Consider the following 72,089-nt stretch of genomic DNA (forward strand, 5'->3'; position numbering starts at 1 on the left):
GGAGACTGAAATATCAGCCAAACAATACTCTAATGGTTCTTTTAACTTTCGGCTAAAGAACAGAAATATCCTTTTCAAAAGTAATTTATATGAATTGTCACTTGGCTTCCACAGCTTTTATCTTCTTTTGGAACAAGGGATATTCCTAAACAATTTGTTGTATTTATTAATAAGGGCCAGAAAGGCATGAAAACACAGAGGACATACACCTTGACTCCCTCTCCCATACCATGTATAAGTGATCAACAAACATGTAGGTAAGCAGCAGGATCATTTATTTGTCCTTTTCTTTGAACCACTCAAAAAAATAGGATTTTTTTGTTCTTTCAAATAAGTTATTTGACACTGTATTGACGTTTAAACAAAAACTAGAAAGACATAATTTTTTAATGCACACCTTTCGAGAGTACTGAATCAGTATCTTCTCAGAGGAGAAAGTTGAAAACTGCAGTTGCTTCTGGCCCAGTCAAGTTCACTTTCCAAGTAGACTGCTGCAGCAATAATGTCTTACATGAAGGTAATAAAGTCTTTTACTCAGAAAGTATGAAAACTGTTTATCAGTCATGAGGAAACAAGTTGTACTGTCTTTCACGAACTAAAAAGCAGTTGCATTTTCTGCGTGATGCTCCAAGATGCTCCGTTACAGACAAATGTCTACATCTGTTGTAATGGGCTGACAAAGAACAACATTCAGGATAGGTTCTTTTTTTCATTTTCTGAAATAATTTCCATTAAAGATTCATAATCAGCGTATTCTTTCAGAGTTTGTATCATTTCATCTAGCAGTTCTTCCCCTAGCATGAAAGACTCAATATGGTGCACTGATCTGCTTATCCTGTGGTCAGTAATCCGATCCTGTGGAAAGTTGTATGTTCTGATCTTCTCTGATCTTCCTTTAGTCCCAATCTATCAAACAAGAACAATCAGTTCATCATCGTCATCTTTTTATAAAAAGGATGAAGTACTGAGTAATCATCTAAAGTGAAACCTTTCTCTTCCTCCCACGACTATCTAGTTCAGTAGTTGCAGTAATTGCTCTCAAACCTTTGTAAGAAAAATTTAATTGTACCTTTTTCTAATATTTTTCTGGTGCTTCATGCTGTAATACAGTTTGTTTATGTAGAATTTACATACTACTAAATGTTTAAGTCTGCCTACTATATGACCGTTACTGCTAAACCAGAATGTACCATTTTTACTGTGTGCAAGTCCTTTCTGGGCTCCTGTTCCTCTATATTTCCATTTACTATTTGCAGTTCAACACACGAATGACCCCAAGGACACATGCTCGTACAGAATCATATCTTTACTAAGTGAAACTTACTTGAATTTTTCGAACATTGTTTCTCTTTTTGGTTTCTTCTTCCAGTTTGGCGTTGTACAGTTTAGCACACAGCATTTGCATAGCCTTCTCTTTGTTTCTAATTTGAGATCTTTCTTGCTGACATTCAGACACAATCCCTGCCAAAAATATCATGACATTTAACACTTAGCAGTAATACATTCTAATTTTGAGAAGATTTGTGTTAGGTTACAATAAGCTAGTTTTTTCTTCAATACATGTGGGAACGTACAAACCCATGTTTATTACTATCTAACACTACACTACACTGTGGAAAAGAAGTGTAGGCTGAGCTGTACAGGTGTTTTAAGTCCTAATAGAAAAAAACTTATATTTGATATGTTTGACAACAAGTAGATAATGAAATAAAAGACACATGGTCCAATCAGACTTACAGAGACACTTTTAATACTTCTAATTTTTGGCCATAGTTGCAGGAAATTTAGGATTGAAGGAGTAGTAAAATACAGTAGATAGTGAGTATATAGAGTATGATCAGAATACACAAAAGCAGGCACTATAAACTTAAAAAAAAAAAAGTTCTGATTTCTCTCTCCAAAACATACTGATCAAGTTAAAATGAGAAGTAAACAGGCTAAAAAAGAGCACTCCTCAAAAAGCTGTAGTGAGAAGAAATACAGGAAGAAGACAGCACAAGCTAAGTTGTTATTTGGATTTATTTTAAGTAACTCTTTAAGTTTACCCTGGTGATGGAGGATAGAGAGAAGAAGGAACTACTTATTGCTTTCTTTGCTTCAGTCTTTACTGCTAAGGCCAGGCCTTGGGAAGTCCATTCCCTAGAGGATAAAGTCTGGAGAAAGGAGGACTTTCCCTTGGTTGAGGAGGATTGGGTTAGGGATCAACTAGGCAAGCTGGACACTCACAAATCCACAGGTCCTGATGGGATGCACCCAAGAGTGCTGAGGGAGCTGGTTGATTTTATTACTAAGCCACTCCCCATCATTTCTGAACAATGATGGAGGACAGGCGAGATGTCTGAGGACTGGAGAAAGGCCAATGACATTCCAGTCTTCAAAATGGGCAGGAAGGACTACCCAGGAAGTTACAGGCTGGTCAGCCTCACTTCCATCCCTGGAAAGGTGATGGAACAGCTCAGCCTGGATATCATCTCTAAACTCATGAAGGAAAAGATGGTTACCAGAGGGAGTCAACATGGGTTCACCAAGGGGAAATCCTGTTTGACCAACCAGATAATCTTCTACGAGGGCATAACCAGCTGGCTAGATGAGGGGAGAGCAGTGGATGTCATCTACCTTGACTTCAGCAAGGCTTTTGACACTGTCTCCCATAACATCCTCATCAGAAAGCTCAGGTAGTGTGGCTTGGATGAGTGGACAGTGAGGTGGATCGAGAGCTGGCTGAATGACAGAGCCCAGAGGGTGGAGATCAACTGCACAGAATCGAGTTGGAGGCCTGTGGCCAGTGGAGTTCCACAAAGAACTGGGGCCAGTCTTGTTCAACATCTTCATCAATGACCTGGATGAGGGGACAGAGCGTACCCTCAGCAAGTTGGCTGATGACACCAAACTGGGAGGACTGGCTGATTCCCCAGAAGGCTGTGCTGCCGTTCAGCAGGATCTCGATCGGTTTGAGAGTTGGGCAGAGAGGAACCTCATGAGGTTCAACAAGGACAAGTGCAGAGTCCTGCAGCTGGGAAGGAACAACCCCATGCACCAGTACAGGCTGGAGGTCGATCTGTTGGAGAGAGCAGATCTGCAGAGAGAGACTTGGGAGTTCTGATTGATAACAAGCTAAATATGAGCGAGCAATGTGCCCTTGTGGCCAAGAAGGACAATGGCATCCTGGGATGCATCCAGAAGTGTGGCCAGCAGGTCAAGGGAGGTTTTCCTCCCCCTCTACTCTGCCCTGGTGAGGCCTCATCTGGAGTCCCGTGTCCAGTTCTAGGCTCCCCAGCTCAAGAGGGACAGGGAACTTCTAGAGACAGTCCAGCACAGGGTCACCAAGATATTCAGGGGACTGGAGCATCTTTCATATGAGGAAAGGCTGCGGGAACTGGGGATGTTCAGCTTAGAAATGAAAAGACTAAGGGGGGACCTCATTAACACTTTTAAGTACCTAAAGGGTGAATGTCAGGAGGATGGGGTGACACTTTTTTTCTGTTGTCCAGTGATAGGACAAGGGGTAATGGACATAAATGGGAACACAGGACATAAACTGGAACACAAAGAGCTTCATTTAGACATAAGGAAAAGCTATTTTATTGTGATGGAGCACTGGAACAGGCTGCCCAAGGGAGGGTGTGGAGTCTCCTTCTCTGGAGGTTTCCAAAACATGCCTGGACGTGTTCTTGTGTGATATTATCAATGTGAACCTGCTTTAGCAGGGGTTGGACTAGATGATGTCAACCTCTACCATTCTGTAAGTCTGTGAATTCTGGTAAGATTACACAGTATTATTTTATAAAAGACTTGTTTATAAACAACCTTTTGGATCACAATGAAGATCGTAAAAAGAGGATGAGAGAAACAGAATTAACAAGACAATTGTAAAGGAAGAGAGATCAAGAGGAATAAAGATAGGAAAGTTGGAGCAGGAAAAAGTCAGAAGATGAAATATAAAACTCTCTAAGAAGCATCTCTGCTGTGTAACCATAAAAAACATGCAAAACATTTTAAGATTTCTAGAATAACACTACGAACTGCCTTCAGTAAAACCAAAGATTTGCTGGATTTAGTTTGTGGCTGTTTTTTCCTAACATGCAGGCAATCTAACACTTTGCAAACCTAGAGTACCTTTTTGTCGCTGTATCTTCAGCAGAATTCTATCCTCTAGGCTGTTTACCTTCTGCTTTACTGAGGTGATGAAAAAAGTGTAGAATGGACTCATGTCTTAAATAAATATGAAGAAATAGGTGGCAAAAATCTGGATACGTGAAGATAAAGAGCACTCGGGATTACTCTGAAGCTGTAAAGTCTGACTAATGTTTGTGGTAAAGAAGAGGAAAAGTTAAAAAGCAATGAAAGTCAATTCAGCTGTTGTGAATTGCTCAAAGGGAAGTTAGAAGCTTAGGAATGGCAATAAAAAAAGATATGGCAGCTAAAATCAGATAGCATTTGAGGGTGTATCTTGCCCCTCCTGCTTTTCCTAATCTGAGCCCTGGAGATGGGACTCCTGATTGTGTGTGTAACCTATGAAAAAGGAGCCAGCAATCAAATGGAAGGTGGCATCCTGAGTAGATTCTGCAATTAAAAGGAACACTTTAATAGTGGAAAAAGAGCAATCTCTCTTTCAGAGACTAGTCAAGAAAAGGCAAATCACCTGATTTTAACCTACTCCATTTTTAGCTTTATTTTTCCATTGGTTGAAAGCTTAAATAAAACATTTTCATAGAAACTGGACATTTTTGGAGTGTAATGCTTGAAGGCAAAAGAGATATTTAACCTACTGAGGCCAGAAGTCTTCACTATTACAAATTGGAGTGGGCATAAGACATTACATTTACAGTATTATAAACACACATCAAAATTATAGGAAAAGTCATCCAAGTTTGAAAATAAAACTGTTGTGTCAAAAGAAATTCTGACAGCAGTTTCATAATGTAGCTCTTGACTAGGGAAAAAAAAAATCAAGCACCTGTTGGAATATGAACTATCCGTACAGCACTGTCTGTGGTATTGACATGTTGGCCTCCAGCTCCACTAGCTCTCTTTGTTTCTATCCGTAGATCTTTTGGATTAATTTGCAGCCTCATCTGTGACAGGAGACAGAAAAAAACCAAAAAACAAACCAAACCATAAAAAATATATTCATGTTGTTTCCTTCTAGACAGACATCAAAAATGTATAGTTGGTTTATTTTATGAGGCACATTCAGGAAAGATCAAACTTTTAAAGTTTATGAGTGTTACCTCATATCCACTTATAAACTTACTGACAAATCCTTGTAGCCAGATTGGAATGTGACATGATGGAAGCGAAGAAATCAGACAAAGACTACCTGAAGGCATAACTGTCCCTTAGCACTAATCTTCCCCCTCTCCTGAAAGCTCTGTACCCTTTTCCATCAGTTAACCAATATTGGAACTTGGCCAGAAAGTTTTTAGATTAAATGGAACATATTCCCTTTGCTGTTTCTAGAATGGGACAATGGTGTCTGGGAGAAAGGAGTGAGACAACTTTGGGAGAGATTAGGAAGAAGTAACATCTTTGCCAATTTACTAGGTCAACATGAAATGACAATGGAAACAAAGCTTTACTTGGGGGGTGGGTCTAGATTATCTTTTGAGGTCCTTTCCAACGCTTTAGATTCTGTGTGTGATTCTTAGCCAGTTGTTTTAAACTCAGCAAATGTGGTGAGAATTATCACCCATACACTTTGGAAGGGAAAGTGAGGACATTACAAAAATGTGGAAGAGAAGCTGCTAAAAGAAATCTTTATGAGTTCTGCAAATTGATTCAATCTTTTGTTACTTTGTAAAGAATGTAAAGTTTTCCACAAAACATGTGAGAGACAGTCACAGTGAATTTTCAAGTTACAATGAAGTAAACTGACAGTTTCTTGAGATTGGGATTATGGGGAAAATCAGAAATTCTTTATTTCACCTCCCTGGGCAAAAATGAAGATATACAAGCAAATATGACTTAGTTTAAAACTAAGATTAAACAAGTCATTAAGAGAACAAGACAGACAGAAAACACTTGGGTATCAGCAACATGGCACAGAAATACATCTCTCGTGATACAGTTTGTTATACTAAAAGATAAATATTACCTCATCAGGTTGGGGTAATATTGCAACAGTCATTGTGCTGGTGTGAATGCGCCCTTGTTTTTCTGTCTTTGGCACCCGCTGAACACGATGCACTCCTCCTTCAAATTTCATGTACTTGTAAGCCTCAAGACCAGCTATACTGGCAATTGCACGTCTTAGGCCACCTTTAATATAAAAGAGAAACAGTTGTAAAGCTGTAAGTAAAACTGCTAGTATTATGGTGTTATATTTTACACAGTATACTTAGATATCATTGTAATTTGTGTCTTAAAACTATGAATTTATTATTTAAATAGAACTACATTGAAAATGCAAGAAAACTGTTAAACAAAGTCAGACATACATACACACACACTATACTAAGTAAAGCTCCTGTTATTATAGAGTCCAATTTAAATTTTTATATATATGAAAAGATTGTCTATGAACAATTTTGTTTTATTATTAGTTCAGAACCTTATCATTCAACGGGAAAAACCCCAACTCTCTAACTAAAAGATGAGTATTATTCATACTCTTCTTATTCTTCATTCTCCTCCATGCATCCTACCAGAGTCTCATCTTTGGTCTTTCATTTATTTTTAATCTTTTGCACCCTTGCAGGGCACAGAACTCAGATTCCTGCCCCTCTTCCAATCCAGGAAAACATTTGACAGTAATGTACTATAAACTAGTATTGAACAGTTTGGAAGTTGAAAGTAAAGCATAATACAATCATGGTTTTCTGACAAAAAAAGTTTGTTGCAATACTAGTTTATAGCATTCTTAATCTTCCTTGTTTGATAGGTAGCAAACCCTTCAGTCATGCCAGTATAACCAAAGGATCAGAGAAGTGATGGCACTGAAATGAACATAATTTTTCACCCGTTCTGGTTTTTATTCCAGCCCACTACCTGGATCCCATTCTCAGCACAGTGGATGGTGTACCAAGGGAACAATTAATGAGGATATAAGCAGCCTTGAATATTGCTGTTGAAGTCTTCCAAAATAAAACTATAGAGGAAGTAAAGAAGGCAGCACATACTTCTCAGAAATATTGTTTTAGGCTATCTCTAGACTAATGAACTATAGGGGCAAGATAGCAGCCTGTTTAAAAAAGAAAGTGAAGATAATGTAGAATCTGAAAATGCCTTGCAAAGCAGGAAAAAAATCATCATCCAGAATGTAAGCCAGGTTTTTAGCTTCCACACAGAAGGCTTGCAAATGTTTTTATTCTACAAATTTAAATTCCTTCATAACTTTACTAAAACATATTTCCTTTTACAGTCATGTTTGTGGAAAATAGCCTAAACTACCTTTTCCTTTCTCCTTCACCTCACTTTTGTCCGACTTAAAATATTTCTCCTACTTGTAAAAATCTCTGCCATTTTGTCTTTTCAACATACCTAGTGCACCGATTTAATTTATAGCCATTATTGACTACCAATTTGGTAAGATAAATCTGTCATCTTTAGAATAAATCTGACCATAAAGCATGTAGCTTACCAAGTAAGAATGTATGTTAAAATCTTCAGTTTAGATCAGCAGGTTTCATTCCAACAGATAGTGTGAAACCCTTCCACTGCTATGCAAATGCTACTGAAATGAACAAAAAAATTCCTTCTTTACTCTTAAAAGAATCTTGTGTAACCTAAAAAAATTACTGTAGTTAAGTAATAAAGCTTACTTCTTTACATATAAAAGCCATAAGCAACATGAGGAAGAAGCCAGGCTATGTCAGGTGTAAAAGTAATGTCAATGTCCACAAGGCCCTACTGATGGGTATTAATTATGTGATAAGCAGTTCACAGAAAAAGCCAATGTTCTGTCTTTTCTCCCTGACTTCTCTTGGCATTAATATATATACCATGGGTACAGTCTGTCTGTTCGAGTTGCAGCCACACCTGTGACACATTCAGGAGAGTTTAAGTTTGTAGTGATAACAGTGTGCCTGTGCCACCATACTACGCAACATGACATGACCAAGCAACTGGTTCAGGAGACAGGTACTTTGGTCATACTGATCCAAATCTACTATTACCAACACAGGTTTAATATGAAATGCAGTCAAATCCAATGAAAACTCAATAATCCTTTCACCCTGGCAGACATGTTGTAGCCTGTAAAATACAGTTAGCTCTCACAAACAATATGCTTGTCCCTTTCAATTAAAATGCCTTTCTCTAGCCTGAAAACTGATCTCCACAGGACCAGGGTGTGAGTTTGTACTCATTTTGTATGTGGCATCTTATACGCAGATTGAGATAAACTCCCATATCTGTGCCTCTACCTGCTGCTACAGGGCGAGAGGCAGTGGATAAATACAGACATGCAGGTTTGAGCTTGAACATGCACACTAAATCTTGAACTATGTGCTATTTTGCACAGGGGCAGGTCAATAAAGTCAGTTAAGAGTGGATTGAAACCAATTCTTAATTTCGGCTTTGTTTAACTTTCACCTTGTCTATAAACGATTACCTTTAGATTTAAGGCAAATTCTGGAGCTCTCCAAAATACGGGAATTTAAATGTAGGACCTTGCTTTTGGTCATTCAGTCTATAAAAATGGAGCCTAAATAGGATCCAACAGCCTAATGTCACCAGCAAGTATCCTTAACTCCATTCTTATTCAGCACAGCACAGACATTTTGAGGGTTTAAACACGCCTTTCAGTGGCAGAACTATCTATAATACCCCTACTCCTGCAATTTATTTTAAGCTCCTCAGTTTTGATAATATATAGTCATGAAAATAACATCAGAAAACAAACTACAATAGGCTGGCAAAGTCTAGGGCTGCCTTTATGTATGTTTAAATTTACATCCTGTCTCCCTAAATATTCATTTTGGTGCACAAGCAAGCCCTCGGTAAGACAAAAGTGTTTAAAATAAATACATAGCCTTTAAAAAACTAGTGGTTTCAAAACGAAAATATGGCTAGATATTTACTAGGTTAATGTATTACTTCTGTGTCCCATTTCAGGCATTAAAGAGAATGCCTCAGAGGGTACGTGCTCCTTGTCCAATGACTGAGCTTACACCAAAAGGGTAGTCAAGTACAACTCCCTTTCTCTTCCAATCACAGGACTGCAAATTGAGTCAGACCACACTTAAAACAATCCAGTAACAGAGAGTTTGTGAGGCTAATCAGTGGATTGATCCAATTAGCACTGTGGCCTCTAAATTGCTAAAGCTGAAAGAGAGAAGGAACAAACAGCTGACTGGAAGGTGGTACAGCCCTTGTTTAAGCTGACTGTGAATCTATGCTCTGGAGGGAAAGTCGTATGTGACTGCTGGGGTTTAGCCCATACAAGTTTTCCCTCAGTGGAAAAGGGAATTCTCCTCTCCTCCTGGTATATGAGATAAGATGATAGAGACCCTTCCCCTATGGCAGATTTCTGTGAGCTCTGAAGACTGAACTGGCTCAGCTCTTGGAAGAGTTTTTCTTGTCATGAATAGGGATAAATGTGACTTCCTTCTTTCACAAAAGAAAGTTGTGTGGTAGCATGAAGCTTCATTTATGTACCTTTACTTGTATTATGCAAACAGTTTACTTGACAAATGACCTCTTAACCATAGTTTATTAATAGTAAAAAAAAAAATCTAGATTATAGACAATTCTGAACTCAAATGTCAATTAATATGCATTTTTTAAAATTCAATGAATTAACAGCAGCCACCCTTAGAAAGAGATTCCGATACTGTGAAAACCTGAGCTCATGTTCATCAACTTGAAAGGTCACCTGCTAAGAACTCGAAAGTTACTCAAACATTTTAAAGATATAAAACTTTTAGAACTCATATTCCATCAAATTTGGTTAAGAACCCAGAAGAATAAGTGAAATCAAAAGTAAGTTAAACTGTATCCACGTATTGGAAAAGTGAAGACAAGGGCCTCCCTTTTTTCAAATGTGAATACAGACAACGAATCAAGCCTGTACCTAGATATTGACGTTCCCAGTTTGTAGTGTCTGACTGTAGTTCTTCCATGGAGTCACATTTTTGAACCTTGTTTTAATCCTTCAATATGAAACAGTGAATAAGAAACTGTAGTTATGCAAGAAGGGTCTCAGGGCACAGAAAGACCCTCACTAGAAGGGGAAAGCAACTCAAGGACAGGAGAAGCTCAATTAGGAGAGTTGTGTGTATTTATTTTTTTGTGAATTTCTCCATGGTTGAAACAGAAATGCTTCAAGATATTTGAAAAATATCAAGCCCAAAATATGGCATAAATAAACAGAAGAAGTATTAGAAGATGCTTCACATTTCTCAGAACTTGCTAAAAAAAAAAACCCTCTCTGCAATTATATTTTTGATTGAAAAAACCATCGGTTTTTCTGACAGTTTGCATTTCCTAATATTCTAGCTTTCCTCATCTCTTCTTCAAAATTTCACTTAAAGGGGAAAAGAAAAATGAATACATCTAAAGTTGCACAATCAATCTGAGCTAGAAGCAGTAAACTGCCCAAATGTTCATCTACTATGAACATTTATATGTATATTATGATATATACATTACCTCCACAGGAATATAAAGCGAGCAAAGTGTGTTAGCTTTACTCACAAGAGAAGATCTGTTAGTACAGACAGATTTAGGAAATCTAGCCTGCTGTGAAACGTGGCTAGCAATCTGTCATTTAAAACATAAAATCACACTCACTGGCTGGACATGTTCTTATAGAATCACAGAATGGTAGGGGTTGGAAGGGACCTGCAGAAGCAGGTTCACCTAGATCAGGTCACACAGTAACATGTCCAGGCGGGTCTTGAAGACCTCCAAGGGACGAAACTCCACACTCTCCCTAGGCAGCCTGTGCCAGGGCTCCATCACCCTCACAGTAAAACAGTTTTTTCTTATGTTTAAATGGAACTTTTGTGCTCCAGCTTCATCCCATTACCCCTTGTCCTGATATTTTGTACTACAGTTTCACATTTTAAGCTGTCTGAAATTCTTTTGCTGCCAGAAGGAGGTCCTGGTTTTCTCACTGCTATGACCAGTAGCCACACACTTCTGCCTCCACCACCCTTATGCACATTTCTCCTCATCTCTTGTGCTGGATTATCCTGAAACTAACTGGTAGGGGAAGGTGTGTGTGTGTGTGGGGTGCTATTTTTCAGTTGTATTGATTTGGTGATGAGACTCTGCGAAGACACATAATTTCAAGTGCTAATGCAAAGAAGTCAGCAGAAATACAGAGACAGCACCCTGATCTTTGTGAAACAATATTACACAGTAATTGGATTAAGTTAAAATTAATACATGCCACTGCCTCAGTTTGTTGTGTAAACCTACCAATCCTCATCTTTGCAAAGACACTGTTCTGTGAGATCCAGTGAATCAACTTCACAGCTCATCAACACCAGGAGATTAAGGTTTTCCATCTCCTTGCATTCAACCTCATGTTGCTGCTTATCTAGCTCTAAGCCTCATGAGAATTGACTTAACATATTAACTAGGCAAAAAATTATCCCAGTCATAAAAGGCAATCTTTGCCAGTTTAAGTGAAAGGACATCCAAACAGATGACAAAAAAACCCCTAGGATTGCTCAGACAGCCAGAGGCAGTAAGGATAAAGGAAGAAAGGGGAAACATTTTCTTTTACTGGCATCAAGCTGTTAAACTGATTACCTGTGAAATTTTAGTTGAAAGCTTTCATAAGTAATTATATCTTCTATCTCTCCTCAAAAAAGTCTCAACAATTCCTTCCCTTTGCTCATCCATTAACTGTTACAGATGAGCTATATCCAAGTATCTAATTTCTTATATAAATCTTCAGATGGTATTATTTCAGCTAAACTCCAAACTGTTTAGATTAAACCTCAAAAATAGTTTGAATCATGCTGATCCCTCTCTGTCAAGCGATCCATAAAGAGACTTTCAACCTGCTACCAAACTGCTGTTTAAATATTAAAGTGACTACGTAGAATATTACATCGAAATAAGAAGTATATGTAAAGTATCTGTAAGCTAAAACAACATCTCTGCATCACTTTCTGAACTTTCTTCCACCAAGCACAAAGTTTAATTTCTACTTTTTGAAACTACTGAAGGTAAGTTTTATTTTTTAGCATTTTAATATTTTAATAGTACTTCAGAGATGGAATTTCATTCTCAAATACTGAAGCTGAGGAAAATTACACTGACATTCAAAGAATCTTCCACTTCTAAAATTGAGTTAGTGCAAATTAGCTTCCTGTAGTCACGAAATTCAAGTGTCACATGAATGAGTGCTTCAACTTAAATTAAAAAGTTACAAAGATTAAGTATCTTCATTACTGACCTATTTCACTGGGAAAGTAGTCTAATATTTCAAATTTCCACTTTTTGTAGGCAGCATATCGTTGATACATATCAAATATCTCCGAGGTGAACAGCATGGCTTCCTGCCCTCCAACTCCAGCAGTTACTTCCATGACAAGATCACTCTTGTCTGTTTCTTCTGAAGGAACCAAAAGCAATACTATCTGTGAATACAAAAATACCCAACTAAGACTTTGCTCTGACACTGCTATCCACAACCGAGACAATATAAAGTACCAGACAAGTCTGTAATCAATCTAGGCTGCACTCTCCTGCCCTAACTCGTTAGTGCCCAGAGGACAGGCCTCTCACGCCTCTCCCAGTGAAGAAGCAGCAGTCAGGAAGAGGTGTAGATGCATTGCAGGAAGGCTCCCTGTGCCTGTTCACGGTCACAGGAGCTACACAGGTCTCTCAAGACCTATGAAACTTCACAGCTTTCACTCATCAAGAGCACTGCAACATTTGGACACCGCAGGATACGTGCCAGTTCTTGTAAGGCAACCAAGCATCTCCCTTCCCCTCAGATTCCTTTTTAACCTGGTCTCAACTGTGGAGCTAAGAAGGTGTGGATGTTAAGGAGGATAGTCTTTCAATAACGACTCAGCTGTAATCTTCATTTATTTATTTAAAATAATTTAAAATCGTTCTACAGATGACGATTTCTTTGGGAAAAATTGTAAGCATTTAAAAAAATACTTATAAAGTGACTGTTGTATTGTTGTCAAAGGAATAAAGAATATGACAATACCAGCTTCTACTTCACCTGTAACATTAAGAATACGTAACTGTTTGTATCAAGATCATTATTTTTATGCTTAGTAACATAGATACTATGTGGAACCTATATAAAGTAGCAGTCTTAAGTAGTTCCATAGTATTAAACTTCTTTTTTTTTTCAAAACGATTAGTGTGTGTGATACAAGTTTAATGTTTCCAATAGATAAGATACACCCACACAACAGAAATTTGAGCACCTGCTTATAAAGATGCACCGATTCAAACAAATTCAGATGCAAGGACGTACTCTTCCACACACTAGGCACATACAGGCTGTCTCTATACTATCTACATTTTAAATTTTCCTTAGGTAACAGATGCCAGTTGAGGAGTATAAGAGTATAATTGGTAGGGAGGGGAGAAGAAGAACAGTTTATTGTATACATCCTATTTGGATGAGTAGGCAATTTGTCATTTTAAATTTAAAAATAGCACAGGAATAGAGGCTTCTAAAGGGGATCTAACCTGGTGCTTCAGTTCAGCTATCTCTTCTTCACAGGAGGCAATTTCCCCTTCTGCAAGCTTCTGTAAATCTTCACTCTCATCTGGAATATTGGAGTATGGTTAATCCTGAGATTTATATCAGTGCCACCCTCAGAAAATCTTCTGAAAAATAACCACTTACTCTATAAAAAAAAGAAAAACCGAAAACCCCCCACACACTAAATCCCTTAGAAAATGAGATTAATACTAAAGACATACAGTACAGATTAAGAGTCTTTTCTGATATTGTTCAGGAATGATATATGGAAAAATCTGAAACACAAGAATTTCTACTAAAACATTAAAAAGAACAACCAAAAAACCTTCCAGCACAACCACAAAAACAATTGCAATACTAGTGATCAAACAAGTTCATAAGTTGCCCAGAGCGGTTATGGGCTCTCCATCCTTGAATATATTCAAACCCGGATTGCACATAATCCTGAGCAATCTGTTAGGGATCACCCTGCTTGAGCAGAGGGTTGGACTGGATGATGTTCAGAGGTCTCTTCCCACCTCAGCCATCCTGTGATTCTATGAAATTACTTCCTTCATTTGACTGTGACAAGAACATCAGGGATTTAAATAGCACAGCAGCCCCATAATTAACACTCTTTATTAAAAGGACTATTACTCCATCACTGTATGAAAAGATATTCATAGTGGTTTGAAGTATTTTCTCTCTGTCAATGTATTCCAAGAACTGCTGCAAAACTTCTAACACACAACTAAAAATAACAGTATGGAAGAACACTCCCATTGTAATTTTAAAGTGTTTTTAAAGTGAACTTGTAATTTCAAAGTGTTCCTTGACTTATAAACCCTAATGCTTTATAATTAAGACTTGGTTTTCTGTGCTACAGTTTCAATATATTAAAACGTTATCCTTTTTTTACTGATAATTACAAATTCAAGATCTTAAGCAGCCTCTGACCTACATTAATTCAGCTAACTCAAGAAGAAAATAACATTACCCAAAAAAGGAGAAATGGTACACACAATGAAAAAGTGAGAACTGGGATGGGCACAGGGACACATAACTGCACAGTTCGTAACAAGAAAAGGAAAAGCTAGACTTTGTTGTTGTTGTTCTTTGTGTACAACAATCTATTAAACATGTTCAGCTGATATGAACACTCTTACAATAAAACCACATCATTTCAGCATTTTAATTGCATTTAGTCACTAGCACAATTTTAAATGAAACCTTTTGACTGCAATTTATGCTTAATATTGGTAGATTAACACCCTCTGCCCTGCTCCCCCCAGTCGCTTCTGTAACAAGGAAATAAAAAAGATAACCATGTGTAAATTGGTTTAGACAACAAGCATGCTTTACCTACAGTTGGTTGAGCATGCACACTTTACTGCCTGATTAACTGTAACTCTTTAAACATGTACACTTGATCATTTGCTGCCCAGAGGGGTTGTGGAGTCTCCTTCCTTGGAGGTCTTCAAGACCCGCCTGGACATGTTCCTATGTGTCCCGATCTAGGTGAATCTGCTTCTGCAGGGGAGTTGGACTAGATGAGCTCTAAAGTTCTCTTCCAACCCCTACCATTCTAGGATTCTATGATTTGCAACTATCTAAATTTCTTTATAACTACTGATTGATTAAACGCTAGTCATTGAGGCCAAAAAAAAATTAAAGAATTACAAATCTGTCAAACTAGCTATTGATAACACAACTACTATTCAATTAAGAAATGATCTAATATAACAATAGCAGTTGCATACTTTCATGCAATTGTAACAGGCTCTAAAATCACTTTAAAACACGGAAATACTTTAAGGATGAATTACCAAGTGCTACTCAAAGTTACTAAGTCTTTGTGATCACATCACTTTCCTGATGTCTGTTTTTTGATGACATGGTCTCCTCCTTCAGAGGCTTCTGAAAGGAGAAAAAACTTCATCCATTTCATTTCAATCAGTTTGTTTGGGTCAATTATTAGTTTGCTCAAAAGAAACATTTCTCCCTTTTCACTCTGAGGCAGGAAAGAATGAACAGGGGGAAACAAAAAAATAAAGGATCACTTGTTTTCAGACAGTGTTTCCAGTCAGTGTTAGTTATTCTGACTGCAGTTGACACTTGTGATTAATTGGTACTCATCCAAGTAGTATTACATTACCCAGGGAACAACTAATGACACAGTGAAAGTACTCCTTTTCTGCATTTTAGTTTCTAACTGCTATCAAAATTTAGTTTTATTCAGGGTAAAAAATATTAATTTTTTGTCAACCACGAAAGCGTGGAGCTGCTAGCACAATACCAAGTTAAATCACAGATGATGCTGCGGCTGCTGAAACGCATGCAAACAGGCTGGGCTGCCGTAATACCATGAAAAAAGCAGTTTTAAAGCTTTCTAAGATTTCTGTCCCCACTTCTCTGTAGTTTCTATGAAACAGATGTGATCACGTTGCTCCCTCCTTTAGGCGGCAGCGGCTTCCGCTTTCCCCCTCATCCTAGCCGGCACTCCCTGGCCACCCGACCTCTGCCCCGGAGGGTCGTTTGCCAGCGGAAGCAAAAAGAAGGTGCCCCGGGCTTTTCCTCGCGGCACTTTCCCGCATTTGACCTCTCTTCCCTCACCGGGGCGCGCCCCCGCCCACTGCCCCGCGCCTCCCGCAGGCGCTCCCGCCCCCTCCGGGCCCTCCCCCAATCGCGTTGGCACATGCAAATTTCCCTCCCCGCCGGCCCCCGCCGCCCCGCACCTTGCCGCGCCAGCTCCCGCGTCTCACGCAGCTCCTGTTCCTTCTGGCGCAGCCGCTGGATGCGCGCCGCCAGCTCCGGCCCCGCCCCGTCCCCGCCCCGCACCCGCGCCTCCAGCAGGCGGCGTAGCGACGGGGCGGCGAACAGCTCGTCCAAGCCGGGCCGGGCGCTCAGCCCGCGGCGGGGCTGGCACGGGCGCGTCCCCGCCGCGCTGCCCCCGACCGGCGCCGCTCGGAGGCTGCGAGAGGGCGGCGCGGCGGCCCGGCAGCACTGCGCCGCGCGGACGGCTCGCGAGAGCAGCCGCATGCTTCCGGCGCCAGCCCTTGCCCTGTGCCGGAGACACCCGAACGCCCTCGGTGCCTCCAAGCCGAGTTTCCGGAAGTTGCCGAAGAGGCTCGGCGCTGGTTTCGGGTGCGGTCGTAAATTCTCGGAGCTCCGCAGGCGGAAACGTGCGAAGGACTTCGGCTCCCTTCGTCTGGCGGGTCTGCGCCCTGAGTTGGACGCGCTCTGATTGGCCACAGCGCGGGCTAAGGGGCGGGGCCCGGCGGTCAGAGCGGCAAGCTGAGCGCGCGCCTCCCTGCGTCCTACTGCGGACAGCGGCGCCTCCTGTCGGCCCAGAGTGGCGCGGCCGTGGGTCGTTTTTTGTTCATCATGAGCCCAAAACCGCCCCAAACCGCGCCAAATCTTCCACAATACAAGTTTAAAGCGGGGCTCCTGGGGTGACAGTCTGTGGGCGTTGTTGGTGGGGCGGTTTAGCGTCCTCCCACGCTGCAGCTGCCCTCCAAGGCTGCCAGTGCAGAAGGGGATGCTGAAACTTTCTGTGGGGAATTTGGGTAATCCAAATTACCTGTTCAGGTTTTTTTTCACTCACTCCAGAATGAATGTTCACAATTAAAATACCTTGAGAAGGAGGAGGAAGCTGCAAGTACTTGTGGAAGAGTACCTTCACAGTAAAAGCATGTGCGAAATTAAGCATTTTGAAGAAAACGAATGCACTGTCAAAAGAAGAAAAAAGGGCAATTGCACAAGTTTTTACATCAGAGATTAGTGATGAGACTGAAAGACTACCCATTTACAAAATACAGATCTGAGTACAGTGTCTTACATCAAAGTTTTAAACTGTAAGGCAGTGAAGATGCAGTCATTCAGTAAATGGGATGTGGTGGACGTTATAGGATGATCTTGGCAAATATCCTCTGGTATGCAGACAGGGTAGCACAGTAACCCTGTTTTAGATAACATCATTAATGAGATTCTTGGCTAAACTCAAAATATCTTGAAGAATATACTTTATTATAAAAATGTGCAACTATCCATAAAACTTCATTAGGCAGCATTTTATGTTACAACCATTGGAGGAGTCAAAGTTGGGTGTTTGCTGTTCTTCTTTCATTGTTCATGTATTAACAGAGTGAGACCATCATACTTTCCAACTAAATTACACTTGTAGAATAGCAGTAACTTCCAAATGATACATTAGTAAATTGTTATTTTAACGAACGTAGTATCAAAAGCAAGACTAATGTTCGCACACCTGAGTAGCTTCGATAGCCAGAAATGAAACTGTGGAAGTTTTGTTGCGTTGTGGAAGTCCAAAAGCAATGCAGTCAATGTGAGATATTTAGGTTTTATTTGTAAAATTAGCTATTAAAAGGAATGGTTGGATAATAAAATTTCCTATTTTTTTAAAATGTGCTACTTTGAATAAGGCTTATTGCCAAAATACACCATAGAAATAATTTATAAGTAAAATTACACTTGAAGAGCTTTGTGGAGAATATATATCTGTCTGGTCTATGTGGCCAGTCTGGTGCTGATAAACAGCCTAGGTCATTGTTTATGAAATATCACCCACTAAAAGATTTGCTTGTACTCACTGCTGCCTGCTCATCAAGCTCCCTGAAGCCCTCTTTCAGAAGGGTAAAGGAAAAGTGATCAAATTTGTGCAATTTTGTCAATGACTGATGGTCAGCCTTTGAATCACCTGAATTGTATCTATATTTTAAATTGGAAAGACAGATTTCCACAGAGTGTGTTTATGGATAATGAAAGGGGCAAAATCTGGCATTTGGTATAACATTAAAGTAATATGAAGACAGTGTTTATGTCAGGTTTTGTTTTATTGTTTTGTGTTTTTTTCCTAGCTAATTTTGGCGCTCATTGCTTTGTTCTTTCATCCCACTTCTACTGCTGGCAGATATATTCAGGACCTATATGAATGGGGCTGATGTTTGTCACTGCAAATTTGACAAACTGCTGAACAGAACTGGACCTTTGTCACTGCAGCTGTGGCTCAGGATGTGCTACAGTGCAACTCTTGAGTCTATCCAAAAATAACAACATTGAAAACATATTGTCAAGTTGGTAGTTAGATATGGTTCAAATGGACTCAGAGCAGACATTGCCGTCATCTGTCTACACGCAACCTTATTTTTTGGCTTTGTCGTATTTCAGGCTGTGTTTTGGCTGGGTTAATGCTGCCAGGATCAGGCTCACAGACACTGTAGAGGTGTGAGCTTTCTTCCTTGTCATGTAGAGAGTCACTGAAGTTAAGAGACTTTCTTGTATCAGCTTTGATTGCTTTTGAGTTGGCATTGTGGAATGCTTATGCTAAATGGCTTTCACAAGCACTTACTGCATACAGAAGCTGCAGGTTCCTGATCGCTCATGGCATGGTCAGTCCAGCAAGCAGCTGTCACCAAAAGAGCCTCACAACTTTTTTAGATACTGGTTCCACATGCAGATGCTCCCTCTGATAGAATTTGCTGCATTGGGGAGCAAATCTGGCATCAAGTGACAGCTTAAACCCTGTCTGTTTAAGGTAGAATGTAGGTCTCTATTTGCTTGGTTTTGACTGTAGCCTAGTAGATACTTCAGCATGCTTTTAACTTAAAATACAGCTATTACTAGTTTAAGTCTGGTTTATATCTACTCTCTCTTGTCCTGTGAATGGATTATGTGGACTCCACAGGTGCCCAAGTGAGTTGTGGATGGGCTGTGGACCTGGAAGCACTATGGCCACATTTCCATGGTACCATGTTTTCTGGACTCCACTGGTTAGCATGCAGCCCAGCCACCTGTGTCACTGACCTGTCTTTTCTCCATCATACCTTTAGTCTCCTTCATACCATGTGTGCCTTCAGTCTAATTTAAATACTCTTCATACTATCTGCAGGTCTTGTTTTATTGTGGGTATCCCAAACTACTTTCAGCTCAGTTGTGTGGAAGTTGACTGTAAACGGTTAAGTTGACAGTAAACGCATGCATAATACAATATATATGCATCTTTGAAATTTGAAATTCAGGAGTGTACACAAGTGCTTTGCTTATTTGTGGCTACTTGGAATTAGGCTCTATCAGCCAGAAAAGATTTAACACTGGGCAAAAGTGATAAAAAAATAACTCACTTTCTGTGGTGCACTTGCCATATACATTCCCATGAAAAACTGAAATACAAGTTACATAGATACTTATTTTATTCCAGACTATAGAATAAGTGTATTTAGTCAGTTTTTCAAAGTGTATTGTACACTGCATGCACAATAAATCAGTTTAATAGCTTGTCTGTTTTACAATTTATGTTCAAGGAACTGGCAATGAGATCATGTTTATGGCATGACTTCTTGTCCATTTGGACCATATCCAATTTTCATTAAAAATTTGGGAAACCCAAACTGATAGATGAAATGCATATTAAACGTTTTAATATGAGTATTTGCTTCAAGAAAGAAACTTCACATGCTATGTTCAATTTTTAAATCCCTCCAAGTAGAGGATTTAAGACAAGAAATTTTGAACGTGATTTCATTGCAGTATTACACTGAAGACTGGTGTAATATTGTTCAAAATGATGCAACAGTTTCCAAGTACAGATATTGGAATCTTATGCTAGAAATCAAGATATTTTAGGGCCTGCACCTTTACCTTTAAAACTGCCCTTGAAAGGATGACTTGTCAATGTTGACAAGAACTTATACCTGTGTAAAATATCTTATAAAGATAGCTTATGACTAGCAGGTCACCATCAAATAGTAATTAAGAATATTCAAGTCTACATCTGTAAAAACTCATGCATGCAGTTTCATCTCTTACACATTGTTTAGATGTGTGGACTAAGTGTATTGTGCCTCAAACACCAACAAACTTGAAAATACACTATGTAAATATATACATATATGATTCTGTATATGTTTAGTACCACAGTAAATGTAACTGTAATCAAATGATACTAGACATATGTAGGACCATAGTTAAAATCCAATTAAGAAAAAAAGCCAGAAAAATGATTTTTTTCTAACAGTATTTCACAGTAGAAGGAGGCAGTCCTTTCTCACTGATTTCCCCCCCACCTCAGGATATGTAAACATCATAGCTATTATTCTATCAGTATAATAATTAGATATTTTATTCATAATGGTAAGTAGCTAACCAACATGAATAAAGTTGTCATAACACAATAACACTTTCAGACAAAACAGGTATTTATTAAAAGAAACATTTATAAATATTTTGTCTTGCATTTTAAACTACATTTTCATAAATAACAATATTTAAAAGTGCTGAATATGGTAGGATAGTCAGCAACGCCACTGTAAACAGATTTGTTTTCCACTTCGCAGATTTTTCTTTTTAGATCCCATTTTGTCAAACACTACAACAGTTAAAATATTTGCATAGGGAATAGAGAATAGCCCTTTTAATCATCTCCTGAATTCTATATAAATTACAAAACCAAATGAGTTTAAGAAACAGTTTGTTAAATTGTTTGTATATTTATCCAAAAAAAGCACACAAGTTTCAAGTAAAAAGAATGATTAAAAAATTCCCCAGACTTGCTATTTGAAGCATGTTCAATAAATTAAAAAATGAGAGGTAGTAAAACAAAGGAAAAAAAAGAAGCCCCAGAAGATAAACTAAGACCTGCATCCTACCAGTTACCGTATAGCAGCAGACCTGCCTCGGCAGCAGCAGCTGCAACGAGGACTGTCACCGGATGCTGCCTGCAAGGAGTAACTGTGTGGTTGGAGCCAAGTGTGCTGGGGCTAGATTCCACTCAAGGACACACTGCTAGAACTTCCAGTCCCATCAAAAGCAACAGACTTATGCCATATTTAGTCCTATATAAGTGAGAAGAACCTTGCCTCTTAAGTCTTAGTATAAGACCAGAGTTGTTAGTATTAAATATATATATACACACCTATATAAATATATATATATTTAACAAATATTCAAAGCCATTTCTTGGTATATCTTTAGAGTTTGTGAGGGATGCTAATGCTCGTTTTGCTTGTATGTGGTAGGCATGAAGATGGGGTTTTTTAAGTTCTGAGTCATTGTCTCTTTAAACATCAAATGCATCCTAAAATTGGACATTTTGTGATTAAAAGGCCAAGCAAACATCAATTAAAAACAATATGGCAGCCAAGTGATGGGAGTACTGTGTTGCCTTAGCTCTGATTAAGGGCTCGGTACAGGATACTTTACCCAGGAAAGACACCCATTGCGTTTCTGTAGGCATTTCATTTGGGTAAGGACTGCAGGTTTAGGAGCCCTTGAAGTCTGGTTTAATATTACTCTCCAAAATCCTTGTTTTCAAGGAGTTACTCAAAATCAATGAGGCTAGAAGCTAAGTCTTTTTTTTAACCCATCACCTCATAAAACATTTGTTTAAAAAAGTTTTTTACTGGATTTATCTTTCAAAAAAAAAATCTTACAGGACAGATGCAATTCATCAAAATGTTCTAAAATGCTCTAAAATGCTACATGTAGGCAATCTTTTATTAAACTTCTTTATTCAAAAAACTAAATTATCAAGCTTTTTTTTTGTTTTTTCTTTTTTTTTTTTGTTTTTTGCTGAAGTACATAACATTATACAGCAGTGTTGAAACTGGATAGCCAGTCTTTAATAAATCAGTTACAGTATCTGACATCTGAAATGTACATTGAAAATCTTTGTTCTTTTAACAATTAAACAATATCAGCGCATAGACTGTGTCACCCAGATATGGATCCCTTTAAGTGGTTTGTGCTTTTTTTTTTTCTTTTCTTTTCTTTTTTTTTTTTTTTTGACATTGCAAACTCTGTAATGAAAATGCCACAGTTTTGGCAGTGAACAACCAGAGGAATCCTCCGCTTGATTTATTTTAAATAAACAGTGATAAATAGCTCTTTTTTTTTTTTCTGTACAGAAATATTGGCTTCAAAAAGTCAGTGTATTGTACTCAGCAGAGCATCTTGAGTAATGCTACACCTTAAAAATTGGCTTTTTTCAGTTAGTGATGTTAAAAAATGCAAGCCTCTTTCTGGTTTGCTGCAAGTGTTTCTATGTACCATAAGACTGTATTGCACAAAAAAAGTTCTTAAATACAGATATAATTTATGTTATTGGATTAAATATTGCAACAACTAAGTGGTAAGTGAAGCAGTTTTACCTTGCACATGCAGTGTGAGGATACACAAGGACACTCTTCATAAAACTACAAATACATCATTGCAATCTTGACTGCGGTAGGGTGAAAGGAGTGTGAAACAAATGTATTTTGGCAAATCCATTGTTCCCCTCCCACACCATCTCGAGAAAGGAGAACCTTGGTAAAAATGTAGACAGAGACCATAATATGTATTTGTTTTCTTCACAGTAGCCTGAGTAGTGCTAAACTGTAGTTCTCCAGGAACCCAGCTCCAGATGTTATTAAACTACTTTTCTTCCATCCCACCCATCCCCCCAAAAAAATCAATTTATTTTGTTTGAAAATTAAAATTAAGTTTCAGTAGTAGAGCCTGTAATACTTTCAACAAGAGACTTATAAATTTGAGAGTTCAAAAACCTTGGAAAAGAGTCTCTGTGCATTAGGGTGTATATCTGGAGTTGAGCATCTTCATACATGTGAGGGCTGGGATCCAACAAGTTTCTATTGATCACTTCTCTCACTCGGGAGTCAAGGCTAACCTGAAGAAGATGAGAACAGACTAATGTTAAACAGTAATAACAGAAAGGCAGTTATATGTATTTCTGTTTCTCAGGGCTCCATGGAATATGCCAAGTTTACTAGTTTATTCAAATAACTCTCCATGCTTCCTTCAGAGTCACCACGCAATTACAGACTGAGACCAGTGACTGTTTTGGTTTTGACTTGCTAAGATCTATATGATGAAACATAGCTATATAACAGAATCAATATTGTGCAACTTAGTGAAGCTCTGCAGTAACCTGGATTCCCAAAAATAGGTTATTTTACCTCAAGAAACCAAAACTTTACATATTTAAAATCATTTATCTGAAATGAATGTTGAAAGAAATGGGTTTTTTTCCTGATTGGTTGTGGTTAAATCTCTAGAAGCTTTCTATTTAGGATTCTCATCTGGCTACCCTATTGGCTATTTTCCTCATTTTTTTCCAGGCACTACACTTGTTACTCACAAATTACACTGATTTTTAAAACATTTCTATCATATTAATCTCCCTATTAATATTAAGTATTTCAGATTTTTTCTTTTCAAGACTCCTTAACATCTGGCAATTTATACCCTACCATTCTGTGTGCTTATCCTGAAGTTGATAGCAAGTTTCAGTTTTAGCTTCTCATTTTTAATGAACTCCTGTGCCTAGGCAGAAAAGAGCTTATTATGCTTGTGATGAATGCACAGATAATTTCAGAATATCATTTAGAAATTTGAGTGAAAGTACAGCTTATTCACAAAATGCTCTAAAAACAGTAAAATCAATGCCTTCTGGATTAAATGAAATGGCAGTAGCATTAAAACCCAGTGGTCAAAAGATAATTTCAGAATTTGTCTATTTCAGTTTAAGAGCTGACAAAAATCTTATAAAACTTACTAGATCTTATCGTACCTTTTGTTAGAGAAAATACATGGTCTTCATTGCTGGACTCTCACAAAATAATAGCCTGTGCAAATTTGAATTTTCCCCCAGACAGCTGTTGCAGCAGATACATCTATAATGATTCTGATTTAAATTCCTTAATTTTTGGTGCTTTTCCTCCAGAAATCTGCTTGCATTACTTATTTCCTCTCTCTGGCAGACATATAGCATTACTAAGCATACCTATTTCTCAGCCTTCTCTTACTGGAGTTTCTTGAGTCTTATAGAGAGCTTTGAGGTGGTGTGGCCAGCAATGCTATGTGACTCGGCACCCATGTCTCTACTTTTCTGTCTCTTCCTTTCCTGATTTAATATCCATACTAAGATTTTCATCTGACAGATTAGGCAGACTTTCAGTCCAGGGTGTCACGTTTCTGTTTTGGAATTACAGAAAATACAAATGTTACATTTACAGCTTTACCTCTTTTGGTGATAATATAGAAATGTAATCTTCATATATAAGTCTTGCTTTTTCTTCAATAACTTTCTTGTTCTGTTCCTTCTTTAAATCTTCACATGCAAGCCAGAAAAGCAGGTTCTCCTCACTATACTCTGTTCGTAGAAACTCTCTGAAAAGGTTCCTCCCAGCTGGTGTTTTCATCATCTTGTCAAAATTCTGAGCCCAAGACAAAATTTCATCTGCGGTAGGGTTTTGGCTGCAAAAGCAAAATATCATTACAAATATGCTTCTATTTTTGTAACACTGTTTTCATACATTCATCCAAAAATTCTCCTCTCAGCTGCACCTTAGTCCGGAGTGAAAACTGGATGCAGCAAGGCTTCAGCAGTGAGAAGGGAATTTCATTCACTCCTCATTTGTGCATTCGTTATCTCATTAGCCCACTAAATATGTTTAATGTTACAAGACATCCACTTGGCTTTCTGCAAGTTTTCTATTGCAGGTGTTGTTATCATCAGACTCAAAGACAAAATCCCACAACAGCACTGAATTACCGTGTCTGTAGTTGAAAGATACAGGATTTCAGGGAGCCGGCAATAGACTGTCTTTCACGAGGGCTTTAGATGACACCTCATGTCCCTGCCTTCTGATGGCGTTTGACCAGTCACTGGCTGCCACATGATTTGGTTCAGGAAGGACAAGAAAAACAAATCTCTCTTGGCAGCCAAGAGCTTACTAATGAGGTGCAACAAAATAGTAATTCAGAGAGCTTTTAAATTAGCATATTTCTCTGTGTTCGTACCTAAGGGTTGCTAAGCTTCCCACTGGTGCTATTGACCTGCATGAGATTTGCTGGCAAAACTGGAGAGGGAAGAAATGAGAAAAAAGTCCTTATTCCCATTTTCTGGAGGAAACTGTTCATGGCGTGTAACAGTGGACACACTGGATAAGTGATCAGAAGACTAACTTATGTCACTAATCCATTAACATATCAATTAATAACTTGAGAGGGTAATAATCCAAGTAATTTAACATCAATTAACTATAGTTTCAATCTTCATTCTGAGCCCTTTCCTGATAGGATGCAAAACAAGAGCTTTACTAGCTGTTGTTAATAGTTTCTGTACAATCATGTTGCACAATAAGTGACGTTTATCCATATCATTTCTCTTCAAATCCTTTTTTCAATATCTGCTCTGCACGCAAGTTACACTGGATGATGGGAAGCTCTTTATGACAGCTTTTTGGCAGCCCAAAAGATATAATAAGTGAGAAAGTTTTTACCATTAAAATTATCCAGCAAAATAATTGTAATCCAAACCAAAAAATATAAACATACAGATTTGAAGGTGGAAAGTCTCCTCTCTGATGAGAGTGGAAAAAACCTGCTGAGGTGGATGGAGCTGACAAGCAAGCTGTGCTCCCTCATTCTCTATTGGGAGGCTCTCTTCACTTATGTATTTTGTGCAAATTTCTGACATTTCCTCTCATAAATGACCATGACTAGCAATGAAAACAATGAACTGTGGGTTGTTTTTACCACCAATCGTATCCCTATATATAAGTTTAAACTTAATTTTTATGAGATTAGAGAACTTAAGACCCCTGATAGGTTAGCGTTTTCCCTCGAAAAATAACCATGGACCTAAGCTTTAGAGAGAAGTAAAAGTTCAGGCTTTAAAAGCACGTTAGCCTATTTTTCAAGATACATATTTCCTTGGCTAATTCCAGTTAAACCATAGTCCAAGCTGTTTTATGGAAAGTATTCATGTCAAAAATGTGACTGTGAAGTACACTTGTGCCAGTTAGTTTTTCTTGTCTGGAGAAACAGGACAAAATGATCCCACATACAGCAGAGATCCACAGGTCTATGGAAACATCCATGCACTTCCCATTCCTTCCCACAGTTCTTCCCCACAAATAAGAAACTATAAGTAAGTCTGATTTATGAATGTCTGCTTGCATTTCATTATCGGGACAATTTTTTCTTCCTTTTGTGTAGAAATTTTAGGAAGAAAAGTAATTAAAAGGACATCCTGGAAGCATAAAACCAAGGCAAATCTTGATAGTAGTTACAGAAAAATTAAAAACATTTACTAGACAACAGTTTGACCAACTTACCATTCTTCTATGACTTGGATGCTCTCCATTTTGGTGGTATGTGTTGGCCTTCCTGCATTGTCTCCTCTGTCTTCATTCCTAACAGTGAGGCTGCAATGTAGTACAACACTTTATTTTGTCTAGAGGAAGTTAATTTAAAACAGTGACTACAGAAATGCAAACTTTTAAAAGACATAAACCTGTGTAAAATATTACCCCTAAAACTTTTGAGAGAAATTTTTGAAAAATATTTGTCCCACTAGTTATGATGAATATTAGTTACTAGCATGTGTAAGTTTTTACAAGCTCACAGTTTATGCACTGAAAGATGGACACAAACTTAGAGGTCACTTTTGGAGTGATTTAATTTAGTAAACTGAGAGTATTAGTAACAATAAGAGTAGAGGGGGAATAAGAATATCCAAACTGGACATTGATGAGGCTTTGATGCCTCACAAGTTCTGGATGGTTGTTCATTCTTTATGAACATTCTCTTTTTTCTCTCCAGGATACGGTGGCAGTAGGTGGCTCAGATACAGAACTTAGCATGTGGCAGCTCCTCATGGTTTTCTCTTCTGACCTAAATTTGTTTTTCATTCCAAACTCAAAAACTTACTAGCCTCTCAACAGAAAGGCATCCATTACCCTTATATTACCACAAGCAAGAAAAAGAAAGACTTCCTTTATGTAAGAATGTTTGTATTTTTTTCCTTCTTTTTAGAGATAGCAACTAGCATCACTTATTTTTTCTGTAAATATCTTTTTAATTTGGTTTGCTTTAATGGTAGTGACTTCCTTTCTATGTGCTCTCTATGAATGTTCTGGAACATGATATTGCCAGCAAAGTCACAATCCGTTATAACTACTGAAATAAAGATATTCTGAATTAAATAAGTATTCCTATAGGAAACCTGGTTCCGATAACTAAGCTTAAGAAGTAGAACGCACTAAGGAGATGGAGATGGAGATTTGCCCTTATAAGGTGTTTCCTATGTATCATATTGAGAGAAAACAAGTGACCAAAAAATATCTCCTGTCCCAATCCCAAGAGAGCTCATATTTTGAATATTGAGTATTTGTGTTAGAATTATGCTCTCAGTCATCCTAAGAGTCAATATACAAAAATATGTTGGTAGCATAAAGCTTCTCCCTCTCCCACTAATCTGAATAATTTCTGGTCAGGTTTAACAGGAAATCTCAGCTTTGAGACACTTTTAGCACAGATAACCTTTCTTTGTAGCCCCTCTGCATTTATGAGTTTCTTCAACATCTTTTTCAAGTGTTTGGCAAAGTTAATAGATGATTTCAAATACTCTTCTGAAAATTGGAAGCTTAAGCTCCAAGGTAAAGCAGAGCACAAATTAAGACTTAAACATTACAAAGACGTACACTTTGAAATGAAGCTGTTTGATACTGGTTGCTCCTTCACTTACCTGCCAAGACCTTAGTTCAGGCCCTTGGTCCTGCTTCCCCTGTTACAGCGTAGGAATGCAGCTCCAGTGCTGCTAAGGTGTTAGGGTGTCATCAACTGCTGCAGGAGAAACAACACATCCTGAACTCTGGGGTTGGCAGGTAAAAACCCTTTCTGTCTCCTGTCTCCTCTGACTTGTTGCTGTCAGTCTATAGAGGGAGCACCCAGGAAAGCCAATGGGAGTTCCATATACAGAAGGAGAAAAAAAAGGGACCATCCACTTTCTGTCAAGTAATCTTTGAGTCTACACATGTAACTGCTTAGGGTGACCTTGCATCTAATTGGAGCACAAAGTTGGGGTGAGGGATACATAGGGAAGGCAAAAAGTGTCTCTTTCTCCCTCTTTCCCTCCCTCCCTTCTCTGCAGTCTGTAGATAGAGCAGGATTTATCTACGCTGCTGGGTGCAGAGAACTGAGTGTCCTTTGGTTCCATGGAGGAGTAATGCCATGGAAGGAGGAAACAGCTTGTGTAGCTTGGGAATGTAACAGAGTGTTCATCCGAGTCTGTCCAAAAGAAAAAGAAGCCACCCGTTCTCTTTCTCCTATCACATGATCAGCAGCTAAGCTGTACTAAGATAATTTACTTGTTAGGCTGGAGACTTATAAAGTTTGGATGTAGAGTCTTACTGGAAGTAGAAGGTGATTCATCTGAAAGCAGTTAATCTACACTGATAATTTAATTTGATGTCTGGGATCAAATGTTGTTTGTTTTGGTCATGTAAAACTACTGCTAAACTTAGGGAAACCAACATGGGATGATGAAGGTGAAGCAGTGAGTAAAAAAGAGAAATAAAAAATGGACAAGAAAGCTATGTTGACTTCATTGACTTTTAATCAAAGGAGTAATGGATAGGCCCTATGCATTTTGATTTTCCATGTGACTAAATCTCAGTAAAAAGTTTAAATGATTGACCCAAAATGTAACGTGCAGTTTTCTGGCATCTGTATCAGAGTGACAATGTGAGGTACACACTTGGCCCTAATTCCTTCATCTCACCATTCATAGCTGGAGTTCAATGACTGAAGTTAAGTCAGAGTTGCAAAACAGGAAAGACCCTAAAGAAAGAAGTGTTATGCTTGACTGGAACAGTTTCTCAAGTTTGTATATTGTATTTTAAACTGTGCTAAATTTATAATACATTTTGGCCTAAATTCCGCATTATGTTTCCAGTGAAAAACACTAGCGCTACCTTTCAGCTTTTATATGCATCCGTCAAGGCTGGAGTTCCATCGGATGCATTATTTTTATGTGTTTTTCCTGTGAAAAAAACCTATCATTTTTATGCAGGAGTACATTAAATTCAGACATGTTCTGTTTTCACTCAAGGAACTGGCTCATATTCACTTAGAAAAATATTAAATATTTACACATTTGTGACTGCAAAGCTAACTTGAAAGCAGCCTTTAAGTAACTTTGATCACAATAACAGATTGCTACCTTTCACCTCAAAATGACAACACTGTATTGCTATTTGCTGTGTTGCTATTTTCAGTTGAAAATACTCTATCTGTTCACATTTCTCTGTGGAATCTAAGTAGTCTTCCACAGTAAAGGCACCCTGCGTATCTCAAGCTTGCATCCTTGATACATTATTCCATCATGGAATCTAGCTGATTATGTCAGAAGAATTAGGCTGTATGGTGTAAAACTAAACAGAATAAAAGTAACAGGATAAAGATTAACCAATTATCATACTTAGTTAAGGCCTTAAGAGGAGGAAAATACCAATATGCATTATCAAAAGGTAGCTAAATGAAAGTGAGATGTTCTAGAGAGATATCTGATGTAAATTAGCACATACAATGTCATTATTATTAGATAGAGTCCATCCAGCAGATATCTTAAAATTTTAGAGATGTAAATTACCCATGAAAAAAAGGTGACAAATCCACTAATGCCTTAAAAAGAGAGAATTTGACATGTCTAAAGGCAGAGCTTAAGTGGAAAACACAGGAAAACAAAAGTACTGGCTTGTTTTCTGTTCCTTACAGAAGCTTTGTTCTGCCCACTTTTATGCTGATTTTATTGCACTGGGAATATGGTAAAAAGTACTTCAGTCAACTGAAGTGACCTCAGCTTGAGGTGCATTTCAAATACATCTTGGGTTCCTCACTTTTGCAAAAACAATAGACTCTACTGCAACAGTATTATTATGAGTAATTTTTGTTTGGAGTGAATGCACTCTACTCTGCAACTTCAAAGACTTTATAAGTAAAAATGTCAGTGTCCAGGAACTACTCAAAGAAGTTTAAAAACTGAACAAGTTACCATGTATAAAGTTAAACACATCCATGTTCCTAGCTGATGTGGTTTTGGAGGATCTACTGGGATTCAGAAAGTCAGTCTTTATTTATTTAACCACTATTATTCAGCTGTTAATATTCATGTTCAGCAGTTAAATAATTGTTCTGTTGAGTAATTACTCAGCTAAATCAGTGTTGCAGGACACTGGTCCATGGTAAGGCAAAAAAAAAAGCCAAGCTAATTAGATAAAATCATCAAGAGAGTTGTACTAATTTAAGAGCAAAGATACCACTAATTCTTCCTCCAGGTGTTTCTAATTGGTGGTTTTAGCCTTTTTTTTAAAGTTGCTTAGCATCGCTACTGCTACACTTACATTTTACTGCCATGAAGAAACTGAAAAACATTTACAGCTTAGGCCTGATCTTTCACTCTATGTATATCCGGTAAACATATAGTCCTTAATTTCTGTCCAAGGATCAGATTCTTCTGTACCAGTAGCTTAAATCTGGTGAATCAGTAAAATTACTGCTATCACTGGGGCAAGAAAACTGTGCCACGTGACAAGTGTTATTAATATTCTGCCCATGCATGGCTAACACCAGCTATTATTCTCGCAGGTATTTTCTCAGTTATGTGCATCATATCCTGAGTATCATCAAAATATTTTGCAATTATGTCTGGCATCAAAGACAATATGACAATTGAAGCCTCTTTCCTTAGTGCTGTTTCTTGTGCTGCCATGAAGATAAGGAGCAGAAATCAAACTGGGACATTGTGAACTAGTTGGTAGGCTGTTGGGTTGCCATTCGGGAGATCTGTGCTCAGTTCCTACTTCCTGGTTGTAATTTTGTAGATGCTAGGCCCTGGATCTACCCTAGGGTAGATGATTTTCAATTTTTCTATTCAATCACTTTGGTGAAAATAATAGAACACTCATTACACAAGACAGAAGCAGGAGACTCTTAATGGAAATCATTGTGTAATGAATGCTTTTAAACATTTTCTGTAAAAGTACAATTTTATACACCCTTGAGGGGAGAGCCTGACAACAAAAACATACGATTAATGTATTTTCCTGGAGTGATGGAAAGGTGGTTTTGAAAACTTTAAAACAAAGATCAGTACCAACTCTAGATCTTTCACCAGCTGGCTGAATATTTTCACTCTTCTATACAAAAGGTTGTGCCACTGCCTGTCTCCAAGCTCTTTCATTCATTTACATTTATTATAAGTGTCTGGGTTAAAATATGCTATATGAACATAAACATATTTTGCCTAGTTTTAGTTTGGATGCAGAAAAAGTACATGCCAATCTCCTTTTCTTTTTTAATTGTGGTTCAATCTCACCAGACTGTCTTCAATATTATGGTTCAACAATCAGTCATTGAAAAATCAAATCTTTGCACAGCTCTGTTCACAAGTTGACTCCTACATGCTGAGGCAGGCTCTGGTGGAAGCTGGAGATGGATGTGGTCCCTGTATGCTATATGATAATGCAACAGAGAACTATACCAGCACTCTGGTTTATTTTACGAAGCTGTAGATAAAATTGTTTTGACATCTTGTTTTTCTGACAGATGGAATATTTAAGCCTGATGACAGTGAAAACTAGTCAAGGCTATTTTTATGAAGAGAAGCATGATGATTTTGCTATACTATACAAAACAATAATACGAAAAATAATGGCAATTTTATTGTGATCCATTCATAAAGAACAATACAGCTGCTATGTTAATCACTAAATCACCTAGAGTCTAGTCAGTAATGCTATTTTCTATCTCCCTTTTAATGGTACAAAAATAGTTAGTCATGAAAATGAAATGTTACATAAACAATATTATCCAAGGGTAACTTTTTTTTTAAGGTGAGTAGAGTGTAAAAAACCTGCTTCTATAACAGTTAAGAAAATGTGTCACTTTTTGTTACAATAAACGAATAATGTCCAGAATAATTCATCCAGAAAAACTAGAGTTATGATTTTTATGAAGAAATGATGCCTTGCACTGGATATTTTCATAGGCTGCATTAGAGACATTGGGGATGTATCAGCCATCACAGCCATATGTAGTCTTTTATCTCAAACCTTTGAAAATGTATCTTCTTGTAAGAATAGCAAGATAAACAAAAGCCTTTAGATTTTTGTAATATTACCAATATATACAAAGCATAGAAGTGCAGAGCAAACTTCAGCCAAATTAGTAGCACTAATTGAATTCCAGAACAGAGACTTGAATGGGCATCCAGAGGTCTGAAAGGCTGGCATAAGTCGTGTGCAGTTCATCCACAGAAATACACAAAACATTAAAAACTACAAACTTGGTATTTCCATATGACTGCATTGGTTGCCTGTGAGAAACCGTGAAGGGCGATGGTGGTCAAGAGTGTTTGTTTGGAGTCATTTACTTAAATTGAACAGAATCTAGTCTTAACTCAATCAGCAGATGATTTTTGTTTCACAGAAGAAACAGACTTAAATATTTTTTTTTAGTGTCCATTCCATTTTTTTAATGAGATAAGATTTATAGACCTTCACTGAATTCAGTAATGTAAGTTACAAAATTTTATACTGAAAACAAGTTAGACTTTTAGTGAAAATTCTATATACTTCTCTGAGAGAAAAATCAATTGTCTTGTGCTTGAACTAAATGATGGAGATTGTGTTTAGTAGACTTACGCAGAAAAGCAGTCTCTTGGTGAAAAGCCAAAAATTACCATAAGGCTACAATCAGCCTACTTGGCTGTGTCCACTGAAACTATAAACTGCTTTCAAAAAGTCCAGCTACCTATGGTGCTAAGTTTCCTGAGTGCCAGAGTTACATTTGCCTTAGGTGAAAAGATGGTACAAGAGACGTGTATAATCCAATTTGTTTTTAAAGGAAAAATCAAACAAGCATAGACTCCAGCTTGGACTCAGCTGTGTTAGAGTGAAAAAAACCATATGCATTTACAAGGAAAATGTATAAACTTGAGGTCTGATTCTGCAAGCATTCCCTCATGTAAGAATAAACTCACAAACAAATGTGGTTTTTTTTCTTTGCTTTTAAAAAAAATATAAGGGAAGTATGTGCAAGGTTAGCATCCTGGAGATTTTGTGTTAAATCTAAAACTCCTCCAATATTTCAAGCTGCAGATGGAGGAGTGCAGAGTCACAAACCTTCTGGCACTTTGTTCAGCTTGCAGTGGTCTCATCTTTTTTTGTAACTGTAAAAGCCACAGTGATAAATGGCCTTTTTTTTCTGATAAGTCATAAAAAGTAAAATAAAAATGAAACAAATGATAAGAATAGATGCTTTATCTCTTCTAATATCCAGAAAACATTCAATTTCTTCCTTTCCCATCTTCCTTGTTGGTATTTTTTCTCCTCGATTCAGTTTGCAATGTTGTTGTGTGGTGTACTTCAGATTTTTTTCCTTTCTTTCATTTTTTTATTTGATGAGCATGCAGCTGAGAAACAGTCTGTAACAGACGGTTGAACACTTCTGTGTGCTGTGAATGTGCTTTCAACTGAAAAGCTTAGTAGCTACCCAGGACCCAGTAATAGTAAATGCAGGCAGGCTTCTGGCTCCTGTATGCACTTTTCTGCATACCATGGGTCCTGTGGGCCAAAGAAGAGCTCAAGGTGGACATTTTCTTGTCTGATTTTTGCAACCCAGGATGGGTGCAGAAGCTGTTCCACAGGCTCTTCCACTGGAGCTTCATAGAGAATGCAGCTGACTGGAACTGAGTTTGCTTTCCACACAGATTTGTCAGCTAAAGATAAATTACTTCTGAATTGGATTTTCCTCAAAATAGTGTTTGTGGAAAAGTAGAAGAGTAATGAAATTTCATAATTTGTTTTGATGGTTTTAGAAATAGTTGTCATTACATTTTAAAATGCAATAATCACTTGTCTAGATTTCATTAACTGTTAGTAACTGTTATTCTAACTAGTCTTTTGTAAGCATTTCTAACTAATGTAATCAAATAATAGACTTAAATTAAATATTGTGCTTAAGTTTAAAAAGTTCTTTAGAAAAATTATGTTCTATTGTAATAGATGCTTTTCCCATTAAGCTTTCTGATTACAAGAAGAGATTTTCTAATAAGAAAACAGTTAATCAGGAAATACAGCAGCTGTAAGTCTTAACTTCATGATATATGGAGTTTATCAGAACCTCACCTGCAAGCAGTTAACAGCCCTACCTTTCACTCAAGATTGCATTTATATTAAGAACTGTGGACAGAAGCTTGAAGAGCTATGCCTTGCTGCATCAAGTTCCTAAAGCACAGCAAAACTTGCCATTGTGTTTTGGGTTATTTTGAAGAACTCTTACTTCCCTAAACCAATCTTGAGATTTCTAGAAGAGTGGCATCAAGAGTATAGTTGTGAAGTGTGTAGACATAGGGATAAAGAGATGTTTTTAAAACCCCCTGTGCCTTCAGACAGGTATCTTTCTGACACAGACACTGTAGCAGCAATTCAAGAGTGACTGAAGGAATCATTGACAATTCTATCTTTGTTCCATAGCACTGCTCTTGCAGTGGTATTTAGGCTTTTCTGTGTGAAGGAATAGCTGTTAGCCTTGTGAGGTATTTGGGAGTTGAGGAGGAGATGAATGCACTTAAAAACACTCTACATGAACACAGTCCTACATTTCTTCCTCGCAAAAATGTGGACTAAGGGCAGTGGATTCTTTTGTTCAAAGACTTACAAGAAGGCCAGTTTATTGTTCAGAGTTATGAACTTCCCTGTGAAAAATAAGAAACTTCTCATCCATCTGGGATTGTATGTTTCTCTGTACTTTAAAGGTGGGGGAGCACAGTCTAAATTTCTTACTGCTTTTCAACCACAGTGCCTTCTTAATACTGTGGTGGATTCAATGTAATTGATTAAAGTCACTATAGATTCAACTATAAACTATGAAAGAAAAGAGGAGATTTGTGGAAATTAAGTCTTAAGATATCTGGAGCATTTCAGGCTATTAAGGTCTAGTCAGTTAAGATATTTATCTCTGTTGTGAAAGTCTTACTGATGGTGTGCTATCCCTCAGCTTGAGTAAAATCGGAATTGAACCCAAGTGATCTAGTGCTTAAGAGTATAATCATCTCTTTGTTTATGGGAAGTCTTGGCCAAGATTTTGGAGTTTATGTAAGATCATTATATAAGGTTATTAAACTGCATCCCACATGCCACTGTGAAGGTAGATCATCCTTACTGAAATATGAATGCTAAGCTAAAGTAAGTCATAGAGGGATGTGCTCAGTAAAGCAAGTACCTAAAAAGGTTTTAGCAAATCTGCAGCATTCCACTCTATTTCTTTTCCTGTATATTTAATGATTTAAAATAGACTAGATCTAAAATCTAGTTAACTTTTTCTGTTCATGGGGGTCAGTTGGATTAACAATCTCTTTTTAACACTATGATTTATATTATCTTGATACATTTTCCATAAAAGTTTAATTCAGTGTATATCTGGTAGACAAGCTTTCAAATTTGTCCAAACTCTGCATTTTTCATTTGGACTCAAGTTTCAAAGCAAAGATTTATAGAATCCAGGTGTCAATACATCTTCCAGCATAAATTGCTATTTGCAATGTGATCTTTTATGTAATTTTTGTACTGATTTTTTTTTCTTAATTTAGAAAATGTTCAGAAGGGGCATGATAGTGGAAAAACTAACCTGCTGAAAACCCCTTGACAAAAGATACATTCTCCTAAGATATCCAGAAATATATCCAGAAATGTGTTGCAAACATTTAACGTCTGAGTTTAGTCTTTGCCAAGTTGAACACAGAATCACAGAACGGTTGAGATTGGAAGGGACAGAGCTCTGGAGGTCAGTTTATCCACACACAGCCCCACAAGTAAGACCACCTAGAGCAGGCTGCCTAGGACTGTGTCCAGAAGACTTTTGAATATCTCCAAGGATGAAGACTCCACAGCCTCTCTGGGCAAACTGTGCCAGTACTCAGTCCTCCTATCAGTAAAAGGATGTTTTCTGATGTTCAGAGACAACCTCCCATGTTTCAGCTTGTACCCATTGTCTCTGGTCCTATCACTGGACATCACTGAAAAGAGCCTGGCTCCATCTTCTTTACACCCTCTCTTCAGGTATTTATACATATTGATAAGATCCCTGTGAGCCTGCACTTCTCCAGGCTAAATGGTCTTATCTCTCTCAGCCCTTCCTAGTAGGAGAGGTGCTCTAGTCTTCTAATCATTTTAGTGGCCTTTTGCCGGACTTTCTCCAGTATGTCCAGGTCTTTTGCAACAGAGAGCCCAGAAATTGACATTCCAGATGTGGCCACCAGTACCACAACCAACATATTTACTACAGTCTTATTTAATGAAAGACTGTGATAAGAATATTTTTGGAGACTACTTAAAAGAAACCCCACAATTATATTTATGAAGGTCAATGCAAGCTAAAAGGTACATGAAAGGAGACTGGTCCTTTTAATGGACAGCCTTACTGAACTTGCTTTCCTTCTCTATTCTTGTGACTCGTTTAAACTACCTAGCTACAGATATTGCAGCTCAGCAGGCATCCAAAGGCAGATGGAAACTACCAGTGTGCACTGTACTTCTGAAATAAAGGACAGTATCTCCCTCAAACAGACTAGAACTGAGCAAAAGCTGTAACTGTGCACGAGAGTAAAGAACTAGTAATTTAAAGCAATCCAACTTTTTTAAGCTCCTCTTTTTCTCAGATGCATTTTGTTTGTCTGAAAATCTGTAAGAAAATATGCATTGTGCTGGATTCTACTTTAAAAAGGTTCTATTACTTTTACATAATTATAGCTACACCTGAAGCTAATACAATTTTTTAAATCTTTTAGTCCTTTCTAGGACTAAATTTGTGATATTTTTGTTCTCAGATGTGGAATGTAATTTCTGGAAAGGTAAAAAATCCATGGTTTGCCAAAATTTGCTTGCCAATGTTTCCTAAAGGAGTTACTCTAGCTTTGTTTCATTACTGTAGAGCTGGTTTCAGCTTTAAGCAAGATTCAACTCAAGGGTGTATAACTCTTGTCAGGTCACCAAACAGATCATTAGTCTGACTGTCAGCTTCATTCCTTCCTTCCTTCAGTATAATACTGCCATTCATTCATACTCCATCTTGCACAAAGGATATATCTAATGACTAGACAATCTGTAGTGTCCTTACTCTTGGCTACAGATATTTTGCAAGCAATTCCTTCATGTATTTGAAGACAATTAAAAGTGACAGTTATCTAGGGTTGAAAGAAATAGAAATGGTATTCTTTGAAAGGGTAACTGAATGAGTAAAAGCCCTCCAATCCACTAGCAAGCAAGCCTGATGGTCTCAATTAATTCTGATTAATGATCCTAGTCTCAGTATCCATAGAGGATATGTTTTATCAATCTTGGTTTGCAGACATGAAAATAGCAGCAACAGTAAAGAATTGAGACTGATTAGAGTCACTCCTTTGGTTCTGTATATTTGTTTGCAGTTTCCAAATAGGAAGAGATGTCTGGGAACATTTATATTAAAGTCACATTTTTTTCGTTTCATAAAGTGTTATAAAGTTCTTCAGTTAAAGAGGATTCTACATATTTGTAAAGTACAATTCCTACCATGATGCTTATGAGCACCACCTTTTATGAAATTAACCTGGATCAGACTAGTTTATGCTTATCCACGTTGTAATCAAATAAGATGGAGGATCTTCCACTTAACATCTGCCCTAGTAACAAATTAAGATCCACCATGCCAATCTGTGTGTATTACAGGCATCTGTTTTGATGGGTGTTAACTGCTAGTTTCCAGCTTATATGTTAGACAAGGCCCTCAGCTGGGAAGCATTTTCAACATGGCTGTCAACAGGAACTGAATATATCCCTTGCTCCATAATGAGTGGTCAGCATCTGCTGATATCAGACCTTCAAGTAGCTACTACAGAAGAACGAGAGTTGCCATCTAGGCAAATATACATGCTATGGAATTATTAAGGTTGGCTAGATAAGATTTGCATCTCCTTTGCCTTTCTGCCTTACATAATGAATGCCTAACCCACTTTTCTAGTGATATTATCTCCATCTTCTAAGTGTTATTTACTAGAGATGCAGACTCATTTCCATGATATTTTCTCTGATTTTTTTTCTCTTCAAAGTGGTAGACATTTATTCCTGTTTTAACTGATATTTTAAACCAATTCTGAATGATACATAGTTAAAAAGCAAACCTTTGTAACATGGAAATTTTGCTGCCTACAGATTTAAGTAGACTATTTTTTTCCCCCCTTTTTGTCTTGGAACAACAGATTGCATTTATTCTTGCAGATAAAACAGGCTGGGAAAGTTCTCTGGTCCTGAGGTTGACTGGCTCCACATAGCTCCAGTCCATAAAGCCCAGACCTGAAACACAATTTCTGCATCTGCAACAGATTATTGCCTGACACTGCACACTTTGGCACTGGCCAAAACTCTTCCAGGGAGTTAACACTTGTGAGAAATTTAACTGTATGGCTAAGTGCTCGAGCCCATATTAGACCCTAGCCCTGCTTAGTTGACTAGTATGGACATTGCCCATGTGTTTAGTTTGGATAGCAATTTTTGCTGTGATTTTTGCATGTTAAACATTTAAGTTTTTCTTATATTCCATGATAAATAATTTTTGGATGATTTGCAGGGCTAACTTGGCATCTTTAAAATGATGATATATATTCCTTACTTCAGCTTATATTTTGATCTCAGACCCATTTTGACCTTTCACACACTTCTCCATTTCTGTGGTTTTCCACAGATTACTGAGTTACTGCATCTTTGTGGAAATACATAATTGTCAAATTTGCAATAAGAAAACAAAAAACTGTCTCAAACTGTATTGGGAAGATTTCAAAGGCTCCTAACAGCTGAAAATCACTGTGTAAACTGAACTCAGGCATCCTCTGCACTATTTTTATTTTTTAGGATTCTTTCACAGCAACAGTCAAGCTGTATGATGGTGGCAAAAAATATGTCATGACATTACGAATCTTCCTTCAGCCAGTGTTCTTCAGATACTAAGCTGAATAGCATTTTGGCACGGGCAGGTGGGAAACGGGCATGAGTTGTGAGGGTGAGCCAAGATGCTCATGCTCTGAAGCAATCCATCTCTTTAACAGTTTCTGAGGAGACATCAAGCTGCTTTACCCCAGTGAAAGTGATTCTGCCATTGCTTTTCTTCCCTCTGGTCTCCTCAAGAGCAGCTGTCCCTGAACACACTCTGTGTGTTGTGCTAGGGCAGAATCAAGATCATTTTCTAAAGTTAACTAGATTTAGTCCGCTGTCTCCTTCTAAGGAGCTACTGTCTGCATCTTATGCATGGCTGAATTAGAATGAGCCTCGTGTAATCCCAAATCCCTTCTGAGCATACATTTATTCTTTGGTTTAGGAGGATTGCAGTTCTGATTTTCTTTTTTTTTCATTCCAATTTTCATTACAGAATTTTTGGCTTGAAATAGGACTATTTTCTGCATTTAGGCTGATGAGAGTTTTATATCTTAGTACTATTATACACATAGGAATCGATGCATTTGGTTTGTGAAGCTTCAGAAATATTTATTAAAATTTTGCTAATACCTTATGTTCATGTTCTACCCATTCTCTAACCTGCTTGTGTTATCACAGATGGGTAAAAATGTCACTAAATACATGAGCCTCCAACTGTTCCTCAAAATGAAATGAACTTTCAGATTTTGAAATATTAAGGATAAAATCCTGATACTAGGAAAGATTGGCCCAGAGAGCCCAGAGCTGGTTTTGATGTTAATGAAAATTCTAGCACTGGCTGGTGATCCAAGTTAACAGACTGGCTGCATAAGAGTTATTGCTCTACTCTTCTCGTTAGACTTCTATTTTATTATAGAGAAGAACAAGCTTGCCTCATACCTTTGAAAACAGGAACATTTATCAGTTTACATGGAGTTAGACTCAGTTTACAGTGTCAAAACATAGTTCCTGGTTGAAAATTAATTTAAAATTATTTATCTATGCTGGACGTCTGTGCAGTGTCTTGTGTATCTTTGTGCTTCCATCATGGCTTCATGGTAGGCCAGCAGTGCTGTAATGACTACCCCTTTGCAAACCCTGAAATAAATGGAATGCTCAGCCTACAGTTTTCTCCTAGAGAACTGCATGATTTTGATTTACTTTTCATGGCACATGAAGCAACGACCTGTGCCAAAGCTACTTTTGCATGGCAAATGACCTACAAAAACCTGTTACTGCTGTGGGAGCTGGTGGCTCACAGACTGTGCAAAAGACCTTTTGCTTCTACAGTGCTTTGGAAGTAAGTGGCAGGGGCCTGAGAAGAGGAAGGAACAAGATAAAAGGCGGTAGATGAGCTTGGAATAGGGATTTCTGGGCTGCTTTCTGATAAGGGGTGATGAGATGTATTTGATTAGTTTAGAACAGGGCTCTACATTGACTAAGGAAGGCTTTAATGAGATTGAATAGGTTAACTTTAAACTTCATTTAGTTGTTTTTACATTAAATTTTACTTTTTGCAAACTTTTTTTCTCCAGTCCTTTTAGTTTGCCAGTAACATTTTTATTTCCTGCATTCCCATCTTACTCTTCAGATGCAGATGCAAGAAAAGTTAAGGAGAAATAGTTAACTATAGTTAGTATACCTGAGGCCTCACCTAGTATATCTCTGCACTTTGTGGCATCATTTCCATAGAATAAACGTACTCCCTCCCTTTCAATTGGTAGCATTTCACATCTGCTTCACAGGAAAGCCCAGAAAGTGGTTAAACCTGCCTTTACATGCCACTTCTAGAGCTCTATGATAAGACATGTATTAAATCACATCTGAGGTATATTTGTGCTATTGTTTAGAGGGAGAGTAGACTTCCAGGAATTATTAGGCTAACACTGACAATCTGGCCCAGTGTCACAGAAGGACACAATCCCAGAGGTTTGCAAGTCAGGCTGTGATGGCCCCAGGAAAGTTGTGGAAACAGGCATGCATGGAGCCACCTGTCCCCAGCCTGTCTTGAGGACCTTAACATCCATCCAGCTCCAGCAAAATCTCTTGCTCAGCCTGGATTATAAAGCAGAGGAAGCTTATTTAATATCTTACCCATTAGGAAGACATGTTTCTCCCTTCTGATTTTTTTTTTTAGCTGTAGTGATCATTCCTTTCATTTGCTTTAAAGGGAAAATACTTGGGTATTATTTAATAAGTACTGTTAACATAACTTAAAACAGTATGAAAAAAGTACTTGACAAGCTATTTATTTTTAGTGTCTTCTGTATGTTTTTCCAAATGCTGAGAATTTAAATTTCTTATTTTAAGTAGCTTAGGGAACCTTGAGAGGCTCACTTCTGAGGACAAAGTATTTAAATCCTTACCCCACATTCACCCCATGGTACATTCCAGTGACAACAGGAATGTCTGCTGGGCAGCTTTCTCTCATGGCCTTGGCACTGATGATATGTGAACTTAAAGACAAGGTAATTTAAGACTGATTTTCTAGAATGTCATATTAGGTAGCTTGTGTGACAGATCATATAATGAGTTTTATGCAGCTTTAAATTCTATTTGTCGAAAGAATTGGTATTTCTTTCCTAAGAAAGCACCAATGCTGCCCGTTGTGCTGTGATGATACACATGGTACTGTCTCATAGATGCATAAAGCATGAGTTTCCTTGTTACCTAAGTCTACTATTCCTCAGAATAAGTTACTCTTCAGGAAAGAGAGGGAATGTTTAGATCTTTGACTTGTGCAACAGCAAATAATAAAAATGTAAGGAACTTCTGTGATATTTCAATGTATAAAAAGGCTCAGAATGGAACATCTTTTCACATTAAATGTTTTTTTTTTTAAATATCACCTTCTATTTAGCAAAACAGAGTACAGTAGCCTGCACTTCTATATTCTGCACCAGAGTGCAGAATACAACTCCTGATGCACTATTCCACATTTGCTTTTCATAGGTGTGACGTTTTGAAAAGATAAAATGCAGAGAGCTGAGTTGTTGCAGATGTGTAGTCCTATGTGCTCAGGGAGGAAAAGATGAATTTTAAAATTAGGTTTAAAAAACCCCAGAGTTTAAAGCAACAAACATTTTTCAAAATGACTGCTTCTGTTTCAAAGATAAAGATTTTCTTTCTTTTATTTTTCTTTTTTTTCCCCTGAAAGCTTTAACAAAACCCTGGAGCCTGAGTGACTTTACAAGCTCACTTCTAGATTATTCCTAGTATAAAACTTCTACTGCAGACAAGCATGGGAAGCAGTATATGGATTTTGTTTTCTACATTTCAGAACATGTGGCCATAATTTATTGTATTAGTTTTTTTTTTATTTGTATCCTTTTTTTGCTTCCCTCTCCTCTAAAATTTCTACTATAGTTAAATAAGATAAAGCAGCTATGACTATGACTGGGGATGATCTTGTGCAGAGTTATGGAAATCTAGGACACAATTTTTTGATGGCAAACTAGTATTGAATGTGCCAGGAAAAAGAAATTCATCTCAAAGTACTAGAGAATTGGGAAGTGAAAAAAAATTATGGTTTGGGTTTTTTTCTTTTACATTTAGAGTACCATGCACAGTATGTTTGTTAGGAGGAGGAAAACATCGAACCTCATAGAGAAAAATTATTAATATATTTTAAAATTGTCTTTGAACTGTATTTCTAATCTCATATTCATGACACAAATGACAGAAATATCATCTTCTAGGCTCAAGTCAACTGCTAAACCCACACAAGGAAAATGTTCCCTTTAATAAAGAAAAATATTTGTGTAACAAGGTCGTCAGGGAGAAGTTTTGAACGTAACTCACAGCAGTCATAGGCAAGTTATAAGAACTGGAGGAGAGTTTTCTTGCCAAGAGAAACTCTTGTTTACTGCCAAGCTGGCAAATATCCTATCTTCCTTGGCATCTCTTGGGTGTGGGAAACTAGTCATGGAAGGTCCACAAGAAATCAAATGGCAAACATAGTTTTTGTGCAGGGCACTGCTTGGAGATGCTAGACATTTGAGTCCATTTTCCTCTTCCACAAGTCTTCATCAGCTGTTTTAATGGTTCCCTTTAAGGTAAAGGCCTTCCAGCTTACACATTTGAATCGAGCTACAGAACCAACTGACGTTGTGTGATCATCTTCACTTATCCCCTGGAAGCCTTTTCATGTCCCCTAGACTCCTGTACTGCTAATGTCTCTTGCAGGGCATATGTTAGATGCCCTCTGCATGTGGTAAAAGAAGAGAGATTATCAGTCATCAGAGTGCCCAGAACTTTAAAATTCACTGAGCACCTTATCAAAGGAAGAGAAGAGAAAAAGATATGACTCGTGATCTGGGTGGCATACAAAAGAGAAAACAAAATAAAATTGTCAGAATAGCAAACATCCCAGTGCTAGCATCTTGTGAGCTTTTCTGAAATATGATTTACAAGTGTTTGCAAGAGAATGACTGGCTTCATCTCAGCTCAGGAAGCTGAGCAGCAAATTTCTAAATAGGATGGGGGAGGTGAAATAGCAGTCTTCTGCTCTTAACTCACCAAGTTGAGCTCAAAACTGTAAAGCCATTGCACTAAATACTAGATGCACAGCTCTCTGGAGAATGTGTAATTGAGGAAATTATAGACTGCCATGTTAGGAGCCTTACTGAAAATTTTGAAATGCCCAGGCTACCTGTGTCATTGAAATTACAATGAGCAAGGAAGCCTTTCCTTCCATTCCCTGTGGGAATGGTGTTTTGTGGAAGATTAAGACACAGGATGAGATTCAGTCCACCACATTATGTACTTGACTGGTACTCATCTGTTAGATCCGTTAGTAAGGTAGTCTTCCTGAAATAAATGCCTAAGATCTATATCTCGTCAGTGAAGAGAGGAAGGTCCTATAGAAGATCTCCAGAGGAATACTGTCTCTGCAGTAAGTGGACAAACTTTTCCCATTTGAGACTTCAGAAGTACTTTATTTTCTCTGCTGAGGAGGACTGCTTCCTTCACTACTGATGATCAGGCATCAGTTCAGGGCTTAAGCTATTGGGGCAGCATTGTGATCATACCTACTACAGTCAGATATCTGTCTTACGGAGTCTGTTTATTTCTATATATTCCAATCTGAGCAAACCTTAATAATCAGCACTGCTTTGTCCTTGTAAAGGACTATGAATGGGGAGGAGGTTGAGGTACTGAGAGAGTAATGATATAAGAGCTGTTTTGAGTCATATAGGAAAAACAGAAGAAAATTATCCTAATCTTGATATTGAGAGTTTTAACATTTTCATGACCGTTAGTGAATCCAGCAACATTTTAAGATTCATCTCTTGAGAAAATCATGTTACTCAAATTCAAAGACTCTGTGGAAAACATGTAATTACATTAGATCCAAGGAACCTATTACAATTATCTGTTAGATTTTTCTACTACAGAGAACTACCCTGAAAAATTATCTACCTCATTCATCCCCTACAAATGACTAGTAAAATATGTTATATAGTTTTTTTAGGGTACACAACTAAGGCAAGAACAATGATTCATACTCTACCTAGGCAGTTCAAATTTACCAAGCAAATATGGCACCAGAACCAATTATTTCACTTTAATTGTGATCCTGGAAAACTTCTTGTTGCCTTTTTCAAAGTTTTCTCCTCATCTCTCCTGTAATGGAGTTTCCACTATGGAATTACAGAAGATAGAGCTCGAAAAGACTTATTATATCATCTGTTCTATGTTTTTGATTTTAAAAAATGTAAGTGATATTTACCCATTTCAGGAGGTTGGAGCATCCCTTTTTTTGATGGTATCTAGCAACAGGACAAGGGATAATGGAATGAAGCTGGAACACAAAAAGTTCCATTTAAATATAAGAAAAAACTATTTTACTGTTCAGGTGAGGGAGCCCTGGCACAGGCTGCCCAGGGAGGTTGTGGAATCTCCTTCCTTGGAGGTCTTCAAGACCTGCCTGGACATGTTCCTGTGTGACTTGATCTAGGTTGACCTGCAAGGGGGTTTGGACTAGATGATCTCTAAAGGTCCCTTCCAACCCCTACCATTCTATGATTCTATGATTCCATTCTTTGACATAATCCTGAAAACTAGCTTAAATTGTCAGAATTTCTCCATTCTCAGTCTAATCTACTTTACTAAAAACACTCTTCAATCCCCAAAAGAAAGGATATTAACAACAAAAACAATTATTAAAGCAGCTGAACAACCTACATTTTAAAGCAATGATTATTCTAGTTTAGATTTAATATGCATAAGCTGTTCAAATATATAATGGTATTGCCCTCTAAGGAGTGGAGGCACTCCAAGGGACACAAAGCTCATGAAGGCTTTGAAATAGAGTATAGCTGTCAAATAAAAACTCTTGAGCTACACCATGCTTAAAAAAGAAAATTATATTCAGAAATTAGACTGATACTTTTCTGGTTGTTCATGTTCCAATATACAAGCCAATTCTAGCTGTACATGCAAAATGATGAGTTTCCTTTCCATTTAGTAAAAATGTAGTCATGATGGATAATCCTCTGAAAACATCACCTCAGAGGCAGTTAAAAAGCAGGCAGAATGCTAGGAATTAATAATAAAAACTCAAGAGCAAACACAAAACATAGTGCACCCATGTCTTGACTAATGCAACAGATCTAGTCATACATCTCAGACAGCATAAAGTAGAATAGGAAAGGTACTTAGACACAAGGTATTTGGATAGATAGAAAAGAGGTATGGATAAACCATGGTCTGGGTCAGTTTCTGTATAACAGAGATTAAAATGGAGAAGACTATGGAAGAAAAGCCAGTTTCTTTTAATACACTACTACATTTTTGAAGTACGAATTGAACACATCACAAAGTAACTTTGTAACAGCATGAGCTCTTCTTAATCCTTGCTCAAAATATCCTCTGCCTCCAGGTGAAATTGGAAGTAGCAGTCAAGGCAGGTCTACCCTGGTACTGCCTCAAGGATGTGGCATCTTGGAAAAAGCTGTCCCATTTGATGACTGGTGCATACATGGTGGTATGTATTTTTAAATACATTGGGGGCAAATAGTCTCAGATTTTAGATTTGGGCCACATGGCTGATTCAAGTGAAAATAATACAGATACACAGAGGAATGGTCACTCCAAAAAGACTGAACTATGTATGTAACAGGATGCACAGGCTCCAAACAGTACTGCATGTCTATTACTTTACATTTCAAAACTAACTGTGTTTGTGAAAATAAGAAATAAAGACCTGATACATCTCAAGACACTGAGAACTTAAAACTATTTCTGAAACTGTTCTTTGACTTTCCAAGTGAACACTTGTTTAGGAAGTAACCAGTGGCCACAATTTTTGAGCCTTTTCTCCACTAAAATTATGCCACACCACTGAAAGGATAAAGTGGAACTTAAGGCTTGTGTTTTCAGATTTACAGAATACATATTCAACATTTAAGTAGTAAAACAAGTCACCATATATTCATACCTATGACCTTTTTCCTTTTACCTACTTGAATGCAGAGAACTGCAATATCAAAAGTATAAGCAGAAAAAAAATGTTTTGAATGTAACTTATAAAATGTTCAGTATCAAGTCTCTCATTCACACACACTAGTTTTACAACTGACATTTCCTCATTTAGTTATAGTTTAGGTAGGGTATATATAGCTTGAATTTACTATTCTCTCCTCTTCCCCCTCACAAGTTGTCCAACCAAATCAAGGAATTGTTTAATCATATTTTTAAGTGGAATGTTAAATCATGCCTCTTGGCAGCAGTTCTCTCCCAGAAGTTTGCATGTTCCCAGTGCTTGGCATTTTCCATTCTCATCATTTACCTGTGATGGATGTGGAACCAGATATACTACAGGACATACCATGAACAGCTGCAGCAACAGCACCAACAAAAGCAACATGTGTTGTTGGGCCTTTGGTTTCCAGGTGCTTGAGACACAGCTGATGTTCCTTCATTTTGTGACTGCTGCCTCTTTCTCATTTCAGCTACTTCAGTGCCCAAGTGGCTATAAGAACACAGACATAAGAGATGTACAGAATTACTACAGACTGTCATAAAGTACATTCACAATTCTACAGCAATCTCTGATTCTACTAATTCTCATAGCTTGTGGCAACAAAAGCGTGTGGCCATCAACTGTGCTGGCCAAGTGATAGTTCTATTGTGTGAAAAGCAGTTTCCAGAAGACCAAAATTTAATGACAAGCTTACGCTACCGTACCGTTGAATTATGTCTATTGTTATCACTTTGGCTGGACTGAAAGGACTGTTTATTACCCTTTTGAACAGAAAGCTACACAGCTTGTGTAGCACTTGGTAGAGACTGAATTATTCCTTAACATATGACTATCACAGCTCTTTCCATTATACTAAAAATACAGGGGGATGGTTATTCAGTTTAAACATGAGCTGGATTACATTTTGACTTCTCTGGTCAATGCTATAAGTGATATTATATCACAGGCACTAATAGCTTTCTGTTAAGAGACTAGATTATTATGTCATAACTGGGAGGTTTACTACTTAGGAGTTATACTCTGTAAATAAAGAGAACAATAAATATGTATTTCCAAAACAGTTTTCCAACCTTGGAACTATTTTCTGGTCTCAGAAGATTTTCTCTTGCTCATTTCCCAGCTTTTCCTAGGTTTTATTAGGCCAAGATATTTTTCTTTCCAGTGACTTGTAGTATGCATCTGGAAGTAATATTCCATGCATTAAGGTTTCAAAAGAAGTTAAAACATCTATTGCAAAGTTATGTTACTTAGGAAGGTTTAGATGTCAGAAAGTTTTTAATGGTTCACATCTTCTTTATAGAACAACTATAAGTTTCCCAGAGTAATGACTATTACAAATGTACATAAATTAGAAAAAATTTAGTACTTTTACCTTTGAAAAAGTACAAATAGATTACTGTGGGAAAGAACCCAGTTTGAAACAGAAGCAGGTATAAGATGGCCTGGCATGAGCAGCACGGAATATGCTCCAAACCTCCAGGGCATCCTGCTGCAGTCAGGAGTGCTGGGGAAAGGCAGGCTCTGGTTGATTTGCCACCTGGATACATTATACTCAGACATGTAGGATGTGCTACTTTGTCTACATGAATTCAAGCAGCTGCTGTGAGGATTTGTGTGTAAACGATTGCCAAAATTCTTGAAGTTCTTCTGTAACAGTGTCCTTATAGGCAGTTTACTCACAGCAACATGTAGCAAGGATACCGAGGTTCAGAACTCAAACTCATGCTGCAAAACTCAAGGTTGGTGGTTATTTCATCTTTCATAGCTACCTTATCCATGTGCACTGTCACTGAGTGAAAACAAGTAATTTCTGAAGTGCTTGGTCAAATTAAACAATGAAGAACCATTTAACTACCTTTGGTGAGGGCATCTGCTTATGCTATTGGTATCATGTTTTATAGTTGCTAAACTCCTGAAGATTAAAATGATATACTAAAACCAGCCATATATTTTTAATCAAATGTAAACATATGTTGTTAACAAGGACTACTTTGACATAACTGAACAACTTCCCATATTTTTATGATAGATGGGAAGAAAAGGAAAAGTGTTGCAGCATAACAAGTAGTTCAGACAGTGAGTGACAGTATGGAGTCACTTTCTCCAAATTACAGTGCTGAACTTCTGCTGAATGTGCATGATGCAGTTAAACTATGTCATAGATAGCTGTGTCATGCTGTGAATGGTATTTGTTTCAGCAAGTACAATGACTATGGTTAAAGGAATTAAAAGCCAGATATGTTCAGAGGGAACATTTGTTTCTTGTAAGTGAGAGAGTCTAGAAACACTGTATAAATCCACTATTAGTTTCAGAAGCCAGTGAAAATATCCATATTGAGGTATTTGTAGGACTGTAATCCTGGAATGAAAACATTGTATGCATTTCACCTGTGTACCTAAAGCCATGAATTTCTTACTGAATTTTAGCTTTATGTATAAAATGTACTATGACTAGAATCTGTTGCACTATAAATACAAGGGGGCAGGATGAAGGTTCTCCATTCAGAAATGATGATGACAGTTGGTGGCTTTTCTATAGTTTCACAATAACTTTAACACAGCACAAGCTGCTGCTGCCACTGAAATATATGTCTCTCTCTCATTTCTACTGCACAGCTCACAGTCACTCATTTCCTCACCTGAGCTGTCCCATTCTCTGTGCAGGCAGCAACATTTGTGCAGGTACTTAGTGAACTGGATAAAACAGAAGTATGATTTAAAATTAATGCAGAGGGGAAAGAAAGAACACAACCCAATAAATTAGTTTTAACTTTGTTCAAGTCCTAGTCTTGTTCACTTTGGGAAGATGTGAACTCTTGGGCCAGAACAAGGAAGGAAATAGAACATCAGCCAGGAGAGGGGAAGGCAGAGACCACCTTGCTTCTGTCCCTGCTCATGCTGTCAGGAAACAATGATGAAATTGATTGAAGTTGTGCAGCTCAAGAAGAAAATTTACTACTGTAATTCCCAAAACACAGTAAATGATATGTCTGGGAAGCAGAGCCAGAAATGTGGTTTCACAGGAAGGGTTCAAGTCCTCAACCCTGCCCAGCAACCTCTAACACTGAAAATTCTCCAGCATTCACCTTTCAGTATGGGCTGTGAGGGACAACCCTTTTGGAGGTTTGCAAGTCTGGCAGTACATGGTAGCAACAGGATTTGTGAGGAAACATGGGTCTTCACTATAGAGCATTTCAGGAAATATGACTTCCTTCAAGTCTGCTCCAAGCCCAAAGGATAGCCAGTCTTTAGGGTGGGATTGCTTGCTTTGCCGTGTACTGACTACTCTGGAGTGTGAGGAGGGACATGACCCATCCCCTATATGACTGTGAATTATTTGTAGGAAAAGAAGGCAGTCCTTGATTGCAGGTATAGTTATATTTATCTATTTAGGCTATATTGGAAAGAATAAAAAAGGAAATACATACCCCTTCCCCCACTGAAATCCCTTGTACTTTCATCCAGGTATAGTTTGCAATCTATCCCTAATACAGAATGTTTGGCTACTGGAGAATAAAACATTAATTATAATGCTATGAAACTGCTGCAAAAGCATATATTTTGAAACGGGTTGATAACATGGATACTGTGTGGTGTTACTGTTCTTAACTTCCTAAGGTAATGGGCAAAGATATTACTGACACAGTGGGACAGAGTTGTATTGAATCCATTTCATATTCTGTCCTTACCACAGCTGATGTTGGTATTCACTCGGAACCTTGCTATATCTGACAACGCAAACTGTTATTTAGGTTGATGTGACTGGGCAATAAAAGTGCAAGGCTGAAAATCCCAGCAATGGGGCAGGGTCCTCAGTGAATACATGAGCAACGTTCACTCATCTGGCTTAACTGCTGATTGAAGTTAAAGTTATCAGTCTTCTTCTTCTACTTGTGTTCTCTTGGAGAGCTTCTAAGCTGAAGTCTATAGGAAATATGAAAAATCCACTCTGTGCTTCAAAACATATTATTGTTTACTGAGGATGAAGTAGGATGGGTGGAAATTTTAGTTTTATGTTGATTTTGATTGGATTTCATGCTTCATGTTGTATTTGCAAATACCAGATGTCATCTACGCAAAACTGTAATTGATTCCATTAGATTATTTAGGTTGCAGAAGCAGGAATATCTTAATTCTTGGCTAAATTTAGAAACTGAGTTGTAGACACAGGGTTTATATTTGGTGCCTTGGTCCAAGGCACAAAATGTAGACTGTAATTCAGCAAATCAGTTTGATGCGAAAAACTATTTTTCTGTAAATGAGTGTGAAAATTAGTACATAACTGTGAAGGAGTAGAATACTGTGAACTGATATTCAGCAGACCTTCTAGGATAGTGGTACAAATTGCATATACCATCCCAAGATCCCAGTTTTCATTTCAGCTTTTTCAATGTTTTTGTTCTTCTGGAGATCCTCTAGCTTGGCAAAAATAATGGAAGGTGAAGGTGGGCCTTTGACAAATTAAATATTTTTTCTCCTTTGTACTTTATATGATCTCTAAGGCCATCATAACACAGGTATAAAAATCTTCTGTCAATTTTGCATCTGATTCTTTGCCTCCATTTGATAGTATGGTTTACTAAGAGTCTTACGATTTTCATTTGTGCTGATAGGAAAAAGTAACAGTGTTCTAGTTTGCTTGACTGACTCATTCTCTTGGGGGTGGGTAGGTCTTATGGTCCTCTGAGCAATCCGATAATCATGAAGGATTTCATTTTGCAGAACATCTGCTGTCCCTACTCTGTAGCTGAGGAAAGGAACCCAAGGGTACAGCAACTGTTTATTATACAAGTTATGAGAAAGGTAGTTCTTATAAGCCGCAGAGTAAGAAAGTCTGTGCAAACCTGTGTGCATCTTCAATCTTGAAGTGCTAGAGGAATATGAAAATGATAAAACCATTAGAAATTTGGAGTAAAGCTTCATGTCAGTTTTGGAAATGATGGCACAAGGATTTATTTCTATGTTCAGACAGTGTAATTACCACTTATTCCACCAGGTACTCAGGGGTAATTATTATAGAAATCCCCATGTGCACAGAGCAGTATCTTGGGAGGAGAGCTCAAAAAGGAATAACTGATGGAAAAATCACTTAGTTTATTACAATTATACCTGGGCAGCTCTACTGGATACTGGCTATGGCCATTGCAAATTCCACAGAGTGCTTCTAGAAGATGAAAAGAAGGTAATTTCTGAACAGTTGCACCTCTCTGACTATCCACCTCCTGTTGGACTTATGCAACAACTTTACAGTCTTTCTTCAGTCTGTTGTTTACACCTTGCAAATTATCTGAACTTTTGGCACTGTCCTATCTAGCCTCCTCTGCTCATTTTGGAGCTTCTCCTTGCACACGACCTTCCTGTAAGCATTTCTTTCCCCCTTTCAGGATTGAGAGAGTATTCCCTGGAGAAGCTCATGCACTACTGAATCACAGAAACATCTTGAAACTCCATTAAGGATTGAGAATTTTTATTATGTCTTCTGGAGCCATTCCCTAATGGCTGTTTTGAAAGAGAGAGATCATATAAGGGTGCAGATAAACACACAACATCATTTTATACAGCAGAGAAGTGGCATTTTTTCTTTTGTTGCAAGTAGGACATATAACGGCTTAGCTTTCAGGACAGAATTGGAGCAGGAGCAGCTAGAGCAATCTATCTTTTTTCCAACTTCTGCAATAGGCAAGAAAGATCACCGTGTATCAGAAAGGAGCAGACAATGACTTAGGGATACTGAGAGTGATTTACTCTGCAGACAAGAAACTTAGCCCTTAAAACACTTTTTTTTTTGGGGGGGGGGGGGGGCGCGGGGAGTGATCTACCACATCAGCTCTTCTCCATTGCTTTGCATCCTTTGACTTTGCTAATAAAGGACCAAAACTGCAACTGTGCAGCTTACATACATTCAAACCTTATATCAGCTTATCCCAGCCCCAGATATGACTCTAATGATCTCCTAATCATACTTTATGTTTTCACTATTTTACCCGGCTTTCATTTGGTAAATGGATTCCTAACAGGAATTGGTTTTAAGCTTAGGGTGTTGAAAGCCTTAAAGCCCTGTGCATTAAGGTAAACACTATCCATTGAAGACTCCACTCAGAGTTCATTGTAGAGATAAATGTACACTGACTTCCAACTATCATTTTAGACTTTCCACATATTTAGAAAATCTAAACACTTATAAGAACAGAGATACATTAAAACTTCTTTCAATTCTTTAATGAGTTGTTTTGGAGTAACTGGAGTGATCTTAACATGACATTGATTGATTGCTTGGGTTTTAGTTTCCTAAAACAGTCATTGGAAGAGCAACAGAAATATCCCTGAAACAAATTTTTTTCAGAGGAATTATGTGTCTTAACTGAATAGTAAATATGTAAAATATCTTTTAAACCCCAAGCACTAAGTAAAAAGCCTTAGACAATGCTACAATACATTACTTTTAATGATCTGTGATATGCTATCTGTTTTAAAGACACAGGTTTTTTTAAGGATAGACTTAGTACTAGATAGACTTACCAGAACAGTGCAACATAGCTTGGATGCACCTGCCAGTTATATAATCTCACGACGCATATGTTGCTCTTGAAATGCAAACAGAACCCTAACACAACACAACACCAATCTTTTATTTGTGCTGTCTTCATTCATCTAGAGGACTGTCTTAAGTGTACCAGAAGCTAAATTAAGATAGACCAAGAGATTTTATTGGGTACCTCTGAGCTATAAAGGTTTCCATACACCCTTCACAATGCTGAGTGGTGAAATCAAGACAGCGCAGCCACGGGTACTCTTTTAAGTTCATAGACCACTTATACAGTCTTTATACAGCAATGGCTTTCACACTAGTTACTCTGCCCAAGAGAAACCTTGACATATGTGCATTCTCTCTTTTGCAACTGAGTCCAGAAAGCCATTCAGTATATCACAAATAAATTCGTATAAAGTAATAGAGAAGAATAAGTCTACCAGAAGAAGTGTAATTGAGTTACCTTGGGCTCCATTTACTTATTCCAATGTATCTGTAGTTTATGACAGAACAATTAGAAGTTATTGGCAACATTATTATACCTTAATTGATCTAGATATAGCCTACATGGAAAATTTCAACTGACTGAAGCACTATGGAAAGTTTGAAATGTTTGCACTTTGAAGAATTTGTGTTCTGGAAGAAAAGATCAATGCAAAAAGAAGTTTCTAAAAACTATTCTGATTAACAATAGTCTTGTCAGAAATTTAAATATCACTCCCAATTTTAAACAGATTTGCTTTTTTGAGTTCTTCAAAAACTGTATTTTCCATTACGCTTAAGTTCTAAAAACTTGTTAAAAGTAAGAATGTCTGAGTCAAAACAGAAATTGGACCCGTGTATTTGTAACTAGACCTTCACATTGCTTACATATCCCATATTGATGTGCCATATAAGCCAGTGCACAGATCCTGTATTCTATGTGCTCTGTTCAGTGAATAAAGGGCATACATGTATCAATAGCTCTTAATTTTAAAAGCCTGTCTGCCTACACCAACCTGTATGGAGCATCTTCCTTATGATGAAAGACTGAAGGAGCTGGGGCTCTTTAGCTTGGAGGAGACTGAGGGGTGACCTTTTTACAAATATGTAAAGATTGGGTGTCAGGAAGATGGAGCCAGGCTCTTCTCAATGATGTCCAATGATAGGGCAAGGGGCAATGGGTATAAACTGGAACACAAGAGACTCCAAGGAAATACAAGGAAGAATTTCTTCAGTGGGATGGTGACAGAACACTGGAACAGGCTGCCCAGATGGGTTGTGGAGTCTCCCTCTTGGGGGACATTAAAAACCCACTTGGACCAGTTCCTGTGTGACCTACTCTAGCTGGTCCTGCTTTGGCAGGGGGTTTGGACTGGATGATCTTTCGAAGTCCCTTCCAACCCTTAAGATTCTGTCATTCTGTGTATGGCGCATTGCTTTTAACTTTGATGGTCTTTGATTATCAAGGTGTCAGAACAATGGAAGGAATTAATTTCTCTTGAGTAGCTGGATGTGACCAAGACAGCCCATGACCTCCTTTCTGTCATTCTTGTATAAATGGCAGACTGCTTTTTGATAGTAACTTTTGAAATTGCATGTTTTTAATACTTTTTATCTCAGAGAAAAGATTATCACAGTACTGATTTTTTCTTCTGGGGAACAGAAGACCTGACTGTCTACAGCAAAACTTGTTGCTCTTGTACTAATTACTGCAGCTCAGCAAAGAGTTTCAAGACGTACATCTCTACCATATAGATATCTTTCTCCTGACAGGTCTTCTCTGGAAATGTCTTACTTTAGCAGCAAGCTCTCAGAAGGTCATAAGATGGATATTCTGTCCATTGATGGAATAGGAAGAAAATGAAATTGTGTGGAAACTTGGCAGAAAGAGTTCAGACATTAAGAGTTTTATTAGGATGGAACACTGCTATGTGAATGTTCATTTAAATTGAAACTGTGTAATTTGGCTGAACATTATAAAATCCTTGCTTTGTGTATAGTAATATTCTTTTTATGACTTTGCCAGACAGCTTCTGTGCTCATAAAGGATGTCTGAGATTTCTTTTTATTATTTTATGGTGAACTCAGTATCCTGAAGAAGCTCTGCTTAAATCTCTGCATCATCAAGTAGATATGCATTTGTACTTCTGAATCACACATTACCGCTCAGTACCAAAACATTAAGCCTCACAGTAATACATCATTGAAAACTTTGAGATGCCTGCATGTGGTTTTTAAGGATTTGTGATAAAATTATGATTAAGAGCACTTAAGAGTCTTCAGGAACATTTTATAAAGAGCAAAATGTGGAACGCATCAGGAAATATTTTATCTTTTTCATGCATATTGTTTTTATTTCTATGTGTTTGAAAAACATCCGAGAATCCCATTTTACACTACATCTATCTACTTATTCATTGTGGATAGCACGGCTGCAGCTGATGAGACACATTGAGCCATTACACTTTAGAAAGCTGAAAAGATACTTTCCTCGTGTGGGGCAAATACAGATCTCAACATATTGCTGGAAAATTTTTTGTTAAAGTCCATGACGTTCCCTATAACAAGGACACTAAGAGGACTCTTGAGAACACAGAGAGCTTTACTGCATGCATTAGCACTGTAATTTTTAAATAAGTTTCCCAGAGCTCAAAGCCATTTATCTGTGTAAAAACCAGATGTCATTTAGGGGTTCTGTGAACTCCACATATTCTGTAGAAATTTCAGCAGAAATTTAAGAAAAAAATCATAGGACTACCACAAAAAATTATAGCTAACATAAGGTAAAAAAGATTTGCAAAGCAATTCTAGTATAAAACAAGATTTAACATTGGTGAACTACTTTTTTGCACATAAGATCATTCTGGTAAATTTTCATCTGCAGAAATGGCAGCATTTAATCAAATAAATGCACACAACATTCATTTATGGCGCATGTGCTACTATAGGCTGAAAAACAAAGGAAGACATTAAGAAAATGGTTTTATTGTGAGAACAACTTTTCTGAAGCCACTTTGGACATGATTCTAGGCTTCCAAGTGACAGAATCTACATTCTTCACTGTAAAATGGAGACTCACATCCTCTACTTCCAAGGCACTTTATTTTTTCAAATTAATTCTGGAAATGGAAGTGACAAATTCAGACACAAGTAGCCTCAAAAAGGCTTCCTCAACATAGGCTTTTTAAAACAACTGGATATTTAGTTTCACTGACTGACTTCTGAGATATCCTCTGACAAGATTACTGTGTGTTCCAGCCCTCCTTTCTTCATCCATCTTCAAAAGTAAAAGTAATAATAAGAAGAATAAAAAAGAAGTATAATAAACACAATCAAGAGATTAGTATGGCAGGGAGAAGGTGTTTGATTAACATGGTAAAACTGAGAGGAAGAGGGGTGGAAGGTGGCATGAGGTAGAAAGAGGCTTAGGATCATCCTGGATGGCTTGGGATAGTGCAAGAAGGTTAATCCAAGCATTACATGTGGATAGGCTTCATCTGAAACCAAGCTGCTTCCAATACAGGTATCATGCTCTGCTCACATTGCAATATCTATGAACTTCATGACCACTGAACTAAAAGAGTATTTACACTTGACAGATAATGGTCAGACTGACTGTACACCCATCAGTAATGATTCCCTACTTCCCTCACACAAGCTATGCTACTTTTGTTTAACTCACAGCACACTCCTGATATTTCTGCTCATCTAGTTTGTGCTACTGCTTGCTGGTCTAAGGCAGGGAGAGGACACCAGTGTCTTCTCTGTGCAAGGGACATGCTATTTGTCATCATGCTGTCATTTGCATTGATAGTAGTTAGCTTAAAGCCTTGACTCCCTCTAGTGCACTGTGCTGTTGGCAAGGTTCTTGTTTCCACTTTGCTATTTCTCTGCTCATTCAGCTTGTTGCTGTCTCCAGGCAACTCATTTGTCTTATAATTTTTTATTTCTTCCGTAAGTTTTTAACTGAGAGTTTTCAAGACTTTGTCTAGGTTTTGTATGTCAGTATATGACACTTCCTACTACTACTCAACATTTGCCTTTGGTTTCGTCTTCTCCACTCTCACCTCAAGTCTACAGAGCAAAGTTGCTGCTTTAAGCAACCTGCAGTTCATGGCAGCTTGGGGTTCTGAGTTTTTGCCTGTACTGTGGCTGGCAATCTGCTCACTTGCATGACAGGTTCGGATTTGTGGTACATTTATTCCCTAGCATTCCTATAATGGTAACTTTGGCATGTCAAGCATTTCTTTATGTGTTTGACACTAAAAGGTAGGTCTTTACCTATCAGTTTGTGCAAGATTATAACTAGCACTTGAGAAGGTACAAAGGATGGTTAACCATGACGTAGGAGAGGTGCCTTTCCATCCATTCTTTATCCTCTGTCAATCTTTTGGTTACCTTTATTGCTGACAAGATCTTTCCATTTTTTCCTGATTATCAGTAAAGATAATTTGTGCTTACTGTTACCAGAATTGGTGCTATGCCGTAGGTGCAGTAGTATTGTTGCATATGGTAAGAGCGTAAAGCACTGACCACTTTGAAAAGAGGAAATTTGTAGTTTTACCTAAGTACTTTTCAGATTGCCAACTCAGTCTAACCATCATTCATATAATTAAATCCAAATGAGCTTGTTCTTGACTTTTCCCAGGGTTGTTTGCAATTCTCTTAGCATGTCTTTCTATTTAATTGCTGCTTTTTTAATGAGGGCTATACAGATCAATTATTTTCACTTTGAGTAGATACATCAGTTATTGTCTGCTGCCCAGAAAAGGATAAAATACATTCAAAGGCAGAAAAACCTTTTGAAGACCACTGATAAGTGAATTGCAAAAAAGCGTTATGTAAAAGGTCTATTTTTGACACCTCATTTTTAAAATAAGTAAAAAAGATGGAACTTGAAACTACTTTCCCATAATATCAATTTAACGATTTGTCATAATCCAAATCTATCTATTGTACTAGTATTAAAAAATCTACCACTAAGACACAAAGGACTGAAAACAGTGTGAAAACTTGAAATCCCTGGAAACATGCAAATTTTGGTATGAAAGTGTCATGTCTAGTCAGATCTTTACATTTACAAGCTCTTTACTCTTATGCTGAGCATTTGCACAAGTTTACAATCACCAGCTATGTTATTGTACAGCAAGGCATTAAAGTAGCTCTTCTACTTGAGTATGCAATGGGATAGAGTGAACTGCTTTGATTTAGATAAATAGATCAGAAAAAAAATCTCTTGGAACAATGTCTTTGTAGGTAACTGAGTAAAGCTCGATGTGAAAGTCTGATCTATCACCCCTCTTTCTAAGAAAGCTCTGCTTACTGGCAGTACAGTCTGTCTGATGTCCTTGTTTATTGCCACACAGACTCTGGCATTGACTTCTGTCCTAAACTCTCTTTGAAAGAAGGTCCTCGCTTTGAGATCTGTAAGAGGATGTGAAATAAGGGAAGCCTGGGAACAAACTCTGCATGTACTAAGTCAGGCACACCAATTCTCTCTAAGGACATTTTCAGTGAGGTGTCACAGAGACTCTTCCATTCAGTGGAGGTTTGTACAAAGTCTGTGTTGGCCAGTAAAGGGTAAGCTTACAGATCAAATCTTCACTCCATAAGAATTTCAGCAGGACCTCTCTTCTTCACTTGTCTACTTTGGGGTAGTTTTTTTGCACATTTGGCTTAATTTGCTGTCTTTGAGATTGTCTTGTTAAGTATTTGAAATTGGATGAAGTTAGTAGAGATGGACAGACAGGCAGATACAGCAAGGTCAGGAAAATAAAATGAGAAGTCACAAACCAGATGAATGTGAAGAGTTTTTAGCAGGATGGCCTAGAATAGCCCACCACTGAATAATGAATTCCCATTAATCCAGCCACAGCTGTGATCGCAGACCTATCTTCAGTCATTAAGGCAAATGGTGAAGTATGTTTCTAGGGAAGAGTATGAAAGGAGAATTGAAGAATATTTAAGCCCAGCTATATTGACTAAAGAAGGCCTAAAACCTACTCTGGTTTTATTTTGTAAATTATGACTTTTTAGTCTAGATCCATTGTTACTAATTGTGCTATTTCATTACATGCTTTGGGAAGGGGGAAAAACATTATGGAATAAAACTAGAAAATATGATTGAAGCTACTAAGCTTTAAGTAAGCTAAAGAGGAGACTTAACATTAGAAACCACAACTTTTTTAAAATGGTAACTATTACAAAAAGATTTCTTAAGACCTTTTTTTCTTCTCATCCCATAAGACATACAAATTCAGAATATTCTGTTTGAAGGGCCTTATCCAGCTTCCATTTCAGGACAAAATTTTTATGTCCTGTTTTTATTTGCCTCAATTGACTCTATTGAGGCAAAAAATAGAGTATGTTGTTCTATAATACTTACATGATATTAGAAATAAATATTGAAAATCTCTACACTAGTTCTTTATAGCACTTTTTCTTCCAGTCCTCTTTGCAATAGAAGAATAATAAAGCCTTTTTGAGTGAATAAACTGGAAATTAGGGCATAATGCTAGTAGCAAGGAGAGATTGTTATGGACCAAGACATATCTTTCCTCTTATGAAAAATACAATACGTTCTGTATGATAGGACTTAAAAAACATCCAGTGGTTGGAATATGCTTTTTCTGCTGAACCAACTCTTAAAAATTTATCTAATTTCAAGGAAAGTGAAGATGAAGCTCTCAGCCAGAAGAAGGTGAATATCTTTGAAACATTTTTATCCCTAAAATCTTCTTGAGTTGAAAACATTTTGGAGACAGGATCTTGACAAAATGCATAAATTATAGAAAAATGCACAGCATTAATTTTATTTACTGCAAATGTATCTGTGTTTTAAGTATTAGGCATAAGGTTGCTTCATATACAGGATTTCTAAGGTTTCATGACATAGATTTGAGATTCCTCTGACAGTCTAAATTTCATGAAGCAAAAACATTATACTTGCTACAGCTAAATAAATCCTTATCCTTCGAGGAAAAGATGAATATTTAACCTTAGAGATCTACTATATGTTTTTTCTTGTTGATACCTGGATGGTGTACAACTAAGTGCAACCATAAGAACAGAGTCTTCACAGAGAGACATTGAACATAATATTTCTCAATAAAAGAGACCACTACTTTGCTTCAAGAGTTCTCAAACTAAATTATGCTTTCATGTTAGGTTTTATATTTGACTCATGCATCTGGCAAAGTTCTGTCACATTCAGTGAATGCACAACTGAAAAAGTAAAACTCGGTATTTCTTACGGCATAGAATCGAGTTGGAGGCCTGTGGCCAGTGGAGTTCCACAAAGATCAGTTCTGGGGCCAGTCTTGTTCAACATCTTCATCAATGACCTGGATGATGGGACAGTGTACCCTCAGCAAGTTGGCTGATGACACCAAACTGGGAGGACTGGCTGATTCCCCAGAAGGCTGTGCTGCCGTTCAGCAGGATCTCGATCGGTTTGAGAGTTGGGCAGAGAGGAACCTCATGAGGTTCAACAAGGACAAGTGCAGAGTCCTGCAGCTGGGAAGGAACAACCCCATGCACCAGTACAGGCTGGAGGTCGATCTGTTGGAGAGAGCAGATCTGCAGAGAGAGACTTGGGAGTTCTGATTGATAATAAGCTAAATATGAGCCAGCAATGTGCCCTCGTGGCCAAGAAGGCCAATGGCATCCTGGGATGCATCAAGAAGAGTGTGGCCAGCAGGTCAAGGGAGGTTCTTCTCCCCCTCTACCCTGCCCTGGTGAGGCCTCATCTGGAGTACTGTGTCCAGTTCTAGGCTCCCCAGCTCAAGAGGGACAGAGAACTTCTAGAGAGTCCAGCTCAGGGCCACCAAGATGAGGAAAGGCTGTGGGAATTGAGGCTGTTTAGTCTGGAGAAGAGGAGACTGAGTGGGGATCTTATTAACACTTATAAATATCTAAAGGGTGGATGTCAGGAGGTTTGGGCATCTCTTTTTTTCTATAGTAGCTAGCAACAGGACAAGGGTAATGGAATGAAGATGGAACACAAAGAGTTCTGTTTAAACATAAGGAAAAACTATTTTACTGTGAGGATGAGGGAACCCTGGCACAGGCTGCCCAGGGAGGTTGTGGAGTCTCCTTCCTTGGAGGTCTTCCAGACCCACCTGGACATGTTCCTATGTGACCTGATCTAGGTTGACTTGTTTCTGCAAGTTGGACTAGATGATTTCTAAAGGTCCCTTCCAATCCTATCATTCTATGATTCTATGATTACTGGCACGCTTGACACAAGTCAGCACACCTAATGGCAGTCTACTAGTCCCTGCTAGTTCTAATAAACATCTCTAGAAGTGGCTTAATTCCACATTATAGACAAGAAGAATTTAAAAGAGGAAGAAAAGATATAACTGATGTTAGCCCTCTCAGAAATGCTTTTCCCCAGAAGTACTGCAGATGTTATCTTTTCTATTTTTTATTTAGCTCTCCTCTTGTGAAGGAAGGGTCACCTTGAAAACCCTATTCCTAGATACCTGTCTCTATCTGTTGCTATTCTTTCTGACACATTCACATGACTTCCAGTGCTATATGAACTTGTGCATCAGCATTCAACATCAGACAACTGAGTAGTCTGTGCAGTTCATAATCCAGTCATATTTTATCCCAAGACTGTTTGGATTGTTAGGAAGCATTCTTCTGTTCATCAACTTTCCCGAAGTTTGTAGAGTTTTCCTAAGGACCTATTCCAATACAGCTACTTCAGTTTTCCCATGCTGGTCAGCTGCACTTGTGTTGTTTGCAGGGTGCTGCCAATGATTGACTTGATGTTCTGAATGCCATTCTACGTTAGGACTATTTTTAAATGCATTTTACATTTTAACTCATTTTCCACAGTATCAAAGTCCTACTTATCATTCAAAACTTCAGGCAGCTGCATTTCCTTAGTACATCAATAAACATATTGCTAAGGGTTAATTCTAGATCTTTCAGTAGGCCAAGGGCTGTGCCTCACATTGCAGTGTTCATCTGGTTTTGTATCAGAATTCACCTTCCCCAAATTACTTTTAAGAATTAGACTATTCATTAGCTCCACTTTTACCTGCATGTAAAATCTTGTTAAAAATCTCATTTTTCTACATTTTTCATGTTTTGAACATAGCCTTTGATTAACAATTTCTACTTGGGTTAGCAAAAATACAGAAAAATAACAGATTCTTCAGTACTATGTACTTTCAGAAACATGAATGCTTCTGTCTGGCTTTTTCAAATAGCAATAACTCCTGCCAAAATGAAGGAATGCTTGAGTCTTCTCCTTCAGCCTTCTCCATTTCCAGAGTTTCACCTCTCAGTGTAGGATGATCTGCTCCATTTTTCACTTAAAGCTGGCGTAACAGTTCCCATTACTACTTTGGCTGCTCTGAACTGGCTGTGATCAGCATCCCTTGTGAGGCTGTTGTGTGACCTCCCTCCTACAAGTTGAACACGTGGCTCCATCCCTGGCCCCAGACTTCTGAAATGTGCTGTTCTGCAGAGGGAACTGCAGCAATAAGGTCTAGTATAGACTGAGATAACTCCGTAAACAATTCTTGCTGGAGGAGGAACATAGCAACATGGGGGAGATTTGTTTTTTCTGTTTGCATGTAAATACATCTGCCATCCTTCCCTCCCATGTAAAGGCGGTGCTTTTAATGACACAAAAGCAGGAAGTGGTTAAAGGCATGTGGCTAGGAAAGGTTTTGTTCTGGTTGATTAAATATTACATATAATCTGAGTGTAGTCTACAAAAGTGATGAGAACCTAGAAGTTGTGTACTCCATTGATAACCTGTGTTCCAACATGAAAGTCAATTCAATTGAACTAAAGGATGGCTTATCAAAACTTCCAAATAACCTGCTTATCTTGATACACTTGTGAATTACTCAATAATATTCACAACTATGATTGCACTTTTTCCCCCCAGAAAAACAGGCTCAAATGAAATGATGATGATAGCAGATAGCAGACAATTTTTTTCAGACATATTTGCAAGTTATGTACTTTAAAAAATGCAGAAGATGCTACACAAACAAACAGTTGTGTCTTGCTCCAAATTGATGAACATTTAATCTGGTTCTGCTCAGGACAAATCAGGGTTTCCTTGTCACTGCTGTAAAAATGCATTTTTGCAACATTACAGTTTTCTAAGGGTAACTAAGGATAAAACAACAAATTCTGATCTCCCTTTTTAGTGGTAAGTGTGGCTACTTTGTTGACTCTATTGCAGGTGTTCATCCTTTACCAAGATGTCTGTAAGACTGAGCTTTCTGCACAAATCAGAAACACCAGCCACTCTGGCACTTCTAATGACTCTTTTCTGTGCCTACCTACTTCTCATTCAACAGTTCAAGATGATAGTCTCCATTTCAGTGAGACTGAAATAAATTGTGATGGAGCTGTTCAAGTAATTTATAACCACTACACTTCCAGTGTTCTTCCATTCCCTCTCCATCCCTACTGGCACATGTACGCACAAGATGAAGTAAAGAAGAATTTTAATCCATTTATAGCCATTACAAGGCATTACTGTACAGTGATGTGCATATCCTTTTCCTTTCCTCACTTGGGAAATACTCAGTGTGCTCATTCACTTGTTGAAGCTGAGATAGTGATCTCTTGTCTTCTTAGTACATCTAGGGCTTTAATGTCAGTGAAGTCTATGCAAAAGAGATTTTTTATTGTTATGACTGGAAGAATTTCTTCCACTACACTAAAAACCTGGGTATCTTCTATATTTTTGTTTTATTGTTCCCTAAAATTTCCACTGAAGACTGGCTGCTTTAAAAAATTAGGAATCTAGTGGGTCTCTGTCCATTTTTTCAGTTCTGCTCCAGAATTATACATGGTTCATCCTCTTTCAAAGAGCACTTGTTTTCTTCTAAAGGAAAAAATATTCACCACAGCTTCCAAACATCATTTATTCAAACTCTCTTGAAACATACCGATTAGGGTGTTCAAAGTGAGTGATTTGTAGCATTGAATAACCCACCTCCCCTGAGGAACAAAGGTGTCTGCCAAGGATGAGGCTTGGAGAGTATCCCAATACATGCTCAAGTGCACAAGGAAAATATTAATTATATCTGCCCTCCAAAATGGTTGTGGCTAGAAAGCTGGAATTGCACAAAGAGACTGTGATCACTATGGTCCTGTTGTGCTTTGGAAGGAAAAAAAAAGAGAATTTGATTTGGAGGAATAAAAATATTTTCAAATCTCTCCAGCATCTCATTTCTTCTCCCTATGACTGCAGAAATTCCCACTGCTGCATGTAGCTTATGCTTTTGATACTGCTTTTATAATTCACTTTTTCCACCTCCACGAATGCAGTTCATGCTTCAAGTACCAGTGCTGTCTCAGTGTACCTTGCTGCTTCCTCAGCTAGTGCGGCAACTGTGGTGGTAGTAGTAGCAGTAACAAAGGTCCTGGAAGATGCAAAAGTAGCAAAGAACACCTCTGTATGTTTTTTCTTGAAAATTTAGCCTAAAAATGTGAAGATGCTTTATAAGCAGGACTAATTTGTAATTGGCAGAGTAATTATTCTGTTAAGGTATTTCAAAAGGAACATGAAGCTCTGTAACTGTGTGCATGTAACTGTAATTAGCAGAACATAAGCTGCTCAGTAGGCATCACTGCCACAACAGCTATTCCAGGGAGTAAAGGGAGATCTAGATTTTAACCTTTTTCATCAAAATGAGATACTGATGACTCTCATTTCCTGTGATATTTTAACTTTTTAACCACTGGCACTGTGCATGTTGATTATTACTACTATGTTCCATAGAGGACATATTAATAATTGCAGATGCCTTCCACAGTAAGGGCATGAAGCAATACCAATTTGGCCATGCTAGTTCCCCTTTCTGTCACAGCAAACAACATCAGTAACGCTTTCTGCTCACTCAGAGATTTTTCTGGGAAAGAAGCTGCCTTATGTAACATCACCTTGATTTTATGCCCTCACTCCCCGATTTGCTTTCCTTTCTTGGTTTGTGCAAATATTGTAGTTGTTTTGTGTGGTGTCCAGCTGCTAGCCAATTCCCATATCAAGCTGGAATAGAATTGGTCAGCAATTTTTCATTTAGATTTTAATTAGAAAAGTATATGTTTTTCAAAAATGAAACTGACTACTGCAGCAGTTTTTTGACAGATATCTCCTTAAAAAAAAGTATTTTAAAGAAAGTTTGGAAGCTGACAAAATATCTCAGTGAAATAATTTGGTTTTGTTTTATTTTATTTTGTTTTGCACTAATGAAGGTCATTTTTTAAATGTAAATAAATCTTTGGTTTTTGAGAACTTGAATAAAGAAATAAAAGAAATTCCAAAATCCTAGTGTTTTAATTAATCCAACCAAACTTCCACATTTTCTATTTAGGAAAGGTTATTATGTTTCAGAGTTTTGGAGTTTTTTATTATTATTCAGTGCAGGAAGATTTTTTTAGAAACGTTAGAGATGCTCAAGGGACAGAAGAAATTTTTCTGTCTCTGCATCTAGACTGGAACTGTTCAGTATTCTCTGCCAACTCATTCCTAGAGACCTCAGGAAATTAAAAGTAGAATACAGTAATTTTATGATAATATCAATTTCCCACTTGTGTACAAACTAATAATTTTCTGTATTTAAAAGTTGAATTATCTTCTGGAATCTAATTTATTTTGATTTCAAGGTGTTGTGCTGAAAAAACCCTAAGTACTTTCACATGAATATGGAAAACTGCTGTGTTTTGACTAAAAATGGGAAAATAATTCAGAGGGGAAATCAGAGCTCAAATTATAGAATTTGTAAATAGTTGATTGAGAAAAAAACAAACTAATATTTAAAGAATATGTTGCAAATTATTCTTGTGCTAAGACTATGCCTGTTTACTTTTTATGATGTGAACAAATATTTTAAAGTTGGCTCTAATTAACTGATTGCTACTGATTCAGTAGGGTATACCTGGTTATTTTAGAGCAGAAAAGAGTGCACCCTCATAACAAGTATTTAACTTAAACACTAACAAAAGCTTTTTAGATTGACAAAGTTTTTACACTTAAAGAGTTATACTCAAATGGAAATAGTGCATACAAAGGCACTGGGTTGTATTCTTCTCTAAAGCAAATACATGGCAGCTAGAAGCGATTTGCTTATGCCAAGTATCTCATAATGAGAAGAAAAAAATGTTTAGAAATTTGACAATTTAACCTCTTTGGTTGCAGACATTTAGGCTACCTCTCAATTAGTTCATCCCCTTTTGAGTACATGGTAAACAAATAGATGATTGAAGAGATTAAGATGATTGAATAGATTAATTAAGTCTTCTAGGAATAAAGGGGAAGAAAAGTTAGAGCTTAGTTCAGTGAAGCAGTGTCAAATAGTCAAAGACTATGTAGAAGATGATAATATAATATTATATAATATTATAATATTATACAATGTTATTAAAAAATCTATTAAATGTATTAAAATGTATTAAAATAGCACAATATTATAGAATTGCAATAATTACTATTATATCTGAGGTTTAAGGTAAACCTGTACAAAAATATATTTTATATGTGAGAAAAAGAAGGTATTTAGTCCTAAATGCACCTCTGCAAATGAACAGTTTGGAAGGTTTCCCGTCTGGACAACTGAATGGGTTGCAAATGCAAAACTGTGATACATAGTGACTGCTGCCTGAAATGTGCTGCTTCAAAGATTACGAAATTTCCCTGGTACTTCTTTCAAAAGACAGGTATCTATTATTTGTGCATCTGCTTTTTAGGGATGTTGAATCATAAATACTTTGAAGAATTATTAGTCACCATTTATCATCTATTTACTCTTATAGTGGAAAAAGCTATGTAAACAGGTATTTTAAAATAAGAAAGTGAATAATAAGCAGTAAGCTTTACATGAGCTGCTGAAAAAGAGGCATAATTGGAAGAACAGCTGTAGTGTACATCAAAGAGGTGTTTTACATTTTAACCAGTGACCCAGTAAAGCTGTATTTATCATTTTGACTTATTTCTGATTCAACTTCTTAGCTATTGTAAAATCAGTTTGGTATGACAGCAGATGCACTTGCACAGAATTTCCATCAGCCTACAAGCACCTGAGATATGGATCAAGTCCCCAAATAACCCTGAAAGGAAGATGAGATTCGTTATCCTATAACTGGTCACACAAACATAGAAGCAAGTACATACGGGTTTTGTGGGATTTTTTGCAGTTATACAGTAAACTACTGAGTTAGGATTTGAAGTGCAAGACTTTCTTCAGTCCCCTAGATGTGCCCAGTTAGAATTTTATGTATTTCATATTAGATACAGTTAAAAGGCTACCTTTGTTTGGGTTTTTTTCCTGTTTTCTTCGTTTTTATGATGGGAGGAATAAGAGATAAAGTTCCTTACACAGAATGGATAGCCTTTGCATTTTTTACTCCTATGATGAATAAAGCAATGATATAGGGACTCAGATCTTTGCCACATTTGCTTGATAGTCAAGAAACTTGATACTGAGAATGGAGATGTCAAATTGCTACAGATCAAGAAGAAGCAAAGTGACTATTTCTACCAAAAGCTAAGCAATAGCTTGGATACACTGTATTTCTCATGGATTACTCCTGGGCAAATGTAAAGAACAGTTTTCTCCTTGCTCAAGAGGATAAGATATGCCATGACGCAGGATTTTGCAGGGCTCACCTTGTTTTACTTTATAAAAGCAGTTCTGTCACCTCTCAGCTTTTTCTGCTCCCTTTCTCTGTACTCCACCCTCCCTTACACTGCTCCACTCTTATTCAGTGAGTGCTTATGTTTCAGTCGCAGAGATATCTACTATAGGGCTCTGGTGGCAGTTTGTATCCACTTCAGAAAAAGAAAGATAGTTTATGCTCTATCATGTCAGGAAACTGCTATTTGAGTCAAGGATCTTCAGAAGTCATGTAGTTTTAACAAATTGATCTCAGATTTCAGGAATAGTATCAGTCTGGTTTCATGCTGTAGCTCTGACTTTCTAGTAGCATAGCTTTGAAAGTCCATTACTTCAAGTGAGTTTATGAAGGCTAAGCTGCAGTCAAGAGAATAATGCTGCAGTCTTCAGCACCAAGTCAGATTCTGTCACCAAAATTATATTAAAGAGGACCAAAATTTCTCATCCCATGCTAAATGGTGGACACTGTGGCATGCTTGTTTTCTTCAGTAACAGATGACGTGGATCACTCTGTGAGCATACTTGCAGTTTACCTGGGTTACTTTGGTAAGCATGGGAAAGATAGCAAGATAATGATAACCTCCCCCCCCACCCCCAAAGGCCAAAAACCATTCCCCAATCTAGCAACAAACCTCACATTCCATAGCTTCTTGAAAGGCTTAATTTCTCCCAATTTGAAGTAACTACAGTATGACCATCCAACTACCATTATATTAACCTAGATGGAAACTAAATATTAGTCTCCTTCAAACACAGAAGCTATTTTTATCAATAAAAACAATAATAAATTATCTTTTGATGTGAAGCTCTAAACATAAACCAAAAGTAATCAGAAACTGCAATAGTTGGAGAAATTGAAACAATATGTAAATAGTTAATAATTTTTCAGACATTCTTGGCAAGTTTTCCTAGCAAGAATGCTATCACTTTTGAAGATAACTTAATAGACAGATAGGACAAGAAAACCAGTTTGCTTCTAATGGCATTGCTATGGTGTAATGGGGCTGAGATGGCTATATTCAAGACAGATGCTATTATTTGTTCTAGTTTTACCATAAGTGACACTATGATATTTCCAAAATCAAACCTGAAAGCCCATTAAAAACCTCTTGCTGGCCTGACTCATAACAAAATGTAGGAATTGGTTTTTTGAGTCCTGCTGAATGAAGAAGCTTTCAGAACACTCAGCCTGATGATCCCTAGCTTTTATGGTAAAGTACAAGGTAAACTTAGTGGTCCAGTGATATGCTTTTATCACCCTTTCAATTTTAATGGTGTGTCCTTTTCCATCTAAGTTATTTCAGCAATGGAGAGAAATGTTGCTTCTCCATTTATTTATTTATTCCTGTTTCCGTGCATTATTATCACTTTCAAGGGGGACTTAAAAGAGTTGGTCATTCTATTAGTCTCACAGAAAAATACTTGCATGCTTTTTAACTGCAGAAATGAGTTCTGCACTCCAGGTGCAATCTTGATAATTAAAGTTTAATTTAGCATTAAAACCTCTCTCTTACTGCACTTTAACAGTGTACCCTTACAGTAAGCCATTGTATTCCCCTAACAGACCACAATGATTCTTTATATAATTTGTCTTTCAATGTTCATCTTACATTGCTCTCTCATATCCTAAAACCTGACAGTGCATAAGCAAGATGTTCCTTTCAAGAAACAGCAATGCAGAGATAATGTTTACATTAAGTAATTAAAAAGTCTGATGCTGAAGATGAGGACACTTTTTCAGTGTATCCAACTCTACATAGAAGGCAGCAGGCAATCCTGCTATATTTCACATCTAGCAATGTGTCAGTGGATGAACTAGAGGCATTTTAAGAGTAGGTCTTCAGGTTCCACTGAACATAAGCTTTGGACTTTCTACAACATCCACTCACCAAAACAGTAATAAATATTTAATAAAGGAAGTTCTACTTGTGCCCAAGTCAGGCATCACATCCAATTGGTCAGAGACAGTCAACAAACTGGGGAGGAAAGAAGATCCAGTAGATGAGGGTTATCCTAAAATTTGAGAAGCCTGGCTAAATTGTTGATTATTGTCTTTTAGAAAGTTACTTCTTTCAATAAGAGTTGGAGACTACAGGTTGTGAAATTATGTATTTCAGTTATCCATGTACAAAATATTTTTTTCCATTTCATGAAACATATCTATGATTTTAAAATTTTTCTGATTTTGAATCGAGTGACTTCTCACTTGTGGGTAGGTTGAATCAAAGGGGATATAACTGTTACTAGATATGAAGCTAGGGGATGCAAGGGATGCAAGTCTAAGTCCGTTTTGTACTTACTGTGAACTTAAACCTTGCTTTCTAAAGAACAAGTACTTTCTTTTGGAAGAACAAGTGATTGACAATTGGATGAGCAGAAAGGAGTCTTCTTTTTGACTAGACCATCAACGAGTAAAGCTTGCACTTAAGACCTAGGTTTTTAAGATTCTGAGGCACTTGAACAAGATGATAATGAGAGTTACATAAGTGCAGAAAAACAGAGAAAAACTTTAACTTGTAAAAATTTGATCTCTGGTCATGCTCTGGCACCTCAATGTCCTTCTTGTATTGAGGAGCCCAAAACTGAACACAATATTCAAGTGCAGCCTCACTAGTGCCGAGTACAGGGGCATAATCCCTTCCATGGTCCTGATGTATTTCTAATACAAGCCAGGATGCCATTGGCCGCCTTGGCCAATCGGGCACATTGCTGGCTCATGTTTAGCTGGCTGTCCATCAACACTCTCGGGTCCTTTTCTGCCAGATATCTTTCTAGTCACTCTGCCCTAAGCGTATAGCATTGCATGAGGTTGTTGTGGTCCAAGTTCAGGACTTGGTACTTGACCTTGTTGAACTTCATACAATTGGCCTCAGCCCATCTATCCAGCCTGTCCTGGTCCCTCTGACCTTCCCACCCTCAAAAAGATCTACACACCACCCAGCTTCGTGTCATCTGCAAACTTACTGAGAGTGCACTCAATTCCCTCATCCAGATCACTGATAAAGATGTTAAACAGAACAGGCCTCAACACAGAGCCCTGGGGAACACCACTGGTGACTGGCTGCCAACTGGATTCATCTCCATTCGTCACTCTCTGGGCCCGGCCATCCATCCAGTTTTCCACCCAATGAAGAACATGTCTGTCCAAGCCATGGGCAACCTCTTGTCTCTTCCATGGGTCTCGGAAGCAGGGACTGGACAGATATTTCATAACCATTAAGTGGTGTTTCCTAAATCCATCCATATTCCATCAGCATAGGTCCTGACCCGAGGAAGTAATTTCCTTACAGTCTTGTTTGAACAAATTTACTCTTTTCAGAAAGCAACAATTTCAAAATTGTCTGACAACTCCCAGAAGAGCTCATTTATGCTCAGATCAAATGCTGTATCAGAAGAAATGCTTAGAAAAGTGCATTCACCATGCATTCACCTTCAGTGCATTCGCCATGCAGGTTTAGTGATTACCTTCATCAAAGTGAAGTTTCAGAAGACTTGATTATAGTATAAATACAAAAAAGAAAAGAGAGAGAAACTATAGCGTAGAGGAAAAATGAATTTGCTACTGATGGGTTTAGGAAAGCTGCAGAAAATCTATGCAAGGATAAACACCTTTTAGGATGTCCAGTCAGGTTGAATATCCACTTAATAATACTTTAAGATATTTGAATAGAAATTGTCAGGTTATTTGCTGCATGCAATATTTACTGTAAGTTTAGTTTTTGTCAGTCATCCAGACTTTATTTGCTTTAATGTGCTCCCTAATTACAGTTTTCTATTTGTTTGAACAACAGTTCATAAGTCAAACCATCTTTTTTAGCTTTTATTCAACTATTCGTTATATGTAAGACCTATTGCATATGGTAATTTTTATAAGATGACAAAAAATATTAAACTCAAGTGTAACCCTGAAAGTTAAACCTGGAGCCCAGTAAAATTGTAACTCCTGAATTTAAAATTCTGTGGTTCACATTGGTGCTGTAACCAAAATGAAGAAATGAGAAAGCCAACCTGATGCTCCTTT

The 72,089-nt window shown here is 37.6% G+C and overlaps 3 protein-coding genes across 5 annotated transcripts in view; all 3 read right to left on the reverse strand.

The window, feature by feature from the left end:
- FBXO5 (F-box protein 5) overlaps positions 1–486 on the reverse strand; it is a 9,313-nt gene extending 8,827 nt beyond the window's left edge. Inside the window, exon 1 of the mRNA XM_061990322.1 lies at positions 398–486. The gene's annotated coding sequence lies outside the window, so the exon portion shown is untranslated. The remainder of the gene's footprint in view (positions 1–397) is intronic.
- MTRF1L (mitochondrial translation release factor 1 like) overlaps positions 1–16,651 on the reverse strand; it is a 16,977-nt gene extending 326 nt beyond the window's left edge. The window contains exons 1-7 of one of the 2 annotated variants that reach the window (XM_061990323.1): positions 16,345–16,651; positions 13,615–13,694; positions 12,353–12,536; positions 6,095–6,258; positions 4,958–5,075; positions 1,325–1,461; positions 1–906 (exon numbers count right to left, since the gene is read on the reverse strand). The exon at positions 1–906 is cut by the window's left edge and continues 326 nt beyond it. In XM_061990323.1, coding sequence (XP_061846307.1) covers positions 691–906; positions 1,325–1,461; positions 4,958–5,075; positions 6,095–6,258; positions 12,353–12,536; positions 13,615–13,694; positions 16,345–16,648 — 1,203 coding nt within the window. In that variant the 5' untranslated portion in view covers positions 16,649–16,651 and the 3' untranslated portion in view covers positions 1–690. Of the gene's footprint in view, positions 907–1,324; positions 1,462–4,957; positions 5,076–6,094; positions 6,259–12,352; positions 12,537–13,614; positions 13,695–16,344 lie in introns of those variants that run through there. The other variant, XM_061990324.1, reaches the window with a different exon arrangement.
- Positions 16,652–23,102: 6,451 nt separating this feature from the next.
- RGS17 (regulator of G protein signaling 17) lies at positions 23,103–50,063 on the reverse strand. 2 transcript variants are annotated; one of them, XM_010208785.2, is made up of 5 exons: positions 49,987–50,063; positions 47,246–47,389; positions 26,746–26,835; positions 24,646–24,880; positions 23,103–23,291 (listed from the first exon to the last, which is right to left on the reverse strand). In XM_010208785.2, exons 1-5 carry the CDS (start codon positions 50,043–50,045, stop codon positions 23,103–23,105), a joined length of 717 nt encoding a protein of 238 aa, XP_010207087.2. In that variant the 5' UTR covers positions 50,046–50,063. The 2 variants fall into 2 exon arrangements, with proteins under 2 accessions (XP_010207087.2, XP_061846309.1); XM_061990325.1 differs by lacking the exon at positions 49,987–50,063 and having other exon boundaries at positions 26,746–26,823; positions 47,246–47,364.
- Between the last annotated feature and the right edge of the window lie 22,026 nt (positions 50,064–72,089).

Source organism: Colius striatus, chromosome 2 (genome assembly GCF_028858725.1).
Source record: "Colius striatus isolate bColStr4 chromosome 2, bColStr4.1.hap1, whole genome shotgun sequence".
Classification (NCBI taxonomy): domain Eukaryota; kingdom Metazoa; phylum Chordata; class Aves; order Coliiformes; family Coliidae; genus Colius; species Colius striatus.

Coding starts and splice junctions, on each gene's coding strand:
- RGS17 (XM_010208785.2), bottom strand. CDS start 50,045: ATGTACTGCCAGACTTGCAAACCTCCAAAAGGGTTGTCCCTCACAGCC. Junction 24,881..26,745: donor ATCCAAGTCATAGAAGAATG/GTAAGTTGGTCA, acceptor TTGCTTTTGCAG/CCAAAACCCTACCGCAGATG. Junction 23,292..24,645: donor CTATATTATCACCAAAAGAG/GTAAAGCTGTAA, acceptor CATCTTCTTCAG/GTTAGCCTTGACTCCCGAGT.